Below are 60,000 nucleotides of genomic sequence, written 5' to 3'. Positions count from 1 at the left end.
CATCAATTTCTAAGTATAGTATATTATGATTTAGAAATGAACACTTTCCATACCAGAATGAGCGGATCTTTTAGTTTATTGCTTAGTGGATATTCATGAAAAGATCAAATTAATGAATGGGTAGCAAACATTTTTAAAATAAATTATGAATAATTATCCACTGCACCTTCAACTAATTTATACTGCACCTTTACCACTCCTGTCCACATGCATGTCTGTTCAAGGAAGATAACTTATGTAAAAAAAAAACTATGCAAACTATCAAAAACTACAAACCATCAATTGCCACCAGTGTTTCCAAACAGGATATAAATTTGCTTGCACACATCTCTTCAGTTGAAGGTCAAGCAAAGGGAGGGAATGGCAAATGACTTGGTATGAAATGAGGAGGCGCAGCCTAATCCTCAGTGTCACCTCTAGGGAATCAGGGAGGATTTTAGACCAAGAGACAGTGATAATCTCCACTCCCATCAACTTGCACCTTTAGATCAGAGGTCATCTCTCCTTATGTGCCTTAGATTTCGAAAGAAATATTATCAAGATTCCCAAGAACTGTGTCAACCAGAGAAGGTTTTTTTAGCCATGGAAAAAAACAGGCAATTTTCCATTCTGGCTCATTTAATGCAGGTCTGCTTTACGGCTTTAATTTAAAGCATAACTCGGCTTTCCCCTTCAGATACTCTACAGCAGGGGTCCCCAACCTTTCTGGGTCTGAGGGCTACCTGAGGTGCTTATAGGTTATCGAGAATAAATTATTAACCATGACTAAGATCTGGTAGTCGTCACTGTTTATTAACATCCTTGGTGGGCTCCTAGAGGCTACCTGGTGCCCATGGGCAACATGTTGGGGATGTCGTGCCGAAAAGCGAGTCCCTACCAGAACACGAGTGCCCTCATTGAAACCAATGACATTTTTTTTTAGAAAATTATACTAATTTTTGCAGAATGAATTACATAATTTATGAACTAAAAATATGCTTATGAAACATTACTCGTCCTCCACTTGATATGAGCTATTTGAATGAAACCGTAACATTTGTTATGACAATTCTTCGATTCTTTTATGGAAATATTACTGAAATTGTAACCAGCTCTTTGTAATACTTCCAGAAGGAATGTAGATGCTTTATTGATTGGCTTTCCATCTTAAATTGTGTCGGAATAGTCTGAAAAAATGGGTAAAAAAATATCAGAAAAATTGGTCATTGGTTTCCATTGGTTTGAATGAGGGCACTCATGTTCTGGCAGGGACTCCCTTTTCGGCACGACAGGGACACCTGCTCAACAGGTTTGAAGAACTGCCATGCATTTGTACTAGAGGTGCTTCTCTCCTCCAAACGTGCACTGCAGTTACTGCACGTTGAAGGCAGCTAAAGTAATACAAAAAGGTGAATTTCACCCCATTACCATTTCATGAACCACTGAGATGGATTCAAGTAAGTGTTGCTTTACAGAGAAACAAGTGCTTCGAAAGTTCATGTTCATGTTTCTAGCTTCTAACCTTTCCATCATATCTGGTGTGGTGTGTAAGAAAAGAGAACCATTTGATTGAAGTAAACATTTATTCCATCAAAATCACATACATATTTACACAGAAAAAAAAATCTCAGAACACACCCACACATACATAAGATTACTGCCCATTCAAAAACAAACAAACAAAATCAAAAAATAAAAAATAAAAGGAAAAAAGAAAGATCATAGACTCTATGGAGCGACTGGCCCTCCATTCCCTCCTTGAAGTTCGGAATACAGTGCAAAAAAAAAAAATTCAGTTCACTGTGACTTTTTGAGTTCAACCCCAGTGTACTTGGACAATGCTAATGCCACTTCAGTACTTTCCTACAAGATGCAGAGAGAGAGAGAGATGCAGAGAAAGAGAGAATGAGAGAGAGAGAGAGAGAGAGAGAGAGAGAGACCGAGAGATCGAGAGACCGAGAGAGAGAGAGAGAGAGAGAGAGAGAGAGAGAGAGAGAGAGAGAGAGAGAGAGAGAGAGAGAGAGAGAGAAAGAAAAAAACATGCACTGAACATAAACACAATGAGCGAAGAACCGAGAGGGACAGGTGGAGGGGGGGGACAGGGACGACACTAAAGCACAACGCCAGGTGAAACTGGGGGACAGTGATGTCCCCTTTATCCCTCCCGCCATCCTCCACACCCCCCTTTCCTTTACAGCAGCTGTGGCTTAGCTAGTCAGAGGAAAACAAAAACAAACGACTTAAATATTCACCCTCTTAGAATTCATAAACCACACCGATTTCTTTTTTTTTCTTCTCATTTTTCGTCTTTTAAAAACAGTCCTGCGATTAAAAGCACACGCGCGGGTCATTCCTCCAACAAACCAAGTCTGATCACAATCTTTTTAACCTTTACTTTGCTAACCAAGTCTTTTATTGCAGAATAAAACCATACATCATCGTTGCACTGTTCAAGTTTGTCTTGCTACCCCACCACCACCATCAGAGAGAGACTGCCGTCACTCACTCATACGCGCGCACACACACGGTTGAAAGAGTACGAGGTAGAGAAGCATATCCAAGCCTTACTATGATCCGCCCACCCCGCAGCATGACTGACGACGTTTGATGCGGTTTTTAGAGACGAAATCAGAGAGAGTAGAGAGAGAGAGAGGTTCCATTGGCCCATTGTTTCCGGGTTCTATTATTGCAAGGGGGGGGTCCCCCTTTAGGCAGACCTGGGACCTGGGACCTAGGACCTAGGACCTAGACCTAAGGACTGTTCTATTCAATTCTAGGAGCATTATGACACGCTCCTTTAGGCAGACCGGAACCTGGTCATGTTAGGTGCCCATAGCAACCTATTACATTGGCATATCTCTACATACTTAAAGAATCTCTGACGAAATCGTTCACAGACCACAGTGGCTTTCCTTGCGACGGCATTTAAAACTTCCCTTTCCATTCACAAGTGTCACTGCCTCAACAGCGAATAACTGATATAGAGAAGTACTAATGAAATGCAGAATAGTACAAAAAAATGTTGAACAAGATAGATGTCAAGATATCAACAACAAAATGAAGACACTGGGAGGGGGACACCAGAGTACTGCTCTCACATACTCAATGGGTAATATGCGAGTGTACACCCAAAGAATCAGATCAGTGTAGGAGTACACCGTCCTGTTTACGTGTGCTTGTCTGCCTTGGTGTGTGTGTGTGTGTGTGTGTAAGTAAGCAGGTAGCTTTTGAGGATGAAACCCTCTGATTGAACAATGGGAAAGTGGCTGCTGTGCGAAGTAGCAAAGCATCTTGAGACATGAGCTGTGAAGATAACCCTGCACAATCGCACGCACGCGCGCGCACGCACGCATACACACACAAATGCACACACACACACACACAGCCAAAGCAAGCCACTGAAACAAGAGATGGTCACAGCACACGCACACACGTCAGGGTAGAAAGAGATTGACTAAGGTTTGTTGGTTGGTGTGTGTCGCCTTGCATCACACGGCGATTACTCAGGGTTCTCAAAGCAGCCTTTCGTCTGCTCTTTGCTGCTCTGTTCGGTCACACCATTTTTTTTTGCAACAGACCATTTCACAGAGACTTTCATGCAACCGCAATCGTAGTCAAGCACCCAGATAAGGCATTGGGTGCCTGTCTTAAAGGCTTTGAAAATGAATTAATGCACTCTGAATTAAAAAGGAAGGGAAGGGGGAAAAAACTGGAATTTAAAAAAAGATAACATGGGCCACACAGCAGTTGTCATACATGCAATAACTGCTTAACACTGTCATGAGAATTAGGATTCTGAAGAATAACAGTTTAAAGGATGTTCCAGTCCCTTCCTGTCCAGCATTAAGAAACGGGGTGGGGGTGGGGGTGGGGGTATCTAGCTCCGACATCCTCTTTGCCCCATGCAGGTGGGATGCAGAAGAGGAGGGGCTATACAGCGATGGGAGGAGGGAATGAAAGAGGGGGCGAGGGCTATTGGGTGAGTGTGTGGAACAGGAGGTGGTGATTGGCTGGCAATAAGTGCCATTGATTGGCTATTTGCTGTGGCACTTCACACGAAAGAAGGCAACAACCGTCTGGGATTATCAAAAGGGGTGAGGGGGCTATACCCCTGGCCTGTGAGAGTGTGTGTGTGTGCATGTGTGTGAATGTGCTGGGTAGTGGAGGTTGGAGCATTTATAAAACCAGGAAAAAAACAAAACAACTCAACGAAAGCAACGCAGTGAATTTGCAAGAAAAGAAAAACTGTAAAATCAAAACCATAACCCTACAAGTGTATAAATGTTGTACTATGTAGCAACACCACTGCTCGACTGTGGGCTACACACACACACACACACACACACACACACACACACACACACACACACACACACACACACACACACACACACACACACACACACACACAGACTCTGAAAAGGGGAGGACGACTGGACCGCGTGCATGTTTCATCACACGCGCATGCACACACACACACACACACAACTGCCGTTCATGGCTGTTCTCTCCCCGCGTTCATCCATGGATGAGCCAGGCCAGCAGCACCAGCAGCAGCCTCATGGCAGGGGAGTGGAGGTCACAGATTAGGGGAGGGGAGGTGAGGGCTGGGCATGGCTGGGCTGGGCTGGGCAGGGCAGGGCATGCATTGGACACGTGCTTGGCTGCCTATTCTCACTGTGGATCATGGATGGGCACACTCATACTCTCTCTCTCGCGCTCTCACTCGCACACACACGCTTTCTCTCTGACGTTACAGTAAAAAGCCACCGTCTTAAGGTGAAGGTTGTGCTGAAGGGGTGGAGGTGGCTTTGGGGGAAGATGGTTGGATGGGTTGATTTTGTGTGTGTGTGTGTGTGTGTGTGTGTGTGTGTGTGTGTGTGTGTGTGTGTGTGTGTGTGTGTGTGTGTGTGTGTGTGTGTGTGTGTGTGTGTGTGTGTGTGTGTGTGTGTGTGTGTGTGTGTGTGGATCGGGCGGGCTGCCTGGGTTTTTTTTTTTGCTTGGCTTGAGTGGAGTTGAGTGTTCACTGTGGGAAGGCTAAACGTTTCTGTGTGGGTTTTGTTTGTTTTTACAGCAGGCTCCTGGAACTCTTTGGAGGTGTGGTGGTGGTGGCAGGTTCAGGTGGGGTCATCAGGTGACATCATGGAAGGGGGTGGTGGGGGGCCAGAGTCTCGTCTCATCTCATCTTAACCCTGAGTGACGTGAGAGGACCCAGGGAGGCGAGGCGAGTTCACCGGGGTGGGAGGAGGAGGGAGATGGGGGAGGGTGGTGGTAGTGGGAATGGATGGGTACAATGGCGACGGCGGTGGTGGTTACGTCCCACTTTGACAGCTGTGGAGAAACAGCCGGGGAGGGACAGCGTGATTGGGGCTGAGGCAGGCAGCAGGGGTGCTGGATGGTGGTTGGCTGGTTGCTTGTGGTGGGTGTTGTGGTGATGGTGATGGAGGGGTTGTTCCAGGAGCCCGGAGTCTTGGTGGTTTCAGGCACCCAGGATCTCCTTGACGAAGGTAGCCACGTCAGTCTCTTTGGAGTCGTGCAGGGTGAAGAAGGCGTGGGTCTGTACGCGCGTGTGGCGGAGACAGGGGACAGAGGAGAGCACATGTCAGACGTGATGGCACAGGGGGGGTAGTGAGAGTGTGTGCGGTGGCAGAACATGGCTCACGTGGATGGGCACGCGCGCCAGTGCCAACGCCATCACACACACACACAGTCACAGCCTCTCTCTCTCACACACACACACACACAGTCCCAGTCTCTCTCTCTCTCACACACACAGTCTCTCTCTCACACACACACAGTCACACACACAGTCACACACACAGTCACACACACAGTCACACACACACACACATTTTCAGACAACATGCAGTGGGGGGAGATTGAGCACTTAGTCTGGCCTGTCCCCTTGTGGACAATTGAGAGTAATACAAGACTTAAAACTATTACGGACATTCAAGACATGAGGGCGACATGAAATCAACATGTACTTACCATTAGTTCAGAGTAGGTTGGCCTCTCTTGAGAATTCTTTTTTAAGCTGCAATGACAAGAAAAATATTTAGGATAATAGGGAGGGAAAGTAATCTCATCGCCCCCTGCTGGCAACGTTCCAACCCCTTGCAACAAATGAATGTTTTTTTTCTTTGAAAAATTACATCTCGGCCCTGACGACGAAGTAGAAGTAGTGGCAGTCATATTATGGGCATGTTGGCCCGTTTTATCGAATCAGGTGGTAAAATGTTCGGTTTTTCACTGATCTGAGCTGATTTTAATATTCTTTAAAAAGCTAATACAGAACTACACTGACTGGCATGTGTGGCTTGTTTACTCCTTGTAATTAGCATAGCCAAATTAGCATAGCCAAACATGAGCCAGAGAGGTGGTTACTCGTCACCACAGAAGCCATCATATCTACTAGAGAATTTAAAACCATACCGAAATGATCGCGTGTATATATGTGTAATAAGAAGACAATGTGGAACTCATAGGATTACAAGAATGTGAAGATGTGCGAAGAACTTGCGTTCGTTCGCATTCATTTGTTTCTCTGTGTTGTCAACGAGGCGCGAAGCACAGCATGCTGGGAGCTGTAGTCCGTTTCCGACCAGATTGGCACAATTTCTATTTTTCTTAAAAGGGCAAAAAATGACTTTTCACAGGTAGTAGTTCATGCTATTGTGTACGCTGAAAAATGTGTCTGGTGTTATAGTTCCAAGTCATATCTTTGTGGGATTTTTTTAAAAACTTGTCTATGGGAGTTTCAATAGGATCACCCTGGTGTTTGGAACGTAACCGCTAGGATCGCTGTTTTCCACTTTCCCTCCCAATATTAACATTAAAATCCTTAAAATAAAATAAAAAAAACACCATGAGTGACACATCAACAGGCCTGAACATGCATTTCGTCCAGATCCAGATTCAAGATTCGTCCAGAGTAGTAGCAGGTTTTCAAGTAAAGTGAAATAAGTGTCACTTTACCTCTTATTTCACTTTACTTGAAAACCTGCTGCTACTAAGTATTGTACCCCAATTACAATTTCGTTGCCTTTTTGACAATGACAAATACATTATTGAATCCTTGAATCTTATACATCCGGCACAGTTTTAGAAAAGTACAGCACCTGTATAAATGTCAAAACACAAATACAGAGGGAAAAAAAGTGTTGATGGCAAAACTCCTTTTGGTACCCATGGGGCAATTGTGAGGTCGGAGCTGAATCCAATGGTGAAGAGTGACTCCAGGTGGTCAAACAATGCAATAGCAGGGGGTGTAAACAGCAGGGAGATGGATAACAGCAGAGGGGAACCAAATTACAAATAAATAACAAGCAACATAAAAGGATCAAAAGTTAATTCCAGGGCATGTAACAAGGTTGCCTCACTCTGACATACTCACATTCATGAATCATTGTTATAAAATCATTGTTATAAAAATGTAATCTGTTATAAAAATCTGTGATCTCATATCCAACATGACAAATCAATTAATTAATCAGGTTTTTTTTTTTGCTGTATTGCCCAGCTTTACAGCGGAGTTGATGGGGAAAATGGCCCTATTCAGATCACAACTGTAGCGAATGGTAGTGGGTCAGAGGATGAGTAGTGAGAGGGAGAAGGCTAAGCAGAGGAGGGCAATAGGAGGTGAGGGATGGAAGAGACTGAGGGAGGGAGGGAGGGGTCTGGGGGCTCCTACCACTTGGAGGTGAAGTCCACAAAGTCTGGGGAGAAGCGGTCGGCGGGGAGCTGGGGAGACGGCTCGTCCACCACCTGCTTGAGCTGCTGGAACGGAGTGCCCCACGACTCATATGGGAAACGCAGGATGGCCAGCTCCAGCTGAGAGAGAGAGAGAGAGAGAGAGAGAGAGAGAGAGAGAGAGAGAGGAGAGGAGAGGGAGAGAGAGAGAGGGGGGAGAGAGAGAGAGAGAGAGAGAGAGAGAGAGAGAGAGAGAGAGAGACTTTGCTTTGAATGTTGCAAAAAACCTGCTTCCATATAATATAAGCTCAGGGTTCCCACTCTTTTTCAAAAATCATTTTCCAGGATATTTCCAGGACATTTCCAGGACTATTTTTGGATAATTCAGGACGGATATTTCATCCATCGGACCCACAATTTGGACATGCACAGCGACACACAATGCATTTTAGAGACAATGTGACTTTAAGGTTGAAATGAGTTGTAATGAATGAGTACAGTGTGTTAGGGAAGAGGGTACGTCCAAAGACGTCATAAGAGCATAGTATGGCATGGCCGCAAGGGGAGTCACTTTCTTCTTCTGCAGTTAGTACTAAGGAGACTAGTGATAGGAGGGATTACATTAAACACTGACAACTGGATCTCCTCTCTTGACCAATTTTGCGAAGTTACAGAGTTCAGATTTTATCCATTATGGCGTTGCACCCACTGACCATGAGCACAGTGTCTTTAAGCAATGTCCTTGGACTACACCTAACCCAATGCATTTTCCATTGAGTGATACTTCTCATCCAATGTACATTATTTGCTTAGCACTGGCGGCAAGGTAAAATGCAAAGCCACTACCGCCAGGGCTGGAGTGTGGAACAGGTCATAGGACATAGTGAATTCGTGTCAGCTGTAATTAAGGCTAAATGACAGCTGTAATTTAACCACAAACTGAACATTGACGACAGGACATCCTATTTTGACCGGGCCGGAACTAGCAGCAGGTCCTCGCACCCACAATGCAATTCAAATTGCGGAGTTTCCAGTGTCACAATTTTTATCGATCATGGCCTTGCATCCACTGCGCATGGTGTCCCCGGGCTACGCCCCCGTACTACACCGTGGCCAATGCAATTTCCTGCGAATAAGCGTTCTTATCCATTCTATGTTCTTTGCTCAAAGGTATTGACCTGGGTTGCGGTTGAAGATCGCCAGCTGTCCCGCTAGTAGGAATCTGCTGGAGCTTGGCAACCACACCCCTATGTCAAATTTCGCAAGCCCAGGACGTGCAGCCTCTGTTCAATTGAAATGCTTTCTGATCCACAAAAAGTTTATTCGGAATTAAATGAAAGTGCAATGTAAACTCACATTAATGTCACATTATCTCAGAAATTAATTAATTAAAGATTAATACCTTAATAGTCTCTCTCTTATCGCAAAAAATAGTGTACTTGGATTTAAATGCATTCTCCACAAGACTTGACTTTGACTTTTTTGCTCACCAACCATTGTGGGCAGTGGTTTCTGTCTTTCTGCAAGCCAGTTTTGTTGCCAGTTTCTTTTTCCCTGGAATATTCTTGCATACAAACAATTGATGCGACTACTGTGATTTGTCACACCAAAGATCAAACTAGCTTTCAAAGTGGCTAGTGAGATTGAAAGCTCTGATCTCCAATAAAGATAGCAGTACAATTTTTTGTAAGGAAGTGCTAGCACTGCCTATTTGTAGGCCTATTATGACCGTAAGCAGGTTTTCGAGAGATATATAACGCCATGATATCAGCTAGCGACTTTTCAGCAAGCCAACTAGCGACTTCTAGCGACTTTTGGCAACACTGAGTCAAAGAATATGACTGTGTATAAGGGCAATCAAAGATGGCAACCTGACTAAACTGTGTGTGTGTGTGTGTGTGTGTGTGTGTGTGTGTGTGTGTGTGTGTGGACAATAATGCATTCAATAGGTGGATATAAATTGAATCGTCATGTCTAGACTCGGAGAAGAGTAAAAATTATACCACAAACAAAATCGGGAAAAAGTTGAAGGGAAAAAAATCCAGGACAAATATTTTTTTCCAGGACATTTGGTGAATTTCCAGGACTTTCAAGGACTTGAAAACACATCTCTAAATGTCCAGGTTTTCCAGGTTTTCCAGGACGTGTGGGAACCCTGCAAGATCTAAGAACTACTGTTGACTGTTAATCTATTAGTTGATGCTTTTTTGCATTGTACGAGACAATCAAATCAAACACATGCATTTCTGAAGTGATACAGGCAGAGCCAATAGCAAGAGTAGTGGTACGCACCAAGGTGATCCCTAAACTCCAGATGTCGGACTTGACATTGTAGCCCTTCTGGTTCAGCTCTGGGTTTATCCTCTCCGGCTGAGAGAAGGCAAAATCACAGACACAGACACGGACACACACGCGCACAAAGAAGAAGTTGAAAACGACACATAAAAAAAGCTGTGGTTTTGTTGTGACAATATCCTGTGTGTGTGGAAATGATGCCACCATCCTAACCAAAGCATGTACAGTATTATGTACTGCATGGGAGCGTTTAAGAAGAACTCTTTAAAATTTCACACGATTAATGTAGCACATTAGGTAGAGTAGTAGTAGAGATTGGTTTGCTTTTGGAGAGCTTAGTTGTCTTTGGCATGAATAAAGTCACATCACTTGTAAATAGCATATAAATGTGAGTTATTGACATTTTTCTTACAATTTATACACTAGTGTCAATAATCGCAGCTGGCAAATGTTACACTTGTCTACTGTACACACTAAATGTATTTTTTTTAGCACTGGAGAACTGCTAGAGCAGTGATTCTCAAACTGTGGGCCCTGAAGGTTCCAAGAGGGCATTGAAATAATTTTGTAATCATTGGGTCAAAGGTGGGCTCTGAACATTTGCAAAAAAAAATCCAGGAGGGGGCCCCAAGTTGGAAAAAAGTTGTGAATGTAGCATAGTGATGGAGCAGAAGTGTATGTGTGTGTGTGTATGGGCAGTCATGGGTGAGCGGTTAGGGCGTCAGACTTGCATCCCAGAGGTTGCCGGTTCGACTCCTGACCCGCCAGGTTGGTGGGGTGGGGGGAGTAATCAACCAGTGCTCTCCTCCATGACTGAGGTACCCTGAGCATGGTACCGTCCCACCGCACTGCTCCCCATGGGGCGCCACTGAGGGCTGCCCCCTTGCACGGGTGAGGCATAAATGCAATTTCGTTGTGTGCAGTGTGCAGTGTTCACTTGTGTGCTGTGGAGTGCTGTGTCACAATGACAATGGGAGTTGGAGTTTCCCAATGGACTTTCACTTTCACTTTATGTGTGTGTGTGTGTGTGTGTGTGTGTGTGTGTGTGTGTCAGGGCTTGACATTAACTTTTTCACTCACCGGCCACTGTGGCTAGTGTTTTTACCAATTCACTAGCCATTCACCTATTCTACTAGCCACAATTTTGATATTAGTCTTTTTTTATCATGATGATGCTGTACATTTCACTTCAGAAGATGGGTTGCAAATGCAAGAGGATGAGTGCATAGCTTTCTAGATGGAAATAAATCAAACAAATACCAACAGAGTAACTGAGCATTTTCTTTAAATTAAATAGAAACAATTGATACAAAAGGGGTCAAATAGATTATGAGCCAAATATGCTAGTGACACTGAAATTGTTACTAGCCACAGCCAAGTTTTACCAGCATTTGGCCGGTTGGCAGGTGCCAGTGTCAAGCCCTAGTGTGTGTGTGTGTGTGTGTGTGTGTGTGTGTGGGTGATGCTCACCGCCATGTAGGGTTTGCAGCCGGCGTCCAGCGTCTTGGCCACTGAGTCCACCAGGTAGCCGCTGATGCCAAAGTCACACATCTTCACCTGGCCCTGCGTGTTGATCAACACGTTGGAGGGCTTCACGTCTGCAGGGGAGCAAAACATAAACACACGCACACACATTTAGATGACATCAAAGTAAGCTGATGCTTCTGTTCAATGCAACTTTGTTATTTAGGTACAGTGTTCTGGTTAGAGCAATGTGGGGTTACTTAGGATGACTTGAAGGGGCAGTTCAACCGTGGATAAGGATGCAGTATTGTCCAGGAATGGAATTTGGTACAGCACCAATTCCATAATCATCATCTACCTACCCAGGAAGCATTTAAATCTTGAGATCTAAACATTTAGATCTCAAGAAAAAGTTCCCCGTCCATTCGGCTGTGTCTAGCTCCCGCACACGCACACAATAATGAGGAAGACATTGCAAGGCAGAGTTATGAGCATATAAATAATCCAGACAAAAACCCTCATTACACATCGTCTGAGCTTGAGTAATGGTGGTAGCACTTGGACACTGCCCTAGTTTGACTACAGAACTAGACTACAAGTCTGTACCAGAATTGCCAACTGATTTCGTGGGGGGCTCTACTCTTCAAAAACAGTGCATGGGTCATTGTGAGGTGCCCATTTCTTTCAATGAGGACAAGACCTATGTCTGCCCTGCGTAACAAGACAAATGTTTTTCAGATGGATGAGATTGCCTGTTAGTTCCAAAAATGCATTTCTTGTTTCCTATATGTAATAATATAGTCTGCTGCTGGGCTAGACTCCTGTTGGTTGCTTATTACATAGTCAGTAAATGAAGCATACATTTCAGGGCTTTCCCCAGCACTATAACTTATTGCGGCCACCTTCACATCAAACACCTTCCACCTTGTTTAGGTCCACTGAAAGGAGAATGGTCTTGCATGTCCGTTCTAAAGTTGCCTCACCACAAAATGTGTACTTTAAAAAGGTTTCATATATTTCATACAAACCTGCACAACACAGCCTTTCCTATGATGTAGGCCAGATACAGACTAGAGCGTGGCGGAGCGGCAGCGAAACGACTGATCTTTCTGCTTAGTTTCAGCCGGTGTGTTCTACTCTGCCTTTCACACCCACAGCTCACTACTTTGCCATTCATTTGAATGGGACACCGCCGGTCGCTGCGGTCCAAAATCCGCACAAGTTCCATTTTCCAAATGCAGCGCGGAGCGCAGCCGGTTCCCGCGCCGCTACTGCCCAACTACTGACGGTTGGTGTGGAAGGACAGATCTGCTTCCATGTACCGCCACCACCGGTAAGAACCGCGTCCATCGCCACCGTGTCCCCACTTTGGTGTGAATTAGGCCTGATGATAATCACATGCCTCTGATAACAGCCGACACCGCACTAACCTGGCTCTGGCCAGCTGGTATGTTTACCGCCTTCACGATACCATCTGGGTACCCCTCACAACGGACACGTTTTTTGGATGCGGTTCCTTATCAAAAATGAACAATCAGTCTTTTTTACTGATGCAGCTGAGAGCAACACAAAAAGTAAGACCCTTGCACCACCTTGACTAAAGAAAAGTTTGTGGTAATTGATCAACAGACCCCTTCTTAATCCACTTGTCATATACAGGCCCATTTAAACGTTAAAAGATTAAAAAAAATAAAATAAAAAAAACCCACAATCTCTCAACAGCACAGTAATTGGACACAACACCTCTATGCCATTGCTTACCCCTGTGGATCACCGACAGGCGGCTGTGCAGATGTTCCAGGGCTTTGATAATCTGTACAGAGAGAGAGGGGAAGGAAAGCAGGGACACAAGAGGAAGTAATGTGTCAGAGAGAGAGAGAGAGAGAGAGAGAGAGAGAGAACGAGAGAGAGAGAGAGAACGAGAGAGAGAGAGAAAGAACGAGAGAGAGAGAAATAACGAGAGAGAGAGAAAGAACGAGAGAGAGAGAGAAAGAACGAGAGAGAGAGAGAGAGAGAGAGAGAGAGAGAGAGAGAGAGAGAGAATGGATTAGAAACTGGTAGCTGCAGCAGTAGAGAGCGCAGCTGCTCATGAGTAAAGCGTGAGTCACTGCCTTCTCCAGTGCGCGAGCGAGAGGCCTGTCAGGAAATCTGATAGAGGCCAGTGACAAACACGGGCTCCAAAATGGTCATTGTTTGCCTTGGCTTATTTTTATCTTTTGACTTACCAAAACATTTAGCACAGCTGCAAAGCACTTCACATATGACCTCATCACACTTTACAACGGTGATGCATATTGAAGATTAATGGGAAGGCTTTGTCAAAGCGGCCCTTACTCATGCAAACGGCTTCTCAATTACGGCTACTGTGCTCTTGCTTTAGCACTGCATTTAAAGTGATACTGTCCCATTTTTGGAAATAAACTTATTTTACACCTACCCTTGAGTTAAATAATAGGGTTTTACCGTTCTCCCATACTTTCAACCGTTCTCTGGGAATGGCAGTGCAAATTTTACCTCCAAGCTAGCAGTTAACATTGAGTCTTATGAGACCAGTTAGTCGCCAGCTGGTCTCATAGGACTCAATGTTAACTGCTAGCTTGGAGGTAAAATGTGCACTGCTATACCCAGAGAATGGTTGAAAATATAGGAGAACAGTAAAACCCTATTATTTAACTCAGGGGAGGAGGAAAAAAATAAGCTTATTTCCAAAAATGGGACAGTATCACTTTAAATCGTGGAATAGTCAACAGCAAACAGACACACATAAAACGTACCGAAACAGTGATCTTTCCTAAAATGTCTTCAGGGATGGTGCGTTCCTTCTCGATAACCTTGGTGTAGAATTTGTCCAAAGACATGTCCAACAATTCCATACAGATCCAGACATCGCCCTGGCAACACATGGCACATGAAGGAAAACGTCAGAAGAAACCAAGTCAACGAAACAGAGCAACGACTAAGTGCGCAAATAAGTCATAAATGGCTCTCTGTGCTGGTTGACTGAGTGGCTTTAGTTTTCACCCAGGTGGGACACTTTGAAAGCAAAACCCACTCACACACAAAACCAGAACTACAGCAAAGATAAGCACACGTTGCTTTTAAAAATCATTTCAAGATTACGATACTGTCAAAATCACTATCAGTGCATCTTGACGCACAAATCTAACAGCATTGCCAGTTAGGTTGCCCTCTTGCCCGGGTGAGACAAAAATGCATCTTCATTGTGAGCACCATGTGCTGTGTTGTTTCTCAGTGGGACTTCCACATCTACCACTGTAACGCTGGGATCACACACACACGTGCTCACCAATGCAAGATGGTGGTTTCGTCTTAAGTACGCAGGGTTACTGATGACCATACAATCCCATATTAATAGCGCAGAGCAATCCGCTAAGAGTTGAACAAGAGTAAGAGTGGAACAACCCTGAACTTTTTTTGACAGAGGTTCTGCATTCAACACAACGCATGCAGAGCCACAATTCAGCAGTGTGCCACCACATGACCCCCGCCCAATGTTAAAGGGGTATGCCACTATTTTGGGGCTTAATACAGTTGAAATCGTTGGCCAGGGTTTATAAAGGAGGTAAAGTGTCTTATTTTTCATGTTAAGCGTGGTCTTGCTTTAAGACAAGTTAAAAGAGGGTATATGTCGCTAAGCTAGTGAAAGTAAATGGATCCGTGTAGCAGCATGCTTCGATTTTAACTGTATTAAGCCCCAAAATAGTGGCATACCCCTTTAAGTGAATGGTAATAGCAGCGGAATGCTTCGGATTGACGAATGTGTGAGAGCGGGATGCAACAGATGCCTTCTTCCTCCCTCCCTCCCTCCGTCCTACCTCTCTGAAGAGGGCGCCGTAGAAGGTCACTGTGTAGTGGCAGTCCACCGTCCTCATGGAGATGTCCAGGTCCATAAGCAGACGCTTCTGCTCCTGGGAGTTCACCGTGGCCCGGATACGCTGAGGGCCGAGAGGAGAGGAGAGGAGAGGAGAGGAGATTGGGGGATGTGAGGTGATCCTGCCGCATTTATTTCCATACATCAGTACACCTATCCACATACAGCAGGGGTGGGGAACCTATGTCTCGAGAGCCATTTTATCCGGCCCCCAATATAATTTTTATGTTATGCAGCTTCACATGAAGGGCGACATATTTTGTAAAGGAATCTTAGACATTACTTTTGCAATACAATTGCGTTACATTCAGCGGATCTAGAGAAGGTGTGGTCTTTTTTTAAAAGGTGGCTGCCTTCAATTTAGGTGCAATTTAAAGTGCAGGGGAAAATCCTGGTCTGTGTTCATAATACGGCCCTCAGAGGACTTTTACAGCCCTCAGAGGAATTTGAAGTGCCCCATCGAATGAAAAAGGTTCCCAACCCCTGACATACAGTATATCATATTGGTCACGCACGCACACGAGTTATAGTGGAGTGCTCGGCTGAGTGTGTGTGTTCGGCTCACCTTGACGGCCATGATGAGTCCGGTGGGGACGTGCCTCATCTTGTCCACCACTCCGTACGCCCCGCGGCCCAGCTCCGCCATATGCTCCAGGTCATCCGCCTTCACCACCACATTCTACACACACACACACACACACACACACACACACACACACACACACACACACACACACACACACACACACACACACACACACACACACACACACACACACACACACACACACACACACACACACACACGAGAAAAGAGAACAACTTAGCAATGTTTTCGAAAGTCTGGTATACAGACTGGTGCCAGACAGAGAAGATTGAGGAAGTCAATCACACCAGATTGAGGAAGATCAACGCAGGTAATCAACACAGGTGAGCTTTCCATTTAACTCGTTTACTCAGGGGCTGGATCAGTGAATTGGCTAGACTAGATATTTGGCAGGGCTTATACGTTCAAAACCTGGGATGCCCACCTGAAGGCACCAGAGAGATGAAAAGTCTAGTTTGTCAACGTGTGGGCCCGGGATAGTTGTTTTATGCATTTACTTCAGTGCTTCAGTACCAATCACAGTGCTTTCGGGGGCCATGTAAAAAAAATCTGACAACACACACACACACACACACACACAAAAAGTCGAATAGCCATGATGAACTTCTAAAGCTGACATAAGCGAGATGCACCATAGGGCTCCAGCAACAGTCTGAAGAGAGGGAGTGTGAGTGTGTCTGGATTGATCGTACCTTCTCTCCAATGGTCACTTCGGCCTTGGAGTCAAGATCTCTGGGGGGCCTGTGGAAGAACAGGGCAGAATAGTGTGAAATGAACACGGAACACGGACGACACCAACACAGATGTCCCAAGGGCTGGGGTTCATTTCACAGATTTCTGTGAGATCAGGTTGGCATAACAACGACAGGAAAACACCTCACCCACACTGATGTCATCCACACTCTCTTACCATCAAGGAGCTAAATGAGGTAAATGCATTGGCAAAGCATAGGGTATAATACACAGGCAATTCCCATACCTGTTTATACACATGTCTCGTCAGGGTTCCCACTCTAATTCAGATATAAAATTCCATGATTTTCCATGACTATCCAGACCAAAAAAAGAAATAGCGCTAAGTTTTAAAAAGTGTGAAAACTGAAGATTATCTTCACACCTAGAGCCGATGGCGAGCTACCACCAGACTAAAGAGTGCTCATTGCGTCCTAGAATGTTGCACATTACAGCGTGAAACCAAACCCTCGCTGGCTAAGCGTTGTAGTATAACCACTAAGAAACAATGTCATACACGAAACAAAAAAGTTTTTGCTTCTACACAAATGTTAAGAAAATTCCATGACTGTGCATACAAAATGGCAAAATTCCATGACTGGAAAAACTTTTATGAAATTCCATGATATTCCAGAAATTCCATGACCCGTGGGAACCCTGTCTCTTTCACCCAATCAGGGAGTCTGAAGTCTGCTGACAATTCTTAGTCTGGTGAGTGTCCTGCATATTGCTCCCCCTGACCAGCAGCCTGAACTGCCTGGGGTGTATTTAACACTAATAATACACTAACACTGTACACTCAAGACTTACGTTGGTGCGGGAGCCGGTTGTCGAAAGACGTCCTCATTGATCTTGAGATCATGCTTCTTCTTTTTCCCTGTGCCAAGGATGAGAAGGAACACGAGGTGTTGAGCATTTCTGTCCTGATGTTGGCCAACAATAAATCGGAGTTGAATTTGGTAACTCTTTAGAATAGGGGTCTGATGTTAGACACCAATACATGCCTAATGATCGTTTGCGTAAAGGGACACTGTGTGAGATTTTTAGTCGTTTATTTCCAGAATTCATGCTGCCCATTCACTAATGTTACCTTTTTCATGAATACTTACCACCACCATTAAATTCTAGTATTCATTATGATTGGAAAAATTGCACTTTTTATACATGAAAAGGGGGATCTTCTCCATGGTCCGCCATTTTGAATTTCCAAAAATAGTCATTTCTAGCTGCAAAAAATGACTGTACTTGGACCATACAAGAAAATTTTTGTTTAATACTTAGTAAACTTTCATGTAAAGATCAAATTTGGCAATAGGCAGCCCAATTCCAATAAGCAGCATAGTTGCAGTACCTTTTTTGACCATTTCCTGCACAGTGTCCCTTTAAGTGACTTGTGTCAAGGACCTAAATTAGGATTATATCAATAAGAAGGGCCTTAGGGGCTAGAGGTGCTCCGATCACCATTTTTTGGGTCCGATCACCGATACCGATCACCAAAAATCTTTATCTGCCGATTACCGATCATTGCCGATCACAAAAATGATTTCCTATTTTTTTAATAGCCTATTAATTATCCTTATTGAATACCATTTCTGCCCATAAACCAATCAATCTTAATTTGCACATGTCTATTATTACGCTATTATTATTATTATTATTATTATTATTATTATTATTATTATTATTATTATTATCTTTCAGACTAGTGTTGGTAATACAGTCTACAGTATTAATCAATGTATAAGTTATTGCATAGAATAACTAAACTATTTAAGATTGAATTGAAACTGAAACATTACATCAAATAGTCTTCCACATACTAGAAAAAAACAACCTGTCGCTTTAAATGAGCAGCCTCGTGAGGAGAGCCCCTCCCCTCTCTGTCACCGTCCACAGTTGCAGTGCTCCACTACCGTTCTGAATCTCTCTCTCAAGTTTTAACCACATCTGTCGCCGTTTGGTGTTTCAGCGACTATCAAACTAATCGACTGACTGCCAATTACAACTTTGAAAACAATAATTGACATGTTTGTGCTGACAACGTGAAGTTGTCGCGTGCTGACCAAGGTAATTACACAGGTTATAACGTAACATGGCTCACTGGCGAGTACTCAATCGCAAATTACATTGTCAGGTTAACGGCGCATGGATCGGAAAATCAGATCATTGTTGATGCAGATATGGTTATGAATGGTGGAAATGAAGGGGGGAATGGCGAAAAGTTATAGACAAGCAAAGATGCCTTCTTTTGGTGCAGTTGCAGCTGTGCAGTTGCAGCTGTGCAGAGCCAGCGCCTACATGCAGCGCCAGGTGTAAAGGCAAATGGTTGCGTGAGGAATTTAATCTCTCTCGATCAGTTTTTTGATCTGCATGTTTTTCCGATCACCGATCAGGCTATTTTTGGCCATTATCGGCCGGTCATGATCGGCAGCCGAGCAATCGGAGCACCTCTATTAGGGGCAGTGAACAACAAATTTGTGAATACACACCTAACAAATGATTGTTTTTTTCTTAACACGTCTATAAAAGCCAATACAGACAAGCATGAATTAGTGGCCAACACATGAACCTATTAAGTGTTACCCTGAATTTTCCACTGTAGTCAATGACCCAATAAAGGAGTGGCTAGGCTAATGATGGGTGTTTAGGCCAAAACCATAGCCATGACATCATGGCGAGCTAGAAATTACTCCGCTGCGCTGACACAGTGAAATGGGGCAAAGTTCTCCGGCGAAATTCCTATTTTTTTTGCCTAATTTAAACACCCTTGCACAAGTTTTGGTGACTCAGTAAAAATACAAAGAAGGGAAGAAGCAGAGAAAGAGAAAAAAACACACCACAATATTTTAGTTGATCCAGGAACAGATACTAACATTTTTCACTGGAGGTGCTTACTCTCCATTTTCCAGAAGAGAGAACTGTGTCAGTGTCAAGCTTGTGCATGCTGTGCATATTTACACCTCTTCCTCTATATGCATCCTACCTTGGCCCCACAAGTTTTTTTGTTCATGAAAACTGAGATGCTGCAGAGATAGCCTTTTCAAAATGTGCAGCAATGTTGAAGAGGAGTCTTTTTTTTTCTTCTTGGATAAAGGCCATTGACAAGAAAGAGTGCACAGGTTTGAATGAGCAGTGCAAAAAGGGACAGTTTCAGACACATTCAGGAAGGAATTTCTTTTCAAAACAACACAAGGTTAAATGGGTTTCAAGTTCATCACAGAGGCACTTTCAGTTCTTAAAAGGAAAACAGGCCTGCAACAGGTTTCCCCCATGTGCAAGGAAGAAGAGGACAAGACAGGAGAACACAAGCTTAGCTGTCAACTACATGCAAATTTAATTCCTGATGCTTCAAGACAGATAGACTTGTCAACATTCCTGTCAAGGTTACTCTAAAACACACACACACACACACACACACACACACACACACACACACACACACACACACACACACACACACACACACACACACACACACACACACACACACACACACACACACACACACACACTCATTGATACCTTGCAGAAGCACAAGGTGACAGACCATTGCAGCAGTAGGCACTAACTGCACAGCACAAGTGTGGGAAATATGGGAAAAGGAAATGAAGGGCAAAATTCCAGACGTGGCGTGTCAGTCTCCTCAATATGTCTATTGTTCTTTGTTAGGGAGAAGAGAGGGGGGGGGGGTCTGTTTTGTCTGCCTAGTTGCCTCAAAAACAGTCACACAGAAGCGGTTGATGACTGTATTCTTCTTCCATTCTTCTCAGCACAAAGTTGAGCCTGTACAATTCCTGTCCACGCTGAGAAATTCTGTGGACACTCCCTCTCCTCAGCGCCGATTAAACTACTACCTCTTACATGCAGACACAGAGACACTTTTCCAGTGTGCTTTCAAACAAAGCCTTTGATGGACTTCCTCACAAGTGTTTAACATGCCACATTACGGTTTCCTCCCAAAAAAAAGCCCCACCCGAGCCGGTAAAACACCACGTGCTTTCCTCCGAGCAGCCCACGCAGACAGGTCAGGCAGACGGGCAGGCATGCATGCATACAGGCACTCATGGTGTGGTCTTCTCAGCTTCGTGAGGAGTGTGGGAAAGTGTGTGCACCAAAACCGCTTCAGGCGAAAAAAGGTTGCTACTGGTCAGAAGGGACCCCAGTGGAAAGGGAGCTGAATGCAGAGTGTGTGAATGAATAGATGACAAATGCTACCTCTTCTGTTGGTACACCGAAACCTTTTTTGGGCTCTCTCTTTTTTTTTTTTTTTGGAGGGTGATGGGTCTTTGATTGGGTTGTACCACACTCTGCAATGTACCCTTATAGGCTACTTCAAAAGCATGGAGCTATGCCTCTGTCACACACAGGCAGAGACGGGGATAGGTCAGACAGGGCAAAGATAATCCTACAAAGTGGAAGTCTACTCTGCAACTTGTTTTTAGACATATTGAACCTTGAACTGCCATGGGACATACAAACATCATACGACAACACACCAAATCACGGTTAGAATATGTGAAACACTCCACATCTCACACCTTCGATATGACTGGGCCTTTACGTGCGGACAAGTGGACTGAGGACCAAGGCAAACCCCTGTTCACACATATACATACTACATATCTACTACATACAGAGACAGGGCTGATAGATAGGGTGAGTAAAGTCTTCCCACTTGACTAGGATGGGTTTATTTTAATCTGAGGTGTGGCGAGTCACCCAGGCTCAGGGGGCAGGCGGGAGGTGGGGGGACTCCGCACAAACGCAGGACATACTCTCACTCTGAGTCAGTGGGGACAGAGGTTCACATTCCTTCAGCCATCTGTCAGCGACACACAGTTCACCTGTTTGTGTGGCTAGGCAGGAGAACACTAAGGAACTCAACTGTGCAGGGTGGGAGGCCTAAAAGTGTTTGCCGTTTCTAGGTTTTAATCCTCCACAGAGGAAGAGAACTAGACAAAAACAGATACATTTTATTGTAGTAAGTGTATCTGACTTTGATCTTTAAGTACATCCCTTCTCCAGGATCAAGTCACCTGAAATGTAATAGTCAGCCACACTACAGCCCTTTTGTTAACCACCAGTGTGTCTGAACGAGACTCACATGACAGATGGTAGGAGACGGGCACAAACTTCACTCAGATGGAAGCACTGTTTCTTCAAATATAAATGAGACTATGACAAGATGTGTGAATCACAATTGATATTTTCCAAAATCAGTTTTGCCACATGACTTGCACTGCATTGTGTCAGTGCAAATTGCATACATCTGCTCCTGGTAACTCATAGCACCAATGAATTCATACATGCCTACCACCATCCAAGTCAATGTCTTGATGAAATCCTGTTATGTACAGCTGTGACATAAGATTTCGCACATTCAAGGCACGGACTCCTTATCAGGCCGTTACATAGCACACGCAGCTTGTAGCTAACGATGGAAGAAAACAAACCTGGGCATGACTCAACACTTTTCAACAGGTGACCATGGTCTGGATCAAGAGGGAAAGTATTGGTTTTGACCATTCCCCTATTTGACAATTCCAGGCATACAAGACGCATGGGTGACAAATTCATCAAACCATGCAAAACAAAACTATTTAAAAACGCACTACCACCCTGAAACGACAATAAACAGTTCAAGCGGCCGCGCGCCCGCATGTCATGTCTATGCATGCGAAAAACGTGCAGGGTGCTTCATGTCCATGCCACTACTCTATGGAACTAATGCTGACGAATGGAGTGCAACTGCAACAAAATCATTTGCGTTTAAACTGTATCAATTCACTTGCTGCTAAGCCAGTAAAACACGAGAGCAACGACTAGTCGTAGTGAGATCATACGTCTAAAAGCCATCACCATCAAAGTGAATGCAACCTGCCCGTATAGAACTTTATGCACACCAAGAACTGCAAATCTGTTCTGATTTTGTTACGGTGGCAGTGACCAGGCTGGACACTTATAGTGAGGAGATGTGTAAAAAAGGTCAACTCCGAGACGACTTCTTACATGACAGATATAGTTTGATATTCCAATTGCGGAAAGTATTGCAGGAATGCAAGGGAGTCGACGTCAGTGAGCTGCTATTTTCCTTTTTTCTCAGGGATGTTCCGTCATGTTCCGGTTACGGTATTTGGAAAACGTAGCTGTCTACAAATAGTTTTTAGAGTACCTCAGTGAAGGTCTTGAAACGTTCATTTTCATCAACTCTAAGTAACTACATAATCAATGGAAATGCCACTCCTTAGCGTCTCGAATACCTTACCACTAAAAAGTTACGAGTGCTTTTTGCTTTGCTAATAGCTGGCTAACCTTTACTGCTAATGATACTGAGCTAACGGTATAAATTTAGCTGGCAAGTCATCACGTTGTGTTGGATGGTAAACCGTGCAAAGAAAGCAAATTAATCTTGCACTTGCTAAACCCAGTCGATCAGTTTGTTATATGTATATGAATCGCCAGGACTGATTAGTTAGAACTACCGACTGAAATGCATGGTACTTCTTGCCCTAAGTATCATTCAGGGATGCAAGATTCCACACAGGAGTCCGTAGGCTATTCATCCTGGCTCGGCTAACTTGGCCATCAAGCTCTTCTAGCTAGCTAAAAGTCAGCTAACAAGAACACCGCTAACAACAATGACGGCAAAATGACAGGCAAGACTGTCCCTACGGAGCTTGCAACTGTTCCGCTCAAGCGTCCAGGGTACGTGAATGTTAAATGTGTGTGTCACCTTCACACCATTTTCTTCAATGCACTCTTTAATGACTTGCTACCGGGATAGACAACTTCCATGCAAGTCAGAACTATCGCCACCAATGCTAACGTAGCTCGCAAACAAGTTCTAGCCTATTAAGCTAGCACTTTAGCTCGACAGTTTTAACTTCTGCTTGCAAAAGCAATTTATACGTTCTGCAACTGTGATTAACGCCCAGGAACTAGCGATGCACCAAATAAGTGTGCATTCAAAAGTATCGTCACTTTAAGAATGCACATGCCAAATAAACAACGCAAAGTGCACGATTATTCCAACTTTTGTCAAAGGCATGAAACTCTTACCTCGCTTCGGCAGAGACATTTCCCCTTCACTGTGGTGGTGGGGGGGAGGGGAGGCACAAAAGACTTCGCTGTCTCCCTCCCTCACTCCGTCTCCCCCTTTCGGTCACTGAAATGTAGTCCAACTGAACTTCAAGTTCCCTTATGTAATAATTTTGTATCGTTGCTCATAGCTCCCTTCCGGCTTACAAATTTAGGCATTGGACGGAAGTAAACTGTTCGTCAAAATTTGATCCTATCTAAGGAGGAGTTATTAGATCAATTGACGCTAGTAGACAGGGCTGGACTGGGCTCTGAAAAGGGCCCGGGCACTTTTTGACCCCTGAGGGCCCGACACCGATGCGGCGCCTATCGGTATAACATCGTATATAATATAGCCTACATTAAAAAGCTCACACGAGAAAATGCTTCATCACTACTCATAATAACCTTCTTAGGGAGATGGTCGCAGTGTACCCTCATGCATGTGAAGTTCTGAGTATGTTTGAGGGTAGGAGATAGAGAGGTGGACAACTAACTCTATTTTCCTGATTATTTTCCTGGCCAGTGAATCTCAATATATAAAAGTATTCATACCATTTCCCTTAAGCAAAAACTGAAAACAGGTCCCACAGACACAAACACCTTGTTAAGCAAAGCAATATTTCACTCACTCTCACACACACACACACACACACACACACACACACACACACACACACACACACACACACACACACACACACACACACACACACACACACACACACACACACAGCAAAATGGGCACCATATACAATAGTAATAAAATGTAAATGTTTCAGCTTCAAATTGCTCCAGTCCACAGATACTGTCAGTGAGCTTACTAAATGCTTTCCAGAACAAAACGTGTTTGCATGGATGCAAAAGCATATCCGTTAACACCAAAGGAAAATTTAACTCATGAAGGCCCTGTAAAATATCAGACACACTCCAACAACAAAGTTAAGCTACCATGATTCATAGCTATTACAATAAAGGGAGCGCGTATCTGTAACGGAGGCTAACTAGCACAGAGATGGCGTGGAACGTTGGTAAACCTCCCTCCGATAGCTTCATACAGTCTCGTGCCGTTGGGCCGAGAGACTAGTCTCTTGGCCCAGCGGTATCGTACTGTGTCTCCCATTGCCGAACCGTTGTAGTTGACGAGGTCGCACGTTCGATCCCCGAGGGGGGTGAACAGGTGTAAGATGACCTCCATCACATATCTACCAAGCGATTCACAAACAGCACGGAAAGACGGTTTCTTTCTTAGCCATCTATGCAAAGAGGCAGCTCAGGATGTATTTTTGCTATCTTTTCCTTCTGTAATGGCATGTCACGTCATTATCAAGACAGTACTGTCTTGATAATGACGTGACATGCCATTACAGAAGGAAAAGATAGCAAAAATACATTTAGTTTAAAACCATAGTTGCAAAAGACACGACAAGCAATAGACTAAAACAAGATATCTGTTGGATTTGAGAAAGTGAAAGTGGGGCTGCGCCGTAGCCTAATTAACACGTAATACAAGACGCAGTAGCACAGGTGGTTGTGACAGACAGCTGACACGTAAAGACTGAAGATCTATATGCTCGCGCAGCAATACAAAAAAGTTTAAGAAAATAAATCAATATTTGTGACTGATTTGAGCGAGAGGGGAGGGACGACATCTTTATTCTTTAGTTTCAGGCTACATGGGAAAAACGCTGAGGCGGTGTAGCTAACCTGCCTGGCCAGCCAGGGTAGTAATTGGGTAGAGGGCAGAGACTAGCTTCACTCCAACACAGCATCTCGTGACAGCTCAAGCCAAGGCAAATGGAAGATGTCTATGTGCTGGCGCAACATTACAAGACAAGTGCATGGGCATTTATCAAATGGGTACAAATATTCATGACTGATTTGATAAGGTCAGCATGACAATTTGGTCTCAGCTAATGAAGGGGATAGGAAATTACGAAACGCCGAAGCGGCGCATAGCTACAATGCATTGGCTAGCTGGGTGTGTTGAGGGGGGTGCTACCTCTCTCTCCCTGGGTCACTTCTCGTATCCGTCTGTACCTCCACTGCTCGAACCATCTCCCGACCCCCGCCGCCTCTCCTCCGCCTCATTCTGCACCACCTTACACTCGTTGATGCACCGGTGGCCCCACTGTCCCAACCTGAGGTCGAGCTGTGTGATGCACCACCTCCCACGGCCACACGAGAGCTACCGGTCCGGAGCTCGAGCTGGTGGTGCTTTTAGCTTTGAACAAGTCAGTGATTTAGCACATTTTGCTCAGTTTTCTTCTATTTAGTTTTTGCTTTCGCTTTTCCATGCGCTTTTCATAGCCAGTCCTTTCTTTCTCCATAGCGTCCTGTATCCTCCACTCCACCACCAGAGTTTTTATTAACCGAATAGCCACCATCTAAGTCAACGAAACTTCGGATGATGCTGCTGCTGACAGACACAGACTAGTTGGGTCGAGCGAGGGCCAGCAGGGAGGGGCGGGCCTTCGATAAACAGTGCATTTCATTGGACTAAGCCAATGTGCCTCAAGAGAAGCATCCAATGAGCCCCGATGTGTCATTTTTTACCGTCACAGACAAAAAAAATAATGTATATATATTTTTTTATTATTATTTTGGGGCCTCGAGGGCCGAAAGACGCGAGGGCCCACCGGGATTTGCCCGGTACGCCAGATGGCCAGTCCAGCCCTGCTAGTAGATTTTACATTATGCGCGCGTAGCCCCCCACCACCTAACAAATACCCTAGAAATGTATTTTGAATGTGATGGTATGCACTTTTATATTCACAAAATTCACTATTGTGCCCACTCATAGGCCCCTGCTAAATAGTCCAGGTCATTAGCCCACAGATATCTACTCTTGAATTCAATGTTAAATGTATTGGTAAATCTGTAGGGTTCATGATTTTTCATGGATGATGCCATTTCTCAATCCATAGCTTCTGTGCCGCTGGGCTGGCCCTTATGGATAATCCGGCTCTGCCTGGGGCAAAGTCACCTGCGGGGGCCCACCCTCAGTAGGCCTCAACTACAATACAATGTCATGGAGGGGACTCATTTCTGGGGCCCTCTACTGCCTTAGCCTCGGAAGGAACAACTGACCCCTTTGTCCCCACCTGTCGACTTCCCTGGTCAGGTGCATTGGTAGGCCTACTACATTGCGTCCCATACATACAGCTTAGGAATGCACCACTTTCAAACTCTTTTATTTCTTTTATTATTTTTTTGAGGTGAGCAAAAGGAAAATAAACATCCACTGAACAACTTAAAACATCCTAATACTGGCCATTAGGCCTGTATTGCAGTCAAGGCATTCATCTGACTTAGTTTTAGAGTAAACAGCTTTGATGTACACACTGAACTTTTAAACCACATCAAAACAGTGTCATTTAAAAAGAACATTTTAAAACATGAACATGTTTATGTGGTACTCAATAAAGAGATGTTAAATGTATCCGTGTCAATGGCAGGGTGTGTGCATCATGCAGGAAACTACAGAACATGGACATAGTGTCTATAAAATGTCAGACTCATTTCATCAATGGGAATCTACAGTAGTAGCACCAAAATGACAGCTCAATCATGTCAACACTTAGCCATGAACTAAATAAATTAAAGCTACGACTTCAAATGAAAACGCACTCAAGTAAGCTGTCTTAAATAAAAATGCACTCAGAACTGATAGTATAGGTTTCAGCATGACAAACCTGCATGTAAACGGCAAAAAAGGACAGACTTGATGTAGGCCTAACCTTAAAGTTAATGATAAGCTTTTAACAACACAGTAGGCTTAATTTTTGGACTATGAGGGGATAAGGGTGACAGACACTACCCGCCCCCCAGCACCACACATTTGTATGTCATCACATGAAAGCTTGCAAGGAGACCAGGGGATTTTAAGTGGAAAGTAGAGGTGCAGTGTTTAACGCCAGTGTGTGTGTGTGTATCTGTGTTTGACACTGGCAGAACAGAAGCTCAAGGCAAATTACCTTTTACTTTTTGGCCACAATAAGGCTATGGTAGAGGGGCTTGACAATGACGTGCAAGAACAGGGAGTTGTCAATGAGGTAATCAGAGCCGCGGCGCTGCAGGTCTGCCTCCTCCAGGAAGTCTCCGGACTCCTCCGTGCTCTGGTGGAAGTTGTAGACGTGACGCACCACCATCTTGCCATTCTGCTTGGCCGACACAATCACGGTCTTCTGGAAGCTGACGCCGGCGAAGTCTGGGCTGGAGGTGGCCGGAGTGACGATGATGCGTGGCCGGCCGTGCTCCATGCGCTGGGTCTGCATGCTGTTGGGCTCGGAGCTGTAGCCGGAGCGCACGGTCAGGGGCAGCCAGCGCGGGGAGAACAGGGCGTTCCAGGTCACGCGCTTGGCCTGGTCGTGGCCGCTGGGGCCCAGCTGGGTCTGGAAGCTGAAGCTGCGGTCGTCGCGCGTGGGGTTGTTGATCACCCAGGGCGCGCCCCAGGAGGACGACAGGTAGTTGCGCGGCGTGAAGATGCTGCAGTTGACGTCAAAGTACTTGGCCAGCTGCACGGGGGAGGCGGCGTGGAACTGGAAGGCCAGGAAGAGCATTTCGCGGATGGTCTCGTAGTACTTGATCATGAGCGCTGATTGCTTCTGCAGGCGGAACAGGTGCTGCGGTGGGATCATGCCGTAGCGGATGGACTTCAGGGCGTTCTCCACCGTGTCGCTCGCCGGCTGCTTCTGGTCGATCCAGTTCTCCAGGGCCTCGTACAGGGCCAGCTCGCTCTGCAGCACCAGGTCCGAGCGCTGCAGCAGGGACAGCAGCAGCTCGTCGCTGATGGAGCCCCACTCGTTGCTCTGCAGGACGGAGGACAGGTTCCAGGACAGGTAGCGCAGGCAGCTGTCGCGCAGACTCACGTCGTTGATCTGCAGGGCGTACTGGTACCAGCCCACCACGTGGCCTGTCGGGGAGTCGCTGGACAGGTGCTGGGCCATGTAGCGCGTCAGGCCATGCTGCAGGCTCCACACGTGATACTTCCTGGCCAGTTTGTGCAGCGGGATGGCCTGGTCCAGACGAAGGGAGATGTCGCCGCAGTAGAAGTATCTACCGGGATAGAGAGAGAGAAATAGATAGTGGGTTCGATGATGAGTCATGGTAGGTCAAATATGGGGGACCATAGAGTTCGCAAGTCACCCGGAAGCATGGGAGCCAGATGGCGTAAGTCAGGTTAGATTAGGCTTGGTTAAAGTTAGGTTAAGCCAGGTTCATCACTATTAGTAGTCTTAGTTATAACTATGTAGGGAAAGGGAGTAATTGGGGTCAAAAGGTCATGCTTGTTTTTTTCACAAGCTTTATCCTCTTGAATGATGGCTGCATTTTCAAACTAATGCAACAACTAACCCTAACCGAATGGGGAAAGAAGGGGAGGCTGTTGTAATTTCAACAAGTCCGACAGGCGGACAAAGATGCGTCCGTCTATGCACTGCCACCTTGTGGACACAGGAGGGAATGACAATTTCAAGAATGCGTTTCAGGCGGACAGACAGACCGATGGACGGACGGACATACCCTCTTATAGAGATGCTAGGACGCATCTAAAAATCCTAAATCTGTCACCTAACCCTATCTCTTCCCTAACACTAACGGTAACTCTTTTTAAGACTAACTTCGGCCCAAAGGCAGCCCTAACCCTAAAACCCCAACCCTACCAGAATCCCTCACACGGTGCGACTCCTTCACTCGCAGAGCTCCTTTACAGCTCCCCTCCTTGGAGGACTGGATTAACCCAATGTTGTACCCCTGGGCACTATAGCTCACAGGTACCCCCTTTTTGAAACAATATTTGTAAAGCTGGTGTCATGTGGTTCCCCTTCACTGGTTATAAATGGTTGGTGCCCCTGGGCACCTGTGCTGCTGGCCCTTATGGACAGTCCCTTACCTGATGAACTTGTCGAAGACAGCAGCGCAGTCGGGCTGCTCGCGGAGCACCAGGAAGCTGCTGTTGTGGTTGTCCAGCAGGTCCTCGAAGACGTCGCTGTGCAGCGTGAGCACCAGGGTGTGGGCCTGGATCACCTTCACCTCGTCCGTGTTGATGGTCTTGACGCGCAGGGTGACGTCGCTGCCGTTGCCCTGCACCAGCAGCGATTCCATGCGCCGCACCAGGGCCATGGAGTGGTTGAGTGTGGTGAGGCCGTTCTCCTGCCCGTTCTCCAGGCGCAGGACTGCTGCTGGGGGGGAAGGTGGTGTGGGGAACAAGTAAGATGAAGCTATAGTTTGTGTGTGTGTGTTTTCCTATCAGTAGAGTAAAGTAGAGTTACTTTATTAGTAGATGAGTAGAGTGCTTGAGTATCATAGAGGCCAGCAGTGTTTTTGTTATCATATATTTGTTCACATAGAATGAAGTTATGTTAAGCATCATGGACTACCGTGTAGGGTCATCAGACAGACTACACTTATTAAAACACCAACACTTTTAGATTGAGCTTGATTTGTCTAATGTAGCTGTGAGTTGAGTTCAGAGTTCGTAAAATTGTGTTTTGCATATCTGGTATCTCTTCTCATGCCTGTGTGTTTAGCACAGTGTACTGCAATGCGTTTCTGTTCAGTGCAACTGACAGCAGTGGCCTTGGGGTTTTTGTGGTATGAGGTCAGTGTGGCATGCCTAATACAGATCCCCAGTGGCCATTTGCGTAGAGTCCTTAAGTGGATCAGCATGAACCAGCACTTTTCATGTTTATAATTTACTTGGTCAAAAATGCGGAGCATTTGTGATGCACCACACCATTGCCAAACATTGGTGTTTATGACAATAGATTTCTCAAGAGCTAATTTTCATTTTTTTTGTTAAGTTCATTTTCCTTTTGTATCATTTTTTTGTTGTTGTTGTTTTTGTTTTCTCTCATTGTTCCTCACCTTTGATGCCGTTTCTATGATTTCCATGGTGATTCCCAACATGCAAGTCCCCGTCACCAGATGAATTGTCTACAATGAAACTACATTGAAATAAGGCTCCATGCATGCATGTGATGTATTAATCTCTATTGTGAGTCAGGATGGGGTGAGGGACGGGGTTGTTGTCAAAAAGGGGACCATAATACTGTATATACATGCCATGCGTAATGCGTGCTGAGGTAAAAAGACACCAGGCGGCCAAAGGAGGAGAGAGAGGGAGAGAGGGCATCGGAGGAAGGAGGGTTGGGGGGGAGTGCATGAGGGTGAGGTGGGGTAGGGGTGCATTTTGGGGGAGGGGGTGTGTGTGCCTTTTGCAGCTGCCGGCAGACAGAGTCCCAGCTGTGAAGCTGCGCTCACAAACTCCTGCTTGCTGCCAGAGTCTGCTGCACATGAAAGGCGCGGCACTGAGCACGCTCCAGCTCTCGCCGCCCAATTAGACATCATCAGATCTGTCATCCTAAAAAGGTCACCAGCTGCCGCGCTCCAGTACAGTCTTAATGAGATTCACTCGCTACATTTATTCTGTCTTGTCTGCTATGTTCTGTTGTGTTCCGCTCTGTCTCTGTCTGGCAGTCTGTCTGTCGGATCGGTCTCTCTGTCGGTTTGGGAGTTCAGCATCCTCTATGATATCCATTGCCCATTGATTTAGTGATGGCACATAGTGGCTGTTAAGCCTAATGAGCATGAAGCCATTTTGAAGTTTTGGGTTTCATTTGATGTTTGAAGTGAGCCAAGGCACATAGAATGGTTTTCAAGTCTATTTCAACTTTTAACCGACGGACATCAGAAGGGTGGTCCGCAAACTATGGAAAATGTCAAACAGGTGTAACTTCAGCAAGGAAATACGCCTCTTTGAACTTGTTTTTCCCCCTGTAAAAGCATTCCGATTTGTTCAGTTAATACTGGTGAAAAAAACATCTAAACATCTAAATAACGCAGCACAGCTTCTGACCTCTGTCTGTCAGTTTTCGCCTGAAACTTTGTCTGTTCCCATTCAGTTAATGTATCAGAGAGTACCTTCGGGCTGACTGACCGAGGACTTCAGAGGGATGATTGACAGCTGCAGCAATAGCCTTGTCATGCTGATAACAAGGCATTGGTGTCCATGTGCTCTCTGAGTGTCCCAGTCTGCCATCCAGGCAAAAAGCCCCTAGAGGCTGCCTGCTTTTAGCCGCTACACTGCACGCAGACACAGGACTGGACTGAACCAGACTGCACTTATGCACCCTAACCAGATGGATCCCATTATGGCAAGAAAAAAATAACTATACAGGCTAATAGGCTTTTGAATGAGAGGAGAGAGGCTGCATGCATGCACTTTCCATGCACCGAAGCGGGACTAATGCGGCTAGTTCAAGTAGGCAGGGGAGGAGAGGAGAGGAGGTAATATAGCAGAGAAGCTCCAGCAGTTTTTATCAGTGTCAGTTGTGGTTATAAAGCAAGTGCATCATTACTTGAGTTACTACACATTTTTTTGTTGCTAACATGCAGAGTGGGGAGAAAAGTGATGCAGAGAATGTGTCTAAGTAAGTGCGCATCATATGTTTGTGTGTGTTTGTGTGGGTGGGTGCAGAACTTTACCTCCTGCGACGGCTCCGCTGTGAAAGCCAAGCCCCATGAGGAGGACCATCATCAGGCAGGGTGTAGCTGGCATTCTTCCTTCTGTAGATGTGTAGGCCAGGACTTCTTCTCTTCTCCCTTTCTTTCTCTCCTCTTCTTTTTCCTTCTTCTGCTGTCGCTCTTGTGACTTCCCTCCTTTCCTATACCTTGTCCTCCCTCGCCCCTGCTATCTGAGTCCTTCTTCTATCTAGCTCACCCCCTCCTGCTGCGCTCTCTCTCTCTCTCTCGCTCTCTCTCTCTCTGCCCAGCTGTGGGTGTCAGGACGTTGGTTGGCCCCGTGTGTGTGGTGGCTTGCCAGCCGGTCCCACTCTCTTTATGTAGGACGGTCGGCCCCTCTCCTCTCCTCGCGCATCTCGCAGCCCGGCCGCTGCGCATTGATTGGTGGAATCTGCCTGGGACGTTGCCATGACGACGGCTTTGATTTTGACTTTCTCCCTTTTATTTCAGTGCGTAGCGATGGCATCGATCTGCGTGGTACTTTGCCAGTCGGGGGTCCGTTGTTCTTTTTTTTTCCCCTCTCCTTTTTAAAGATTATGTTAGTGGGATTAGTGGGAGGGTTGGTTGAGTGGGTGTAGAGTGCGGCAGGGTATCTTGGTACTGAATGTTACTAAACAGGGGAATAGTAACATCAATATTTCTATTCATGTTGTCCTATGACACGCAGGCACCACCACATGCAGTGCATATTTCTGAAACTGTGTAATGTAGGCCTATGAAGTATGTTTGACACTGAATGTTGTTCAGTAAACTGAAATGAGGGCTCTGTGAGTGACATCAAAACAGAATGTTTGTGTTGTTTCATTGATATGGGCCACTTGCAATAAATAGTAACAAGCAAAAATAAGTAATTTGAAAATAAATGTCAACAAGTCAGGGATGTCATATCGTCATGAATGAATTGTGTGATCCAGAGCACAAGGGTCATTAAGGCCAGTGGTTACAGTTTGACATGGGACCCTGGATGTCATAGTGCATGGTGAGCATGTTACCCTTTCAAGCAATCTATACATGGTTCTAATTGATATTAACTTAATGTTAAATTACCTGTGCATTGTCTTAATTATTGTTTCCATTAATTACTCTGTGCATGTCTTTAATTATTCTGTAAATTGTTTAGTGCAATACGCATGGAATGAATTCTGTTTCATTTGACATATTATATAGTCATACATTTCCTGATCACTAAATGAATGACATTTAACATGCTATTATTTGAGCTTGTTATTACTCTATATTTCTACGGCCTCTCCTAGGGCAGGTCTTCAAGAGGACAGAATGCACACATTGTTTACCAGGACTGCGAAATGTTCCTGTCCCTGTCCTGTCTGCACAGACAAATGATGATTTCAACCAGACAGAGGGTTCCAGCAAGGCGGATAGGCTACATGTTTATCCATATGTGGCATGCATGTCGTGAGAGCCACCCAGGATGTCCCATACATGTATGTGCTGATGTACAGTGACCCTTCTGGGCCCTCTGTGTGCATTAAGATCCCCTTCAGCATGCCAGGGGGGGGGGGGGGGGGGGGGAGCGTTGCTAATGACCAAAATCAGAAAAGTGCAGCCAGGCTGTCGATACTCTGATACTCTCGCTCTGCCCATTTCTCCAGCATGGCATCCATGTGCCTGTGCAACACAATGCTGGGGTGTGCCCAAAGGGAATGGTGCCGTGGTGTGGTGTGATGTGGTGTGGTGTGGTGACATGGTCAATGTGTCCATCTTCATGTGCTCTCACAGAGCAAGAAACACAGAGAAACATGCACACTGCTCCACAGTGGAAAGGTAGTCATTGAAAAGACTTTGCTACCAGTGCACTACTACGGCATTACAGAGCCTTTAGAACAGTGGTGGGGAACCTTTTTCATTCAAAGGGCCACTTCAAATTCCTCCAAGGGCAATGATTATATCGGGGGATAAGAATAATCCTCTAAACCTGCTATGATTATTCAAATAATTTGTGTTTCTGACACCCATCATTGTCTCAAGTCTTTGAAAACGTGGGAAACAAAATATATTTTTTATTAAGGCCTGAGCACCGAAGTGCAAGGGCCACGCTTTCTAACAATTTCATCAACTAGAATTTCCCTCATATTTTTTCCATTAATGACGGATCTCTTCCGCATGTCGATATATTATTTATTTGTACTGGTAATATCATCAAGGTCAGTGTCATTCACGCAGTGATGCCCGTGCTGAGCCGAGAGAGAGCGAGAGCGAGAGCGAGAGAGAGAGAGAGAGAGAAAGAGAGAGAGAGAGAGAGCAGCTATACTCTTGACAGGCTGCCAGGTTGCTAATAGCCCCCTGGGGCTGAATGGAATTGAATAATCAATACCTTTTACATTCATCTAACTGTTAACATGGCTGTTTAAGTTGGAGGCGATGTTCAATGTGGACACCCAGGGCACCCAGGGAAGGAAAAAAAGAGAACAGGTATCGTATCGGTAATGGCCCTTTTTGCAATGGTCATGAACCACGGGGGAGCAAACGGGTCGCGAAACCTCATTTACCCTCGGCCAACATCACGCTAGGATGGGCCCATGTGCTCAAGGGGAGGGGAGGGGAGGGGATTGGAGGGGAGAGCCAGGGTTTGGGCATCAGCTGGCAATATAGAGCATGCTGTGCTGTTCAGCAGAACAAGCAAAGCAACACATTTCAGTGGCACATCTGTGTGTCTGTGTTGGGAGAAAAATACAAAAAAAGTCAGTGTGGGTAAGTCTGTGAGTGTGGTAAATCCGTCCGTCCTTTCATCTCTCTCTCACACATTTATGGATCATTGGCCGAGTATGCTGCCCTACAAAGTCAAAGTGCAGTAACTACAGTATATCACGAAAGTGAGTACACCCCTGCAGTTTTGGCAGATTTGTGAGTATATCTTTTCATAGGAAAGCATAAAAAGCATTTCACTTTGACACAATGTTTAGTGACCTTTTAACAACATATTTAAACGATTAAATTTCTTGTTCACTCAGAACAAAACTAAATACAGCCATTAATGTTTGAACATGTACCCACAAAAGTGAGTACACCACAGATTGAAATCCGGTAGAGAAGGGTCCGTGTTGACTCGAATCGTCTCGAAATGAAAAGGGAGTAAAAGAGAGGTCATCGGTCAACGGTCAACGGCCCCTTCTCTACCGGATTTCAATCTGGGGTGTACTCACTTTTGTGGGTACATGTTCAAACATTAATGGCTGTATTTTGTTTTTTTTCTGAGTGAACAAGAAATTTAAGTGGTGAAATATGTTGTTAAGAGGTCACTAAACATTGTGTCAAAGTGAAATTTTTTGATGCTTTCCTATGAAAAGATATACTCACAAATCTGCCAAAACAGCAGGGGTGTACTCACTTTCATGATACTGTATACGGCAACACTGAAATTGAGAAAATGCAGACGAAGCCCTGGTATTAGGTTGGATATTGTAGCTGCTACCCATTTGACAAAGTAATATCTCTAAAACGGGGTAAACTGAGACAAACCAGAGAAATTCCTGGGGTAACGTGAACCACCACAGTTTAAGCTGATAAACTTACTTTACTAATTAAAAACAACATGTTTACATCCTAACAGCTAGATTAATAACCACACATTCCAAATCCAATATTGTAGGGGCTGGTAAGACACTTTTTCCCCATTGGTGACCTCAGTGGCTACACGCCCCATCTCTGTGAGGTTGTCTTCCTGGTGTAATTACGTGACTTCATGGCTTCCCTACAATCAGGGATGGATTAAGATGGCCCGGCAAAGGCTACAGGTTGCTGTGGGCCTCCCTGGAAGGTAAATTTCACGACAAAATTACGCAGACAGTGTCATAATTGACATAGGAATGAAGGATAACATGTCTGCCAGCTATGGAGAAGAGTATTAACAATATTTAAAGCTGTAATTAACATTACAGATACATTTTTCAATATTACATCTTATCAAAACTCTGCAGTTTTTTACTTTTGGCCAATCAGGGGCCCCCTGGCAGGTGGGGGCACCCAGGCCGCAGCTATATCAACCCATATGCGTTAATCTGGCCCTGCCTACAATTTATATGACTAGAATTAAATACCAATTAATGTAATATTTCATTTAATCATTCCATTTACAGTCAGTGCTCCTGATATAGCCCGCTGTCATCCCCCTCTAGATATGCCCGCTATGCCAGATGGCCAGTCCAGCCCTGTCTGAACAGAATCTTGACAGGAGTTGCAAACTGCAAAGTGCACACGAATAACCATGTAGGAAGTTATTGCATGTGATGTATTTCAAAAAAGCATATTCAGAACATTCCAACTAAAGCTATATTGTACAACCCTTTGTATTTTTATTGTCAAGTGCTGATGTGCGCATCATAACTCTACCACAGGGTGGCGTTGCGCAACAGATATTGAAACAGCCATACACGGCTTTGGACAGGCTATTTACTTTCATCATGGCTGCTTGTTGTAAACATATCGACCACCAAGTCCTTTGGTATCAGTGCGTTAATATGTACAAATCCTTGATGGAATACCTCACTAAAATAATGATAACAACTATTTTGTACTCACATTCTGAACAGGCTGCTTTGGAGACATTTGGGCTTAATTTGTAGTATATTACAGTAAATAAGAGTCCAGTAAACCCTTTCGCAAAAACATTACTGTATGCGTAAGCTGCTCTTGACTGTGTTAACGCACCATTTGCATGAAATAAGGAAGGCTTTTGTGCACACCATCGTGTTCTTAAGAATGGCTCAATGCAGCTGATTTGCTCTGGCCTAATACCCGTGGTAAAAAAGGGGGGGTAAGAGTAAGAAATACTGATCGTAGAGCAACTGAAAAGATGGATTACTACTAGTAAGAATTCGCGCAAAGTGGACGTGTGCGCCATTTGATGCTCCACACTAGGCCTACGGTGGGCGGATGGAGTGATTTGTGATTTGAATGCGCGCGTGGGCGGAGAGCTCTAAACACTCTGATCTGACAGAGGGGTGCAGAAGGTGTGAAGGGAGAGACGACGTCTTGGAAGAAGTACACATTATGTGTTTTGCTGTGATTTTCTGGATTACTTGACATGCCAGCTAAGAAATCCGTTCTTCATCCTTCCCTAAGAAGAGGAAATAAAAGGAGAGACGACGGTTCGTTCTTTAATGGCCTCCTCATGTGGACGTAACAGGTGGCATCTCTGAAACGAAGAGCGCAGTCGACTGACAAGGCGCAGGTAAGGGCACTGAAGTGTAATGAAGTGAAATGTTGTCCTTCAGTTGTAGTTGTGTAATACCAATAAGTCAAGAAAACAAGATTTATATTTTGTAATAAGTGATGTGCCAGTGCGTGCCTCGCGCGTAAAGCAATGGGGTATTTGACTTGTTGGTAATTGACGCAGAGGGAAATGTGAGTATTTCCATAATTCTACACGTGACGTCAGGGGATTAATTCTAGTAAGTTTCGGACCTCAGTCTTTTAAAATAATGTTTATTTTCTATTTTATTAGTCCCACTAATTCATTTAAACAAATAGCTCAACGGTCGTTTGTTGGCACAGGCAAATATGGAAATTATTAACAGTCTTCTTTTATTTCACTAGACCGGTTTTATTAGTAGGTGGCCAACACTCCATATAAATCAAGCCATCATGTACTGACATTTCCTGGAGGTAGTATACTAGACAGAGAGAATACTGTCTGTGTGTGACTTTTGGTTCTTTCAAACAAGCTTGATCAAGGACACCCTATCGACCTATTGCCAGGGAAACTCAGTATAACACACACTGTGCTTGTCTGGACTACACACCTCTGTGAGGACAAGTTACATGTAGCCCTCCCTCTCGGACAGAGATACAATCTTTACTAGGGCCTACCTTTGTATATTATCTATTGTTCACTTGTAGGGGTTTAGTGTCATCACTTTTTTAATACATGTGAGATTTATTCTGAGAGCGACTACAAATTCTGAACTACATATTCTTTCAACTACAAATATTAATGTTGTTCCTCTACACTGACAACATTTTCACATTTACTCTGTTAAACTTTTAGAAAGTATTTCTATGGATGTGACAAATAAAATCCTCCTACACTCCTGGTACTTGGTCAATATCTGTTTTTTCTGTCATCATCTGAGTGGTGACCATTAGCTATGCTTGTCAACCCCAAGCCCTCTCCTCATCTATCCCCAGACTCCCAGCAGAGCCCCGTTTTGGGACACTCCAGGGGGACCTGTCTGAAGGAAGCACTCCAAAAACACAAGACTCCCCCCATTGCTCCCCCAACCCCACCCCTCCACCCCTTCACCTCCGTGGGGCCATGAATCCCCCGACCGACCCCCCGAGGGGCTGCAGCGCGGACATGGACCCGCTCTACTACAAGCTGTGCGACCTGGAGGCGGTGTGGGGCGTGGTGGTGGAGGCCTTGGCGGCGGCCGGCCTGCTCTCCTGCGTGGTGCTGCTGGTGGTGCAGTTGGCCAGCCTGCCCTTCGTGCCGGACGCCACGCGCCGCAGCATGAGCCTGCTGCAGGCCAGCGTCATCGTCTTCACGCTGGGCCTCTTCGGCCTCTCCGTGGCCTTCGTGGTGGGCCGGGACTACAGCACGTGTGTGGCGCGCCGCTTCCTGTTCGGCGTGCTGTACGCCGGCTGCTTCTCCTGCCTGCTGATGCACGGGCTGTGGCTGGTGCTGCTGGAGCGCGGCGAGGGGGGCCGGGGGCCGCGCGGCTGGCTGCTGTGGCTGGGGGCCATGGCGCTCTGGCTGGTGGAGGTGGTCATCAACACCGAGTGGCTCATCATCACCACGGCGCACAACCAGCTGGGTGGCGGCGGCGGCGGTGGAGGTGGAGGTGGTGGTGGTGTTGTCGCGACCACGCCGGAGCTCTCCTGCCTCATCACCAACAAGGACTTTGTGATGGCGCTGATCTACGTGATGGTGCTGCTGGTGGCCCTGGTGCTGATGGCCGTGCCGTCGCTCACGCACAAGCACCGCAAGCTGCGCCGCGACGCCGTCTACATCCTGCTGGCCGGCGTGCTCTCCATGGCCGTGTGGGTCACCTGGATCGTCATGTACCTGCACGGCAACCGCATCGTGGGCGACGCCACCTGGGACGACCCCACCCTGGCCATCGCCCTGGTGGCCAACGCCTGGTTCTTCCTGGCGCTCTACACCATCCCGGGCATATGCCAGCTCAACGACGTCACCCAGAGCCAGGAGGAGCACGAGCACGAGGACCACCTGTACCCCACCAGGGGCGCCGTGTACGAGAACATCCTGCGGGACCAAGCCGAGGCCAAGCAGAACATGTACATGGAGAACAAGGCCTTCAGCATGGACGAGCCCAGGAAGGGTAAGCTACTGTATGCACTAAGCGGAGTAGGCCATCTACGTACATGGGCAGTGATGGCCAACCTGGATTTGTTAGTTACAATCCTTTGACACATTAAGTGTTTTGTGTATGAAATGCGCTTTACAAATTAACTTTACTTAACTTGACATATTCCAAATGACCCGGTTTTACCTGTCCAATTCAACCAGGTTATTGCGTGGTTGAATGGTCACCTTGTTGAATTGGACAGAAAAAAACAGGCCATTTGGAATATGTGGCACTGGATTTGATTGTAACGAATAAATCCAGAATTTTAAGTCTATTTGCCTACCGTACAACTAAAATTTCTTGATTAAGATGAACTGCATGATTGAGAATCTTCGGACAGATTGTTAAATGAAAGTACTTGTTTGCAGATCATACAGATTTGCCTATTGAAATGTGAAGGGCAAACATTTGGTCTTCAACAAACAATGTTTTGATTTATTTGATGCCATTGGCAAAAAAATTTGCCCAGGGAGACAGGGGGCCTAAATGGGTTTTTATTTTTATAGTATTGTATTGGATGGGGAGGCCTTTCAGATGACTTTGTCCCGGGCCCAGAAAAAGCTGTCAGCGGCCCTGATATTACACATCATGAAGTGACATTTGAGCGTTGTAAAGTAATTCTCATTTAATTGCACATGTGCCTGTACTGACGTTATCTATCTGGATGATCAAGTATCAAATTTCATTGAAGGCAAAAAAAGATGCATCATCTGCAAGAGCATATTTCTTTCTTTATCACACTCCTTTAGCCGTTCATGAAAATAGGGCATACTGCCTACATTAGTGGATTTTCTTCCTGAAATAAACCTTGTAGTGTAGTGTACAGTTAGTTCAGCTGGGTCTTAGCCCTGGTGGTCATGTGGCCTTTGTTACTACTAAAGCTTTGAGTTGTGAGTTTTAACTAGGGCAAGAATGTCTGAGACCCCATTGGAACATGAGGGCCATACCTCAGCAGACCTATTTCCGTTTGGAACGACACTCATATTAATCTTGGACGGCATTTTTGAGTAATTTCTGTTGACAAACATTTTGTTGTGACATTCTTGGAAACTCAGGGGCCATGGGAAGGAAGGAGTGCAGGCTCAGGCAAAGACAAAATATTTGTCACGTAATTAGATAAAGGGTGAATTCCTTCTTTATGTTGCTTTCACTAGAATGGCTATGACCAAGTCGTAATATATTACTAAGATTCACTGTACAATGCCATAGTAGTGTAGTTCTATGGAAATAAAGTTCTTTCAGTGACTAATACAGTGTTCCACTGGTGGGACGGTGCGCATTATAAGGCTACGTAGTTGTTGTTTTTTTGAGGGGTTGGGGGTTCATTGTGACATTAGGATCTTGACACAGTCATGCTAAATTCATATTTTTTTTAGATGAATTGAGATAATACTAATGTTCAGTCGAACGGGACAAAGTCGTTGTGGTGGGAGTAGGGCAGGTCTCTCTCCCTTGTAAATACAGAACTAATCCTTCTTTGGGTAGTCACATGCATGGCACAAGTAATGCATCATGCATCTCTATAGCTGAGTTTACATCAACAAGAGTATTAGCAGGAGAAATAGATCCAGTAATGACCAGTTTATTTATACATTGGCACAAGTAATGCATTGTCTGTATACAGCTGGGTTTAAGTTAAATGAAATAGTTAATGTAATGTAATTAGATTAGTGGTTAAGAAAGTGGTGAGCATGGGCTTCACACTATTTCTTATTTTGCAAATGTTCATTTAAAAGGTATCATTTCATTTAAAACATGCTAAGCTGTTAAGTTAAGTTATGTTGAAGGAGAATACCGATCAATTTCAGCAAGGAGTTGTACTGCTTATGCTATCCTTGACTTGTCAGTATCCAACGATGTGGCAGTTTTTTGTTCAACCCATGTTGAAATTGAAATTGGCCGAAATTCTCCTTTAACTTGTGTCCCAGGCATGGTCAGTGGAGACAGATATGGACCTACAATATGCTTTCTTTTTCTATCGTCATTAACTGCCATTTTGCAAACTACATATTGATATGACTCGCTGCCATTTTGTGTGTCCATCAGCCTTGAGGCCCGTATCTCCATATGGTGGCCCCAATGGGCAGCTGAGGAGCGCTGTGTACCAGCCTACTGAGCTAGCCCTTATGACCAAAGACCTGGGCAAGGTGAGTATTCAATTGTAGTGTCGGTTCCAGTCTAAACATGGTCAGTCAGATGGATATGCCACAAACAGGGGGAGGGAGTAGTGTCAAGTCAGCATAGAACGGCACCATGACCTGATGTGGGCGACCTGAAGAGAGTGCTTAATTAAAATATTTTTTTAAAATGGAGAAAGTACTGATCAGTCTTCATCAGTATGTGTATGACAAATTATTGAAAACCAACTTTAATGTTGAAATGATTATTTATTCAGAAAATAGTGATTTATAAGTAAAAAAAAAAACTATGAGAGGTGGAGATACAAGGCTTCTGCCTTCTGCAATGATAGACATTACTCTTCATGGACACTTGAGCTCTTGACGAGAGCCATCCTATTGTCCTCTCTGGTTTCGTAACCCAGAGGGGGTCATTTGAATGTTATTTAAGCTGACTGGAGATGATGCTTTCATGTTGCAAGTAGGAACATGCAAATCACAAGGAGAGAGAGAGGAAAAAAATAGAGATCGGTTAGGATAGGACAGGACACGCAGCTCTGCCTAATCTCTCTGCCCTTCTCTTTTGATCTGGCTGGCCTGTTGTCCGCATTTGCCTGTTGCGTGATACGCCACGGCACGGCCGACGGCTCATAACAACCTCAGAAGGACTTCCCTCGCGACTCGGCCATCCCCAGGGCCTCTGCCACCACCAGCGTCCAGGGCAGTAGCAGTGGTGTTGGGGGTGGAGGTGGTAGTAATCCCGGCTCCATCCCCAGACCACGCATGGGCCTGCCGCTAGTTGGCATGGCCACCACCACCGCCATCCCCACCAACAGGGTAGGTGGAACTTAAAGTACAGTACAGACACAACTCATACACAAATGAATCCTGCAAACAGTATCTCTCATCTCTCATGTCTCTCTCTCTCTATCTCTCTCTCTCTCTCTCTCTCTCTCTCTCATATGAACATGGTCATGGACACCCACAAACCTCATTTATACTTTACATTGAGCAAGTGTTGTGCTCATTTTCATCATGTGGAAATGGCTTGTATGTTTGCAGTCCTAATTTTGGTTCTCTCTGTCGCCTTGTCTTTCAACAGCACTTTTACAATGCTTCTGACTGACCTGAACAGTGACTGGACCGAAGAACAGAAACAGAGAGGGAGGAACTGTTCTTCAGACATGTGGAGTGTCTTTCAAGTCCATCAACCATCAGACCCCTCCTTCAAAAAACAAAGCTAATAGATGAAGCCTGCTGTATCAGTACAACCCTCCACAAAATGTGACACTTCAGTAAGGTGACAATATGCTCCTGGAGGTCAGTAGAGAGGCCTAATGAGCAGGAAGCGTGACGACTGGTGAAACATTTTCCTCCTGAGACCGGATGCTTTGGATTCATGCTTTGGTTCAATGTATTTTAAACTACACTGTGATTTCTATGTTAATATCTTATTTAGTCTGAAATTATGTCATGTCATGTTTTTTTTCATCGAGATAATTCACTACACAGAATCACTCCGAAAACTGCAAGCGGAACTTTTATGTGCAGTGCAGTCCGTCAAATGTTTGTTTTATCTTATTCTTTGTGGTCAGGCAATCTTTAACTTCAGGTCAGCCATGTCGTGCACACGTTTCTCATTATCACTGTGGCTGAGTTCCGTTTTGTTTTCCTGCTTGTTTTTTTTTTGCTAAGCCCAAAGGACTTTCATTAAGGACACAACTGGTAGAGAGGAATACGTAGGGGCTGACTATTTGCCAACTGTTTTCAATGATTCTGAGCCGAAATGTCAATCACAAATATTATCAGATTGTAAATACTTAAAGATTTCTTGTGTTAAGTTAAACACTGTTATAATATGTATTTAATATGTGAAGCTTGTGCCTTTTTTTCTCTGGAGTGAATGGAGTGTGTTTACCTGATATGAGAGTGCTGGTTGAATTTCATTGATTTATATCATCGAAGTTAGGTTATTAGTGTACAGATTGTTTATAGTCTAGACTTGAACCTGTAATTATGTGTTTTTAATGTTAAATTAAGCATAAGCATTTATGATTTTTTTGAGGAGATCTTGCCGTATTATAGACACATCAAGAAACTAATCCTTACTCTGTCAGTTTACACTCAGAAATGGCACAGGCTTGTAGTCAGTTGACTTTTCTACGGTTTCATGTGTTTTGTAATATGTGTCCAATAAATATGTATAAACATCTTGCATTACAACAAATGCACTAGCCTCATTTGTGTCAGGAAACCAAACCAAAGCAAACAGACCCCTACATGTCTTTGCGATGGGATGAGCTCCTAGTCAATAAATGACCCTCTCCTCTCCTCTCTCCTCTCCTCATGAACACAAGGGAAGTGTTATGCACAGGTGAGCATCGGGGCCTTTTTATGGGCGGCTGGGATTTACATGCTAGATGGAAACTGACCTGTGGGTACTGCCAGGATGCGCCGCCAGTATATTCAAATAGTCCTGCTCTTCCATAGTTTCCCCCTTCTCTAGCTCTTCCTCTTCACTGGTCAACGGGGCTGAGTTAGGAAGCACAGGTATGACTAAAGAAAGCTGTGCTATTGCCCTCCGTAATCTCAAAACAGGGTGGAATTTGGCAGTTCTGGTATAACTAACTAAAGTCTCATGCTAACGCGTCAATTTATGACGTCCTCTGACCAGAGAGCAATTTTTGACACCAGAGGTAGGCTATGCCCTTGGTCTAGGTCTAGGTGACAACATCATTACGCGATGCGACACCTCTTCAAATGGCATCAAAAATTGATTAAGTGGCATCAAAAGATTGGTGTCAAAGTATAAAATTCACCAATATTTTGAAATGACCATATCAATTTTGACATCTTAACATCATTTTATATATTATAAATGTATTGATTAATCTGAAGCAGGCTGTCGTCAGCACAAGGTAGACAAATAACTTGACTGAATTGTTTAGGATAGAATAATTGTCAGCTATTCAGTTGTGCTAAAGTTGGGTGTCAAACTCAAATTGACTGAGGGGCAAACTCAATACCTGGAATGAAGTCGAGGGCCAAACTCAACATATATATTTTTTTAAATGGACTAAAATTGTGCATACATGCACTTCATACTCATTGTTAAATTTCACATCGTATAATATGGTAGATCAGATGTGTCTGCACATCCTGTGACAAAACAAATTTCAAGTTTTGTTACGCTATACTGTATATTATAGGTGTATGTGGGCCAACTGTAATACACATTTGAAATTATCTCGCGGGCCGAATAAAATAGCTCCACGGGCCAGATTTGGCCCCCGGGCCTGAGTTTGACATCCCTAGACTGTTGGTGGAAATCCTGGTTTGTGTTCATAGTACAGCCCTTGGAGGACTTAATAACATATGCTGTTGGCCTACAGAGACAATTCAACCATCTTAATTTCTAAATGAAAAGAGTTTCATGGCCTGAGCAGAGCAAAGCAGAGCAGGTCAGATGATGCTCGGGTTCATTTCAGTGGGTGGTCAAAGTAGGTTATAGTGTAGTTATAACAGGATTCAGCCAATTTTGTCTGAAAATTAAGATACAGTGCGTTGGATTAGCAACAGGCCTAAAGCTTATTCATTCAGTAGTAATGCGCATGCTCCCAAGATAACAAATCTACATTTTGTTAGTTACTACGTGCTAACACATTTTAGATAACCCCCTTTACTCAACAGGGTTGACGACTTAGCTTAAGTGCTGTGAGTGAATTTGCATCATTTGGCTTGTAGCAGCACAGGCACCATCACAATGTGAGACGACTGAGTGGCTCCCAGTAGAGCATGACACAGGAGTGGATTTTCACTCCCGTCCCATCCCGGTCCCAGAAAAAAAATTCCATCCCGTGACCCGTCCCATCCCGGACTGGAGTAAAAGAAACAAATCCCATCCCGTCCACTCCTGCAAAGAATGTTTCCCAATCCTGCCCATTCCCACTCAAAATCAATCCCACTCCCGTTTCATCAAAAAAACGAGGCTTTTTTTAATGAAAAAATAAGTGAGCATTCCCGCTCTCGCTCATTTTTATTACCGCTCCTGCCCGCTCCCATTCATCTTTATTCCCGCTCCTGCCCGCTCCCGTTCATCTTTGAATTTTGACTCCCATCCCGCGGGAATCCCGCAGGACCCGCGGGAATTCCTGATAAATGTCATCCTCTAGCTCCCAGTTACAACACAGTGGGATCACAGACAGCACAAATGGAAAACTGACATTATATTACACACTCTTATTGTGTTACATAATGCAAATGCGTCTCAGTAAAAATAGTTTCTTGATATTATCAAGTTACAGCTGTGGCCTAACGGTTAGTGAGTTGGTCTTTCAATCTGGTGGTTGTAAGTTCAAATCCCACCTGACCTCTCCCTACACCTGTGTCCATGGCAGACGCGCCCTTTAGCAAGGCACCTAACCCCACATTGCTCCAGGGACTGTAACCAAAACCCTGAAAAAAAAAATAGTAAATGTAAGTCGCTCTGAATAAAAAGCATCAGCGAAATGAAATGTAATGTAATGTAAAAAAAATCATCATGACAACTAGAGTCATGGGAACGTTCTGACTTCGCCGTCTACAGTATGTGGGGTAGTTGCGTATCCAAATTCATCATACCTTCCACCAGGGCCGCTGACAGCTTTTGCTGGGCCCAGGACAAAGTCATCTGAAAGGGCCCCCTATAGGCCTACAATGTAACGGGGACCCAATTCTGGGCCCCGTATCTCACTGGGCTAGGGACAACATACCCCTTGGTCCCCCCTGTCGTCGGGCCTGCCTTCCAACACCACCAGCACATCATCATTTTCATCATTAATATTTATCCACTGCCTTGATTTTTCACACAGATTAAGCCATGCGACAGGAGTGGCACAGTCATGACAGAGGGGCAGCCTCCACATACACTATCTGTCTTGTTCTCTTTTCAGACTCTGGACTGAACACTCATTTCAAAGCATCTCATTCAGCTCTGAAAGCCAGAAATTTTGTTTGCACTGCTGCCCGGCCCCAGTTCCTTGTCTCATCGCATCATCATTATCTCTTCTTTGAATGGCTACACAGTTAAGTGGTGCAGTTAGGCTACTTCTCAGCCTATTACTAGATGGGAAGGGTAGCTTATCCAAGTGAAAAAGAAGTCCGCGACACTGCTTGTCTTACTGTGTATTTAATAGAGCAACGTTTCGACCTTCAGGTCTTCATCAGGCAAAGGCCACTTTGCCTGATGAAGACCTGAAGGTCGAAACGTTGCTCTATTAAATTTACTCTCATTGTCCTGCACCTGGCCCATCGGGTGGGATGTGCACACATCTACTCCTCTGAACTTGAAGGGGTCGCTTATTCCTGATCATGTGTTTCTGTGGTTTTACAAGTCCTTCATCATGCCTTTTCGTTTCAGCAGAAAGCCTTTGAGGAAACACTTTACAGCAGGGGTCCCCAACCTTTCAGGGTCAGAGGGCTACCAAGGGCATCTCGAGGGCTACCCGAGGGCTACTTATTTGTTCAAAATCCTCTACTGATGTCTTGACATCACTCCCAAATCACGCTATGACTGAATGATAATTTGCGTATAGGTTATAAAAAAGTAATCTCATATTTAAATTAAGAAGATCATTAACTGTGACTAAAATCTTGTTTATTAGTTTATTAACATCCTTGGTGGGCACCTCAGAAGCTCCTAGAGGGCTACCTGGCGCCCGCGGGCACCACGTTGGTGACTGCTGCTTTACAGCTTGCATAGATTATAAAGTGTGCAGCTAATGGGGGAGGATTAACTCCTGATTCACATGTGGGTGGCTACAGTTCATGGAAGGGGGTGTATTTGCATCAGCACTGGATATCACTGAGATTTCATTATAAAGATGTTTTTAATATTTGGGTATGCACAGGGCCGGCCAATGACAGCTTTGGCCAGGCCCCAAGTCATCTGAAAAGCTACGAAGTATCCAAGGCACTCTTCCCAAAAAAGTTAAAATAGCTTAGCTTTATTAAATGGCTAAATCATTGTAGAAAAGTTAAAAACGCCAACATGTTTCGGCCAAGGAGTGGCCTTCATCAGGGCAGAGTCAATACTGAAGCGTCACTGGCGCAGGTAGCAAAAGAAAAGTTTAACAGGGGTTTGACGGGTGATTGACAGGTAGGCGGAAACTGGTCATGACGCACCGCCTCCTCCTCGTCCTAAAAACACACACTAACAGGATCATCTGAAAAGCTCTTACTAATATGAAAAGCTCTTACTAATACTGAAATGCCATTTTATGTCAGTTCTCTGACATTGTTATTCCATGACTGAGCTGCGTCTCTTTTATGAATAGTGCTAAACAAATAAAATAATCATTATCGTTATGAACTACAAGAACTAAATAGAGCAAAAATACAGGTTTTCACAATACTGTACGTCACCTTTGGCAATGCCAATCCACCTGCACACGGGTAACACTAGACCAGGCATGTTTTGAATATTATTTGCAACATCCATTAGCTGCTTTCAATATACAACTCTGAACAGCTGAGAAAATGCCTTCCCGAGCAATATTCAAATCCACTACATTCTCAGCACAGTGTGTTAGGGACAACTAGCTTTTGAGAGGGGACACAGGTCCTTGTTCTGAAGGGTACTCAGCAGTGTTGACCAGAAGAGGCCCACCCCTCTATAAAACCATATGAGCATGAGGGGTGCGTGGAGTGTGCAAATGAGCGGGCAGAGTCCAGAGCCTGAGCCATCAGCCGCCACTAGACATCAGAGCCACCTGCCACACATCGCCTGGCAACCAGCTTGTCACCTGGACAACCCTCTCCACTGGCACACACAGGTGTGACCATAAGCAGGTGGCTCAAAAACTGTGGTCTTAGGGCAGTCATTCCCAAACTTCAGAAAGCCAGGAATCACTTTTAAATGTGGTATACATACGCAATGACCCACCAAATCTCAACTCAATACAAAAGACTACCATCTGCAGCCCCACTCCTTTCACATCACGCATACTCAAATTATTCAACTGATTTTGTTTTATCATACTTCCTATTTTTTCTCAACTGTGTCATACATAACACTTTGGGAAATAGTCCCCTAGTCGCGCACTTTGGGAAACAGTGGTCTAGAGAAATAATAGAGGTTTAAGGTGGGGCACTGATTTGATATCACAAACTGAACATTCCTGCTGGCTGGCCATAGTTATGAAGTATGAATAGGTGGGTGAGTAAAGCAAAGTCACATCAGTTGTTTCTTTCTGCATATGCATACAAAAAGTGCTTTGATGTCTCTTCTTGTATTCGGCTTCTACCACTAGGATAATGGCAACCTTACACACACACACCTTAATAAAATAATAACCACTGGGTTGCATGCCACAACCAATATGCGCCAACTTTACACACACAACTTAAGGAACAAACATTGAGGAATAAAAATCACACTGGTCCACAAAGAGAACCTTTGACCTGGCCTCTGCTCTAAGCTGGTTATGTTTGAGGTTTTTCAAGGCTAGTTTTGAAGACCAAGTGTTTATAGAATGTGTTTATAGCATCTGTGTTTACTTCTCTATTATATTTAAGTTACATTGTATTATGAGACAAAACGATTTCTTACACAAAGATTTGACTTGATATGTGACACAAATGTTTCAGGCATTGAAAAAATGTAGTTATGTTTTGATCATTTATTGCAAAAACACTATTTTCAGCTTACACATCACAAGATTTCCAAAAGCACGACACAATCTCTGAGAATCCGTTTTCCTTTTGGAGCCGCTGCATAATCTTCTAGTGATGTGGTTGAAACATTATCATCCCCCATGCAGACTCCATAACATGATAGCTTGCTGATCTAAATGCCACCTGGTGGACAACCTTATCACTTTATCACTCTCTGCACTTGTTCTGAAGTCTGTTTTTTTAAATTGGTCAGACATTAACAGAACTGGAAAAAATATTTTCAGACTTAAACCCTTTTTGTTTGACTTAATTTCCACACTTCTGGCCTCAAACATCTTCCCCAGGCCACTGTTTTCACTAGTCTGTTTATTAAAAGGGCAAGAGGTAGTAGAAATGGCAGAGAATGGCCATCAGATGGTCTATCAGAGAGTCTGTCAGATGGTACTCATTCATCCAGGTCAGGACAGTCAAACATACAGAGTAAAAGACAACTGGACATTCATTTGATGCTCCGAGAAGAGGTCCAATGGGCAGAAATGTGACATTTATAACAATGTCAAAGAACAGCAATAAAAAATGGCTTCACATCTGCTGCCCTGAGTGAGACATATCCTTGAGATATCAGTCCATATCAATACCCCAAAGGCAGCACTCTCACACAGAGCACCTGTTCATAATCCACTGTCGTCCGTCCTGTGCCACCGCCCCCCAGGGTGTCATGCACTGGACCTGGAGTCCCTGTACGCCATGTTTCAATCACTCACGCGACGTCACCCCCCAGCTCCACGCTCTTCCTCTCGCTCCCTGAGGTCATTAGCGGGGATGCTGCTGCTGCTGCTTATGTGCTGCACTCCACAGGGACAGATGACAACGTACCCGCCAGGCACCACGAGTGCCGCTCACTGTGGGTTCAGCAGCTTGTCCACGCTGGCGGCTTTCAGGGCGTTCTGCTCCTGCTTCTGTTTCTTCAGGTGTCGGTAGGCGGCCACCACGCGCACCCGCTCTTCCTCCATGATCCTCTGCCTCGCCATGGATGGCTTCACCCCAGAGACGCTGGTCTGGCCCAGCAGGGAGGTCAGCAGCAGCCCTTGGGATGACCCCTGGTGGCAAGACAGCAGAACAACATGAAAAAAAGTTTTAAAAAAGTTGCAGACTTGATTCAGTTGGATTAGATACAATAGCGTGCATAAGATTGAAGTAATCTACACTTTTCCAATATTTTTTTGCAATGGAGTAAGTCAAATTGTCAGAAAAAAGTATCATATCCCCATATGTGGCGACCCCAAACTTTTGACTGGTAGTGTATGCTTCCCTTATCCCAAAGGTAAAGTCCAATATTTCAGCAGCCTTAAAAACACACATCAAGAGCGCAAATACATTGTGGTGCAGAGACATAATAGCGTCATCCTCAAAGACATAGCCCGAGGTAGCTAAATCGACATTCAGGAAGACAAACAATCTTATAAAAGTCAGGAGCCAAGAGTCACTAGGCCTACCTTGGTCTTGGTTGGGGCCTTCCGTGGTTTCGAACTCAGTGAAGGTGGAGCCATGGCAACTTCTCCAAACTGCACATGATCTGTTACAACATTTGAAGTTCATGTGTTTATTCACAAGTCACACAGTCTTACACAAGATGCAGTCTTAAATACTACTGTATTTTTCTCATCTGACATGATGCATAGCAGAATTAACAAATGCTGGATACATTATTAAAGTGGTTGTTATACAATGCCGTTAATTACTGAGGAACAGAGCTAAAAGGTCAATGCCTTATTCAGCATCACAGACATTACGGTTTAAATAGTACATGCCTTCAAACATCTCTTTTTCTTCCATGTCCTCCCGTCGTTCCAGCTTCTTCTGATGGAGTCTCTGTAGCCTGCCCTGAGCATGTCTATAGTGAACAACAACAACACCACAAGATGTCAGACAACTCTTGTAGATTTCCCATCATCCTCCACAACACACACCTGGGTAAATAACATTTATAATGCAGCAACATAAATGCACAATCATCAGGGTGTTTTTTTTAACTCACTCTTTTTTCTTTTCAGACTTTCGTTTCCCAGCTTCGTGCTCTTGTTTCTCCAGCTCTACTTCTGGCTGTCTTTCCACCTGGTTCTTCGTGAGGAACCTGACGTGGTTGGTCTCTCGCCCCACACGCCTCAAGAAGGCCTTTTCCGACTCGGTCTCTTTTCTGCGGAAATGTGGCACAGGTATGTCTCCTTCCTGAGGTTTAGCGGCCAAGTCTGGAAGTACAGAAGAAACAAACATCTCAATTTTAACAGGCCATTTAAAGTTGACAATTATATCTTCATGAAATCTACACGACACACTTAAAAGTCATACTGTACTTTTCTTAATCTTCTTCTTTTGCATGTTGCCCATTTTCATCCTCTCTTTGCTCTTCATGATTTCCCGCAGTCGAAAAGGTATCTGCTCGAAGTGTTCGTTCTGCCTGGGCTTGTCATTCTGCTTTGGCTTTTTCCTGTGAAGAGACCCACAATAATTCTACTTTCTCCTCAGTGCTTTATTATCATACAGGCATATGCTACACTGGATGAATACAATGTCTAGGTCCTTTCCAGCCAAGCTGTTGAAGTTCAAGATTCAAGATTCAAGATTATTTTTAATGGTCCCGAGGGAAATTAGTCTTGGATGGAAATTAGCCTTTGGGCTACAATCTGGCACATTTACATTATGCACATGTATGTATGTTCATTAATGTGCAATGTCCTGAAGAAATAAATGAAATGAAATGACATACATAGCTGCCACATACACACAATACTGATACACATGACATGAAACATGAAAGTTATACAGTTCTCTCCAGCAAAATTACACACTTTGATACAAGGACCTTTCCGTGCATCCACACAGTACTGTGCGCACAGCATCGAATAGACTCGTGTCTTTTCAGCCATCGATGTGCGCAGCTATTCTGGACTTTACGGTCCCATTCACTTCAATTCATTTTTTTGGCGTTTTACATATTTCGGACCGTGCGGACGCCGCTGTACTCGTGCGAGGAAAACAACAATTGTCTCGGGTGCTAAACATGGTCATGGAACGGCTTGCTTAACCAGAATGGTGTGTGTTGTGTCATTTCGAAGATAATTAAAGAAAACCTTATTACAATGGGATTTCTCATAGACATGGTTTTGCATGTCTCTCATCTCTTTGCATGTTGACTGTGCCATCATCACCGTTACAAGTTTAGAAGGTGCACAGCGCACATAAGTACCGTATGCATACAGAAGGGAAGAATACATTTCACAGTGTAATTCTGAAAATAATTCACTTCAAAGTTAAGTGTTATTACATAGGCACCATGGTCATCAATATGTGTGTAAGAACAAGTGAAAAAACAAATCGGTCAGTTTGTCAAAGAGGAGACGGTAGATATGCACCATAATACACAGTATTCATCGAAATATGCTCATGAGTTATATGCTGAAGAAATACTGTACGCACAAATATCTATTTACTGAATTAGACTAATCATGGCCTATTAGAAGTGAGGTAACATACACGAGTGTAAAAATTGTCTTTTGAACCCACAACCTGTGGAATGGTAGGCATGACTCCATCCACTAAGCTACCACAGTTTCAGTAAAATTTGTTTGACCAGAAAACTTCTTGTTGTGCACATTATCACAGCACTAAAAAATCATATAGGCCTACAATCATTTCTTCATCATACTTCAGACAATGAGGTAATGGTGCAGGGAAAATATATTTTATATGATTTATTGTGTTAAAATGCACAACGACGACATATCTTTCTGGTCTTAACATTTCTTATGAAACTGTGGTAGCTTCGTGGATGAAGTCATGCTGTCCATACCATAAGTTGTGGGTTCAAGGCCACTCAGCACTCAACTTTTACTCACGTGTATGTAACCTCACTCCTGATATAGGCCTACATTATAAGGCTTATTGGGAAAATAAATATTTGTGCCTTCAGTATGTCTTCAGCATATCTTTCAGGAGCATATAGCGACACATACTGTGTATTATGCTACATATAATCCACAGTGTCTGCTTTGAGAAATTAATCATTCTCAATTTGCACTACTTATTATTATGTGGTATGATCTGTTAACTTCAGAGTTACTTATTTTCAGAATTACAGAAAGTTCTGATCATTCTGCACATTGTAAGATGAAATGGTGATGACGCAGTGAACATGCTAAGAGATATGAAACCTGTCCAATCATGCAAATGACATCCCACTATAATAAGATTTTATTCAATTTTCTTCAAAACAACACAACACATTGCAGAAATTCTTGTAGCCATCATATGTAGGCCTATAGGATGTAATGGAAGCATTTACACATTGTCAGCAGCGCAAGCACCCTTTTCTCACAGACCCTTGATGTGCCCTACAGACAGACTTGAAGTTCTTTGTACATGGGCCCATCTAAAACATGCAGTACAATGTTAAGATTTTGTTTGTTAATTCTTAACCTACAAACATGGAAAAGACAGAGGAGATGGAAGACATTGGAACTGTCTTTGAATGTAGCAATCCCATTACAATAGAAACAACATGAATTGTTTGCCAATTAATGACTATATGTAGTAGCCTAGCCTATAATGCAACCTTTGTTATATAGCCTAATAGTGAGTTAAATTGAATCCGAATGTCTCAGCGTGCCCTACAATATCGCCCCCCTGTGGCCACATTAGCTAATGAAGATAATGTTGCTTGAGTGATATGTGGCATGTGCATTATTGAGGAAAGAGACGTAGGCTATGTGCCGTCAGTATTTTCCCTTCATATCATTCAGAAGCATGGTGTGATGCATACTTTGTACTATGGTGCGCATATCTACCATCTCCTCTTTGACAAACTGACCGATTTGTTTTTTCACTTGTTCTTACACTATTGATGACCATGGTGCCTATGTAATAACACTTAACTTTGAAGTGAATTATTTGCAGAATTACACTGTGAAATGTATTCTTCCTTTTTGTATGCATACATATGTGCGCTGTGCACCTTGTAAACTTGTAACGGTGATAGCTCAGTCAACATGAAAAGAGATAAGAGACATGCAAAACCATGCCTATGACAAATCCCATTGTAATAAGATTTTCTTTCATTATCTTCGAAATGACACAACACACACCATTCTGGTTAAGCAAGCCGTTCCATGACCATGTTTAGCACCCGAGACAATTGTTGTTTTCCTCGCACGAGTACAGCGGCGTCCGCACGGTCCGAAATATGTAAAACGCCAAAAAAATGAATTGAAGTGAATGGGACCGTAAAGTCCAGAATAGCTGCGCACATCGATGGCTGAAAAGACACAGCATCGAATAGGCTACAGCAGGGGTAGTTCTAGCCTTTTCCTAACAACAATCCAAGTCTCCAACCATCGATTACAACGTGAGTACATAATCTTACACAGCGGTTATATCATATTTTAGTATCGGGAAACTATAGACTCTTATTTTATAATCGTATAAGATAAAGTCAGCATGCCGCGTGTGTTGACGTCCAAATACAGTGTTAGCTCAAACTAGCATATTTTTAGCCTGACGTCCCTCCCATATGAAGCCGCTCGAGGCTTGTTTTTCCACGGGAAGTAGCCTATACATTCCAGAAAAGTTTGTCTAATTACTGTCTTGGTTATGTTTAAAATTACCTCTGATGTTTGTCATTTTTCTGTGTTACCGTGGCTTCTTTAGTCTTTTTATTCTTCCCCATGATGTGCTTTTCACCTAGTTCCTGGAGTAGACCCACGTGGATGCAACACCAGCCTTGAACGACCAATGACCTTTCAACTCCCCGAAAAACACGCCCACATTAATTTAAAGGAACACTATGCAGCATTTCAGGGAATCAATAAGATGGTTAACTGTTTTGTTATTACAGTACTTATTTATTAATAATTGGCGAGGCTTTTTTTCTAGATGCATCTTCAGCAACTCCCCCAATAGTCTGTAGGAGAAAACAAATCCTAGCCTATACTGCAAGTTGATCAGTGATTGTCAGAGAGCCCCATGAGAACCAACACCCACAGTTGTAGCACATTCGAAGCTTGGCTTTTGAAATATTTACACGTTCACAGATGAAGAAATTCATCAGACATTCTGGCTATTTTATCGTCCATGAGGAACATAACCGGTTGGGCCTATGGCCAATTGGCTGCAGAACATCTGTGGAAAAACAGCAATAGGCCCAACAACCACCTTTAGGCTACTAATATTTTTGAAAGTGGAAGCATAGTCTACTAAAACATAGGCTAATTAATAAAAAAGCCTATATCAAGAACACCAATGTCACAACACTGTCTTTGTTTTTTTTAATTAACACCTGCCAACCGGTCAAATGCTGAAAATTCTTTTAGGCGAAAATAAAACTTGACTTGCCACTCTGTGTTCCACATGTGAATGTGTGTTTTGGCTGTTGAAAAGTTAATTTTGAGTCCTGTTTGTAATTATCTGTCAGGCTGCATTGACGAAAAGGTGAGGAATGTACAGATTGATTGCTCAGAGAGTGCAGTGTGCTTGTCACATGCTCACCATTCGTGGTCATGCAGACCTATTCTCAGCTCCTCTGCCTGCTAGATGGCTAGACTGCAGCTTCAATGAGCCCACCACATGAGGGCCTTAAATGCAACGCAGGAGTCAGCACTAAGACACTAGAGAGTCATGTAATGTTGACATGTGTTAGGCTACTTTGCACAACACTGAATTTGAGACGGTCATAAAAAGTGTTGCTTGTTTGTTTCCTTGGATACTGTCAGTTGTGTTTCTCTGGGTATGTTCCAGGTTGCCATGCATGTAGTGGTGGGTTTTTTTTTTTATAAATGGAGATGAGGGGATTACTGGCCGCGTAGATACTAGTCAATCTGTGGGATTGCTGATGGGTGGGAACTGCAGGCTCTGCTGCTGCCCACTTAGGCAAATGCAGTCAGGCAGGGAACATTCACTACTGAGTTAGAGAACAGGAACAGGGACACTGTGGCCCCCACATGGGACTCATATGGACTCAGTGTTTTGGAAAGAGCTCGGATGCAGAGCGCAGATTCAAAGTGACATCCATTATACCCGTTTCTGACCACCATGGACTGTGTGCAAATTGTGATTGTGCATGATCATATATGCAAAATGGATATACTATAGTATAGTGCATAATATATACAGTATATATTGATTGTCTTATTTTATGCTGTATGTATGTCATTCAATGCTGTACATCAGTGGCTTATAGCAGTGGCAGTGGGGATAGGAGTTGGAGTGGGATAAATAAGATGCAAATGGTACAGGGAGCAAGACTTAAGGAATTGCCATTATACATTATGCACTATAGTATGGAGAGTGAATTGGGGAAAGCAGACTGAGATTTGTGGCTAATTGAAAAAGGGGGTGGTGTTTATGACGGCAATGGTGGAGGGCAATTGTATTTCTTAATATAAAATGTTTCTAGGTCTGAGGGTGATTGACTGTACAGTATATGTATATGTGAAGAGTTCAGATGCAAAATTGATAGCTTTGTATTAAATAAAAAATGAATTAAGATTATTTTCTGAAAAGGCACTTAGGGGGTTTTGCATCTGAACCCTTCATGTACATTCTGAACCTTGAATGCTCACAACTTCCTCTGCTGACGACCACTGTTGTCCCTGCAAATCATAACCGCTTTGGACAGGACAGCCCAAAAATGTGCCCCATCATCACTACCCTTCACATGTGTGCTGTACTGCTGCAGATGCAGGGGCAGAAAGTCACGTTGAGGAGTTGGGTGAGTGCGAACTCTGGTACTTTGCTGGCCAGTAATCTCCTTATAGGGTCTGCAAAGGGTATAAAAGTTCTGGTACAGAAGGCTCACCATCAAGTCAGTGCAACACACGTCTCATCTGCTCTGCAGTCCCAAGCCAGAAGGGGCAGTGACAAGAGGTGAGTATTGTTCTGAATGTTCTGTTTTTAAGTTTACTGATGATACTGCAATAGTGGGTTTCTTAAAGGAACAGACCACCCTTTTTTGATTTTCACATATTTGCAGTATTTCCCAGCATTATTTATGAATGTGCATATAATTTTCGTCTATGTGTTTGCATTGCCCCGTTTAACAGTATAGCCACATTAGGCATAGCAATGCAAGTCTATGGTACAAAATAAAACACAATCAAATGTACTTATAAACCATTTTAAAATTAATGTAAAATTCACCCGAGTGTAAAACGGCAATTTAATTCCGTCCAGTGACCACTTGTGGCTTGATGCTAAAGATACCAGTTACTTCCAGTGATTATGCTAAGCTATGCTAATAAGTCTGATCCAATAAATCTAAGTACTGAAAACACTGAGACGAAAATGATATGCACATTCATGAATAATGTTGGGAAATACTGCAAATATGTGAAAATCAAAAAAGGGTGGTCTGTTCCTTTAAGGAATGATGAAACTGGCTATATACAAGAGGTAGACCAGTTCTATACTTTTTTTTCATTTTAAATGTGTCAAAAACTAAAGAAATTGTTATAAATTAAGGAAATGCCATCACTTGAACCAGTTTATGTACAGTATATGGGTATGATATTGAAACCGTAAAAGTACAAGTGTCTAGGTACAATTATTGACAATAAATGGAGAGCAAATACTCTTGCAAGACACTCAAAGGCTCAACAAAGACTTTATTTTTTTAAAGTACTGTAGACTATTCTGAAAGAACATTCTGAAGTTGAGTGGGATATATGGAAAACGTATTGACAAGTGAGGCGATATATTCCGCGAGTGGGTGACAGAAATCATTCCAAAGGCAGGATCTGGGAATAGTATAATTTTAATATTGAAAAACTCAGATTTGGTTGATTAGTGATCAATGTTTTGATTAATGTCATAATAACCGTAGAAGAACGAATTAAAACTTACCTGAATATAGCCTGTTGCCAAATGTTAAGTAACAATGCTGAGTGTGTGAACAACAACTACATTAGGGAGAGCCTAATGCAATGAGATGAGTTGTTGACATCCAGTTAATTGTGCATGTTCTGCAGTGTCCGTGGTGTAATGAGATTATGATCAATCCCACTCATTGATAGAGTAGCCTGCAGCCTGTTGATTTGAATGAGGGATTACAGGGGTTGAGGACCACTCTGTCCATGGTCACAGATCATGTGGGGATTTTGTATCACTGGTAGAGTGCGGATGGCTACGGACGGTCTACGATTCAATCTGATTCAGGCATGCAGCAATGTAATACTGTACAGTGGAGGGCAGCACTTGCCATGCCAGAATGTTAACAGCATTTTACAGAGAACTTTCAAAATGTATTCTGTCTATTCTTTCTCTCTCTCCCGCTCTCTCTCTCTCTCTCTCTCTCTCTTTCTCTCTCGCTCTCTCTCACACATGCACACACACACACACACACACACACACACACACACACACACACACACACACACACACACACACACACACAGATTCTCATCGCTATTCTCTTCTCATCTCAGTCTGAAAGCCAAGCAGTCCATCCAGAGAGCCACCATGAGTCCTGATGTGGGTAAAGCGGAGGTGAAGGCTGCCTGCCGGGCATCTATCCGGGCTCCTATCCGGGCCACCAGTGGACCCGGGGAGTCCGGGCCCCCCAAGTTCAAGCAGAGGAACACACGCCAGTTTAAGAGCAAACCCCCCAAGAGAGGGGTCATTGGGTAAATCAATGCATTTTAGTTGGTGTGAAGTAGAGGATTAATGAATTACGGAAGAGCAGATCATAATGCCTTTTATTGTTACCTTAAGAAATGCAACTATGCTATTAAGCAACAGTGAATCCACTACAAAAGTGTTTAGATTTAGTCTTTACAACGCAGGAAAATATTATGATGGAGAAAGGATAAAAGTATAACATTAAAAGCTGGGCATTCTGTACTACTGCACATATTCAAATATTGTCATTTTGTTTTCCCTCCATGTGTTTCTTATTGTGTGCACAAAGGTCTTGAATTTTTATTTGGAATAACTTGTAAAATGTTTGTGCCCGAAAGGTTTGGCGAGGACATTCCTGGAATGGAGGGCTTGGGCATGGGTGAGTGCGTCTTTTTGAATGTCAAAGTTACAATGTGCAGTGTTATGTTCTGGAAAACCCCTGCACCACTTCACCTTGTGCGTGCGTGCGTGCGTGCGCTTGTGTGCATGTGTGCGTGAGCGTGTGTCTGTGTGAATGTGTGTGTGTTTTGTTTTTTGTGCAGACTTCTCTTTATCTCTCTCTCTTTCTCTCTCTCTCTCTCTCTCTCTCTCTCTCTCTCTCTCTCTCTGTCTATGTGTCTGTTTTTGTTCAAAGACCTTCACCAACATCGCTTTGCTTTATCTGCACCCACAGACATCACAGTCATCTGCCCATGGGAAGCCTACAGCCATCTGGAGCTGCACGAGCTGGCTCAGTACGGCATCATCTGACCAGAAGAGGAACCGCCCCAGGGCTGATCTCACCCTTTCACTCCTTCACTCGTATTTTTCACTCTCCTTGTCTGTGACGATTTTCTCTCGAGAGCTGAATGCAAAATCAAAGCTGTATTAATCACCAGCCGAATAAAATAAATAAAACTGACAGACAAGGGACAAACGTACTGTTACCAGTTTCCCTGATGATGGGCTAGACCCGCAACGTTTGTCCCTTGTCTA

At 44.2% G+C, this 60,000-nt stretch overlaps 5 protein-coding genes across 6 annotated transcripts in view; 2 read left to right on the top strand and 3 right to left on the bottom strand.

Moving 5' to 3' along the window:
- Positions 1-3,559: 3,559 nt before the first annotated feature.
- Positions 3,560-23,826, bottom strand: LOC134435235 (dual specificity mitogen-activated protein kinase kinase 6). The gene is made up of 12 exons (XM_063184112.1): positions 23,721-23,826; positions 17,472-17,538; positions 16,622-16,670; positions 15,888-16,001; positions 15,267-15,386; positions 14,205-14,321; positions 13,192-13,243; positions 11,437-11,564; positions 9,964-10,041; positions 7,673-7,812; positions 5,971-6,016; positions 3,560-5,536 (listed from the first exon to the last, which is right to left on the bottom strand). Exons 1-12 carry the CDS (start codon positions 23,737-23,739, stop codon positions 5,459-5,461), a joined length of 1,008 nt encoding a protein of 335 aa, XP_063040182.1. The 5' UTR covers positions 23,740-23,826; the 3' UTR covers positions 3,560-5,458.
- Positions 23,827-26,935: 3,109 nt separating this feature from the next.
- Positions 26,936-34,784, bottom strand: btbd17b (BTB (POZ) domain containing 17b). Its single transcript, XM_063217317.1, has 4 exons — positions 34,772-34,784; positions 33,852-33,992; positions 29,632-29,974; positions 26,936-28,796 (listed from the first exon to the last, which is right to left on the bottom strand). The coding sequence occupies exons 1-4, from the start codon at positions 34,782-34,784 to the stop codon at positions 27,719-27,721; spliced, it is 1,575 nt and encodes a 524-aa protein (XP_063073387.1). The 3' UTR covers positions 26,936-27,718.
- Positions 34,785-37,250: 2,466 nt separating this feature from the next.
- Positions 37,251-43,909, top strand: LOC134461386 (G-protein coupled receptor family C group 5 member C-like). Its single transcript, XM_063214295.1, has 5 exons — positions 37,251-37,452; positions 38,409-39,562; positions 41,636-41,736; positions 42,370-42,543; positions 42,809-43,909. Exons 2-5 carry the CDS (start codon positions 38,536-38,538, stop codon positions 42,830-42,832), a joined length of 1,326 nt encoding a protein of 441 aa, XP_063070365.1. The 5' UTR covers positions 37,251-37,452; positions 38,409-38,535; the 3' UTR covers positions 42,833-43,909.
- A 5,440-nt stretch (positions 43,910-49,349) lies between these two features.
- Positions 49,350-55,137, bottom strand: ccdc137 (coiled-coil domain containing 137). Its single transcript, XM_063214279.1, has 6 exons — positions 55,020-55,137; positions 51,714-51,847; positions 51,398-51,608; positions 51,171-51,253; positions 50,856-50,935; positions 49,350-50,459 (listed from the first exon to the last, which is right to left on the bottom strand). Exons 1-6 carry the CDS (start codon positions 55,079-55,081, stop codon positions 50,259-50,261), a joined length of 771 nt encoding a protein of 256 aa, XP_063070349.1. The 5' UTR covers positions 55,082-55,137; the 3' UTR covers positions 49,350-50,258.
- Positions 55,138-57,215: 2,078 nt separating this feature from the next.
- The window catches only part of LOC134461380 (retinal cone rhodopsin-sensitive cGMP 3',5'-cyclic phosphodiesterase subunit gamma-like), a 4,419-nt gene continuing 1,634 nt past the window's right edge, over positions 57,216-60,000 (top strand). The window contains exons 1-4 of one of the 2 annotated variants that reach the window (XM_063214263.1): positions 57,216-57,276; positions 58,833-59,030; positions 59,364-59,404; positions 59,699-60,000. The exon at positions 59,699-60,000 is cut by the window's right edge and continues 1,634 nt beyond it. In XM_063214263.1, coding sequence (XP_063070333.1) covers positions 58,867-59,030; positions 59,364-59,404; positions 59,699-59,775 — 282 coding nt within the window. In that variant the 5' untranslated portion in view covers positions 57,216-57,276; positions 58,833-58,866 and the 3' untranslated portion in view covers positions 59,776-60,000. Of the gene's footprint in view, positions 57,277-58,802; positions 59,031-59,363; positions 59,405-59,698 lie in introns of both variants that reach the window. The other variant, XM_063214252.1, reaches the window with a different exon arrangement.

This window comes from Engraulis encrasicolus, chromosome 2, assembly GCF_034702125.1.
Source record: "Engraulis encrasicolus isolate BLACKSEA-1 chromosome 2, IST_EnEncr_1.0, whole genome shotgun sequence".
NCBI classification, from domain to species: Eukaryota; Metazoa; Chordata; class Actinopteri; order Clupeiformes; family Engraulidae; genus Engraulis; species Engraulis encrasicolus.
The sequence above is the reverse complement of the archived record's forward strand: the minus strand, read 5'-3'. Positions and strand labels throughout refer to the sequence as shown.

Excerpts from the sequence above, each read along its gene's own strand:
- LOC134461386 (XM_063214295.1), top strand. The coding sequence starts at position 38,536 with ATGAATCCCCCGACCGACCCCCCGAGGGGCTGCAGCGCGGACATGGAC. Across the intron at positions 41,737-42,369 it reads TGACCAAAGACCTGGGCAAG|AAGGACTTCCCTCGCGACTC; the intron begins GTGAGTATTCAA and ends TAACAACCTCAG. Across the intron at positions 42,544-42,808 it reads CCGCCATCCCCACCAACAGG|CACTTTTACAATGCTTCTGA; the intron begins GTAGGTGGAACT and ends GTCTTTCAACAG.
- btbd17b (XM_063217317.1), bottom strand. Across the intron at positions 29,975-33,851 it reads GAGAAATGGGCAGAGCGAGA|ACACACAAACTATAGCTTCA; the intron begins GTATCAGAGTAT and ends AGGAAAACACAC. Across the intron at positions 28,797-29,631 it reads GTCTTCGACAAGTTCATCAG|ATACTTCTACTGCGGCGACA; the intron begins GTAAGGGACTGT and ends CTATCCCGGTAG.
- LOC134435235 (XM_063184112.1), bottom strand. Across the intron at positions 10,042-11,436 it reads GCTGCAAACCCTACATGGCG|CCGGAGAGGATAAACCCAGA; the intron begins GTGAGCATCACC and ends GCCTTCTCTCAG. Across the intron at positions 6,017-7,672 it reads GTGGACTTCACCTCCAAGTG|CTTAAAAAAGAATTCTCAAG; the intron begins GTAGGAGCCCCC and ends TTGTCATTGCAG.
- ccdc137 (XM_063214279.1), bottom strand. The coding sequence starts at position 55,081 with ATGGGGAAGAATAAAAAGACTAAAGAAGCCACGGTAACACAGAAAAAT. Across the intron at positions 51,848-55,019 it reads AAAAATGACAAACATCAGAG|GAAAAAGCCAAAGCAGAATG; the intron begins GTAATTTTAAAC and ends GTCTCTTCACAG. Across the intron at positions 50,936-51,170 it reads AGAAAAAGAGATGTTTGAAG|ATCATGTGCAGTTTGGAGAA; the intron begins GCATGTACTATT and ends ATGTTGTAACAG.